Source organism: Podarcis melisellensis, assembly GCF_964234715.1.
Source record: "Podarcis melisellensis genome assembly, chromosome: 3".
NCBI classification, from domain to species: Eukaryota; Metazoa; Chordata; class Lepidosauria; order Squamata; family Lacertidae; genus Podarcis; species Podarcis melisellensis.
The window spans coordinates 28,968,366-29,040,454 of NC_138530.1; the positions used below are offsets into that span (position 1 = coordinate 28,968,366).

Sequence of the window (72,089 nt, forward strand, 5' to 3'; positions counted from 1 at the left end):
TCTCCATCAACACTGAACTGGACAAGCATATTGGCAAGGTAGTTACAGCAATGGCTCACCTCTCCAAAAGGTTATGGGTGATGCCAATGACCAATGTGATGCCAACGACCAACACCAAGATGAAGGTCTACCAGGCTTGCGTGTTGAACACACCGCTTTATGGAAGTAAGCTGTGGGCAACTTACAACCATCAGGAGCGACTCCTCAATGTGTACCACATGCGCTTTGTCAGGAAGATATTGGGCATCACATGGCAAGACAAAGTCTCAAACAAAGATGTGTTCGCCCAAACCCCCGTTCTCAGCATGTACATCCTCCTGTCTCAGCGATGTCCATGCTGTCTTATCCACAGAATGGAAGATGGCAATATCCCCAAGGATCTCCTCTATGAGGAGCTGGTTTCAGGCACCAGGCCTGTTGGCAGATAAACTCTGTGTTACAAAGATGTCTGCAAATGTAACATTAAGGCTGGGCTGGCAACATCAACCCCACCGTATGGGAATCCCTTGCAGATGGCCGCAGTGGCTAGAGACAGACAGTCAGGTCGTGAATCCACAGCAGTGAGGAGAGGACAAATGATCACTGGGAGGAGTGCAGAGAGGAGAAATGCCGTGGTGTATCAGCAGCAGCACAACTGAACGCTTTTATCTGCCCCAGCTGCAACAGAACATGTCTCTTCTGTGTTACAGCAGGCACTGTAACTCTCCAATGGATTCACCATTGAAAGCACACTTCTCCATTCTTTCCCGAAACAGATGGATGTCAACAATGTTCAGCCAAAGCATGCCTGTTCCCCCAGAGCTGTTAATTGCAGGGCAAACTGAAGCAGCCAACAGCATTTCTATAGTTAGATGAGAAGAGTTTGGAAAAAGTTGTAACTTGTCTCTTGGTTGATCTTTTTATTACTTCATAGCAGTAAATCTATTTAAAACCATTTTCATGCAGCCACTCGTTATATTCCATAATAAAGCAGGCTGCACTTATAGCTAAAAGGTAGAGGTGCAGTTATATATTCATACATTTAACATAGCGCATTCTACATTTAAGGTAAAAAAAAAATACTTTAAAGGTGTAATGTATTTGCGAATTATTCTTTAAAACGTACAATTTTACACTGGTCTCTTAGCAAGCAGTTTTATTGTGTGGTAAAAGGTACTGAAACACTGAAACACCTTACACCTCACCAGAGACATCTTTATACTGTTCTCTCCTGGCTGATCAAGAATAATGCCATAAAACACATTGGGAATTTCCAGTAAAAAACATTATATATATATATATATATATATATATATATATATATATATATATATATATGCAGGTTTTGGTGTCCTCGGGTGTCTTCCCGTGTAAAAGTTGGGGTGTCTAGGCGACGTTTCGACGAGGTCTCACTCGTCATCTTCAGGCTGGTGCTTTCGGCTTCTTGTTACTGGAACAGAGCAGGATCTCAGTGTTTGAGTTCCTATTAATACTGTTGAGGGGGTGTGGTGTATAGCCTCCAATGTTCTGGGCAGAGAGGAAGTTCCCAGGCTAGTGTGCCTTTTCTTCTTTTGTTCCTTAATTACTTGAGGGATATCTTGAGTGATTTCTTGAGTGATATCCTGAGTACCACTTAGGTGGGTCATTAGGTGTGGATTAGTTGCTAAAGTCTTTGTGTCTTGACCTCTTGAACTTTGTGAAGAGTTTTTCTGAGAAGATGGCTGTACTGCACTTAGTTGTGCTCTGGCTTGGCTTCGTGTATAGGGGCGAGCTGTGGTTTTGTGGCCTGTGTCAGCCAGATCTGTGTAGGGATTGCAGGGGGGTGCAGCATCCGGAGGTGCCACCATGGTTTGGCTACTGGATGGTGTCTGTAATTTATCTGTGGAGAGGGTCTGGGTTTGGGTCTGGTGTGGTTGATTGGTGATAGCGTTCTGTGTGCCTCTGGATCTGGTGTCAGTTTTTGTGGGGAGGGCTAATTTCCAGATGTCTGGCAAGCGCCACCACCCTGCACAAATAAACTCCGTAGCCAAGACTCTCATCTCCAGAACCAAACGCCTGGCTGACAAAGACCACTTGACAACTGAGTTACAGAATCTCTCAAATGTGTTAATTGCCAATGGATACCAGCAAAACAGGGTTACGAAGCTAATCCAAAAAGAAACACCCCCCAAAAACCAAGACACAGAAGAAAACAATGGCATGGCCCTCCTTCCTTATATCAAGGGCACTACAGATAAAATTAGCAAAATCCTCCATAAACACAATATCAAAACAGCCTTTTGCACCAACCAAAAAATAGCCAATATCCTCAGAAACCCCAAGGATAAAATCCAGTTGGAAAACCAAGGGGTCTATGAAATACCCTGCAAAGTCTGCCCAGCCACGTACATTGGACAAACAAACAGACGAATAAATGCACGTATCGCAGAACACAAGAATGCCGTCAAAAAAGAAGAAAAAACTTCCTCTCTTTTCCAACACATGAAAGAAACAGGACACGAAATTAATTTTGCAGATTCCAAATTGCTCTTTAACATGGAACATCACCACAAGAGAATAATCATGGAAGCCATCGAGATAGAGAAACACCCTCACAACATGAACAAGCGTGACGACACATCCCGCTTGCCAGACATCTGGAAATTAGCCCTCCCCACAAAAACTGACACCAGATCCAGAGGCACACAGAACGCTATCACCAATCAACCACACCAGACCCAAACCCAGACCCTCTCCACAGATAAATTACAGACACCATCCAGTAGCCAAACCATGGTGGCACCTCCGGATGCTGCACCCCCCTGCAATCCCTACACAGATCTGGCTGACACAGGCCACAAAACCACAGCTCGCCCCTATACACGAAGCCAAGCCAGAGCACAACTAAGTGCAGTACAGCCATCTTCTCAGAAAAACTCTTCACAAAGTTCAAGAGGTCAAGACACAAAGACTTTAGCAACTAATCCACACCTAATGACCCACCTAAGTGGTACTCAGGATATCACTCAAGAAATCACTCAAGATATCCCTCAAGTAACTAAGGAACAAAAGAAGAAAAGGCACACTAGCCTGGGAACTTCCTCTCTGCCCAGAACATTGGAGGCTATACACCACACCCCCTCAACAGTATTTATAGGAACTCAAACACTGAGATCCTGCTCTGTTCCAGTAACAAGAAGCCGAAAGCACCAGCCTGAAGATGACGAGTGAGACCTCGTCGAAACGTCGCCTAGACACCCCAACTTTTACACGGGAAGACACCCGAGGACACCAAAACCTGCATTCCTGTACCCGTGAAAATCTACGAAAGCAAATATATATATATATATATCCATATCCATTTTCTACAGGCACACAAAAACTATCCAGAGAGGCAGTTATCTGTAATGTACTAGGGTCTAGTTGTTTTATTCTTCATCCAGTTGTGAAACATTATTTCAAAAAGCATGAAGTTCACTTAGGGATAGTGCAGAAATTTGTTTGGTTCACATTTTATTTGTTTATTTATCACCTTCCACACACGTGGCTCCAAGTTATGTATAAAATTCAATAAAAACTGCTTTAAAAAGTCATGGAAAAACCACAACAAATAATGCCATATAAATTTTTAGAGAGTTTGAAGGAGATGCCCATGGCAAGGACCTATTGCCTTAGCTAGGAAGGTTGTTGGAACAGAAATGTCTTCAGATGTTTCCGGAAAGTGCTGGGGATGGTTGCCTGTCATATCTCAACAAGAATTCTGTTCCACAGAATAGGAGCAGCCTCACTAAAACGCTCTGAGTTACTGCAGAAAGGGCTTCTGAGATCCTTGGAACTTGCAGCAGAAGCTCTCCCACAGACAGTGACCCACAGAATATATAAGGGTTTATAATTTTAATACAAACTTACCCAGCTCACACCTTCATATGAGTACACAAACTGAAGTACAGCTATTCTTTGAAATGTGAATTTCTTTGAATTGTTTGATGCAATTTTCCCTTTTTTAAAAAAAGGAATACAAAAGGAACTTTGGAGAAAAGTGTGCCCCAAATGTGTTTATGAGTGAAATCAACTTTTTAAAAAATTGGATGAAATGTGCATGGAAATGTGTAAAAATGTTTGTGCAGCCAACATTTTGTGCAACCAATGCAGAAATGGAGCAACAGATTCATGCATCCCGGGTTTAATTTCAGGTTTGGATTCTTCACTAGCAAAACCTATTCAACTACCAAGTGGTTTAAGAATGGCTTTAATTCGTTGACTTAGTAAATCAGTCACAACTAAGGGAATGATCCAGTATCTTTCCAGATCCCACCCCCCATCAACCCATCTCCCATGTGTCCACATCTGCACACTTGTTTTGCCACAAGCTGGGGACGGACTGGCTTGTTCGCTTCTGGGGGAAAATAGCACCTTGTTGCAGATTTTGAAGGAAACCATCACCTAATCACATGTGGGAAACACATTCTACAACGGGGCACCCCACTTTTTATGGGTTGCTGGTTCTTCTTCAAAATAAAATTGACCCCTTTAAACATAAATTCTTTTTTTTAAAAAGTGCTTGTCATAACAGTGAGGGTGAAAATTAAGCTTACTCCCATTTATTTTTCTTAGTGTGTTTTACTTTTGCAGAAAAGTGACAGATTTAAAGACCTGCAGTTATATGGAACTTTTCTAGTCAGAGTAGGCTCATTGAAATTAATAGAATGAGGTTAGGCACACCTATTAATTTCAGTGTGTCTACTCTAAATAGGACTAAGATTAGATACAACCCACGAGTTCTGTGTCCTGTACAGGACCTAGCAGAGCTGGATATTTATTTAATGGTCAATAGTTGTGGTGATGAATTCTGAGAGGTTGGCATGTGGCAACTCTGCTTGGTACAGGGGAGTGCCATGTGCCAACCTTTCATGGAGCAAAGACCAGAGGGCACTTGTCCAAAGGTTGAGTGGTCAGAAGACAAGGCAAAGGGATCTCAAAATGACCGCTTTCCTCACAGAAGAAGGATCTCTTCACCTGAGTGGGGCCTCCTCCACTACTCCACAGCCATGAAGCTCATGGTTCAATCCAAGGAAGTTACTGCACAAGCCCTTTGGAGCTTTTCTTCTCTGTCCTCCTCCTACAGGGTACCCCTCTCCACCATCTCAAATCTGCCTTAGAGGGTTGGGAGGAGACACCATAGTAGATTTGGAGTGGAGAGGCAGTGTGAGGGTTCAGGGAGAGAGGAAGGAGAAGGTTCATTGTGTGCGCAAGTTGTTCAAGTTGTGAAGAGAAAATATGAGGTGCTTGTGGAAGGAAGGACCATGAATTCAGCCATGAGGCACTTGCAGGAAGAGTAGGATTTAAATGCTGTAAAGTTTAGAAATGTTGCTAATTACATAGCATATTAAATAAATGAACTGGAATTCTGAGAATATTTGATACTCATATCTATAGTGTTCTTACAGAATCTTGGACTTCAAGACGGTGACTAGATGCAGCAGTAGTTTGACCTAGTTAAGGCTGTGCCTATAGCTTTGCAGCTAAGAGAAATAAAACAAAATAAAAATAAAAATCTGCATGCACATACATTACTCAGAAAACAGAACACTGATTATTTTTTTCAGGATACTTTTCACCAATATACTTTACATGAGCACATATTCCAAAACATCTGGAGGGCACCAGGTTGGGAAAACTAGCTTTACTCGCACATTGCACATACAAACACTTGATTCTTTAAGCACAAACTGAGTCCTTAAGCTGACACGAAGAGAAATATCTGAAGGGGAAAATTGTTGAGTTCATAACCCAAAAATGATGGAGTCATAGAACTTTTAAAAAAAGACTCAAACTTTCCACTATGATAAAACCAGAAGCTAGTATAAATATAAGCTGGTTTTGACATCCATTGTTCAGTGTTCATATTTTTCTATATGAGAGAACAGTGGTTAATTCAGAGCTTGTGGGATTTTAAGGGGGGGGCATAAATCAATCCCCCCTATATCAATCAGTGGTTTGTGAAAATCTAGAGGATAAATAAACCATGCAAACTGTGCAAGTCGAATGAGCAGCAGTTAAAACAACTTCGTAGTCATAAACAGTAAACAAAACATAGTAACCGATTGAAACACAAGAGATTGTTGTATCATAGGAGTGTAAATTATTAGCTTAATAATCATTTCAATGGCAGGGATTGCAAAGGCAAAATTAGGCCAACAGTTCCCCCTGTGGCAACTGGGTAGTACTGTACTTCAAAATAGAGAAGCAACTGACCCAGAAAAGAGATGCGCTGAAATCTCTGAGAGAATACTTCATAGAGAAGCATCCAGTTAGCTATTATGCAATTTCCTCACCAGGATAGTTTTTTTCTTTTAATGGCATACGTAATATGCACTGGACCGGCACCAAATATTCACCCATTTGTTTTTTGAAGCAAAAACTAACGATTGTGGGTAGAGTCTTCCCCAAGACAGATAGATACAATGTTTGTCCCCTTTTGATGTTGTCTTTCTCTAGCTTCTTCTTCTTCCTGGGTTAATGTTGAGCCTATCCAACAAAAAATCAAGGAATCGGTGAATGATATCACAGCACACTGCAGTCAGATGGCTCCACCCATGTGATGATGGGTGGAGAGACATCACTTTGCCAACAAAGGTCCATATAGTTAAAGCCATGGTTTTCCCAGTAGTGATGTATGGAAGTGAGAGCTGGACCATAAAGAGGGCTGATCGCCAAATAATTGATGCTTTTGAATTATGGTGCTGGAGGAGACTCTTGAGAGTCCCATGGACTGCAAGAAGATCGAACGTATCTATTCTTAAGGAAATCAGCCCTGAGTGCTCATTGGAAGGACAGATCCTGAAGCTGAGGCTCCAATACTTTGGCCACCTCATGAGAAGAGAAGACTCCCTGGAAAAGACCCTGATGTTGGGAAAGATGGAGGGTACAAGGAGAAGGGGACGACAGAGGACGAGATGGTTGGACAGTGTTCTCGAAGCTACAAACATGAGTCTGACCAAACTGCGGGAGGCAGTGGAAGACAGGAGTTCCTGGCGTGCTCTGGTCCATGGGGTCACGAAGAGTCGGACACGACTAAACGACTAAACAACAACAATGTGATGATGTCACTGAGCATAAGCAAGGTACATTTTCAAGCTACATAGTCTTCTGGCGCCATTTCATTATGTGATCCTTGATAGGGTGGTGGTGTTTATTGAGCCCTGTGAGCACCACTTATTGCCTGGGACAAAGGAAGAAGAAGAAGAAGAAGAAGAAGAAGAAGAAGAAGAAGAAGAAGAAGAAGAAGAAGAAGAAAGCATAAGCATAAGGCAAATAGGATAACATCCATCCTCTTGGTGTAAACAATGCCTTTGTCTTTGTCCATCAGTATTTTTAACAAGTGGACAACTGATGGGCAGGAATGCATGGATTCTGAATGAAAGCAATAAGAATAAGGGAAAATAATCCATCCCCCTTTATGTTGAAGCTGAGACTACTGGCAGAACATTATGGAAGTTCCAGGAAATCGTCATCTGATTTTATCACTGCAAAGCCACAGACTGCTTAGGTCATTTGAGACTTCCCTGATGCCCCACTCAAGACAGGTCCCATCAAGCAAAGCCGCCCTTATGACTGCAACTATCCATGTGCCAAATTCAGCAGCGAGGGCACATCAAAAGGCACTTTCCCTACCCAGGCTGATTCAGCAGAATTCAGCCCTACACATGCCTGTTTGGGCTGGCTTTGAGGTTTAATGGCCAGGTTTAAGCAGGTGTGTGGCAATTTTAATTAGTTTTTGTATATATTATTTTCTGTTTTAATGGGTACCACTTTGCTGATTTTATTCCATTGTTCCATGAAGTGTTGCGACTTGCCCTTGGCCCGCATGATGGGGCGAGTTAGATGCTTTTAAGCATTTGCTCTAGGTTCATGTATACAGGAGCTGAATGGCATCGTTTGAGTTCTCCAACTTTGTCACGGTGGGTCTCCCGAAGCCAAAAATCAACGGAAAGAGTCTTCTTACAAAGGCCCATGGTTGCCACTTCGTTGTTGCCTATATTGTAAGAGTATAGGAAGCATAAAGCATGGGGAGAGCCAAGGTAACACAAGTACATGCTCCATACTCTAGCGCTGGCATAGCTCTTCCTAGGTAATCCCACTGTTCCATAGCTTTTCAATCACAGAAGTTGATGCATACATGGTTCCCCCCTTGGGCTTATCCTCACAACAACTCTTTAAGGCTGGTTAGGTGAAAAGAGAGTGACTGGCCCAAAGTCATCCAATGAGTATCAAAGCTTATGAGGATTTGAACCCAAGTCAGCCCAAGCTTACCATCCTTTCCTGCAGCTTCTGATGCACTTATACAATGCATTCCAAGGCAAGCCATGGCTGAGTGGTGATTTCTTGCATGTATACAGCCAACATTATATTCAATGCACATTGAGATCTTGCTTTTCTACCTAGTCCCCGCACACTCTGGACCCGTTGCATATCTATGCCCCTGAAAAGAGCTATTTCACAAACAAGTGGCATTCTGAAAATGAAATCTCAATGCAAATTGATTCTGCGTTACCTCCCATTGAAAATAGATGGAGGTGTTCCCAGCAATAGTTGGTGTATCCACATCTGCCCAGTGATGCTACGACTGGGCATATACCAAGATCACAATGCCCACTTTTTTATTCATTTACCTGGGGCATGTGTGGGGAAGAAAAGTTGTGGATAATCTGTTCAAGGTCAGAGTTTTCAAACACGTTTCAAGTAATCACACCCACCCTTGTTGTTGGCAGGATCCAGAACCAATCGGCATTGAAGGCAACATGTTATGGAAGAGCAGGCTCAAATCCTTATTGAGGAAAGCGACTTCTCTGTGCTACAAATGGCTAAGTGTGCACCCACCGTCAGCTGTACACCCTTGCTTTTTGGATTCATGGGTGGTGGAGAACATCTGCCCAGAGGAAGTCACACCAGAAACAAATGATCTCCTTATTGCATAAGAATGCTTTCACCAATCTCGGAGATAATGTCTCCTCAGCTGTGCTCGTAAATGAGCTGGAAATGCTGCCCTACTTTGCAAAGCATTTCAGGCCCTCCCTTTTCTGTTTACACAGAAAGGGAGGTGCCTTGACAATATTTTGAGGAATTAATCCCTTGTTTACTGGATCACTCTTCCATGAGTTATCCATCCCATGTAATTATGCATCTAAGAGTCATTTGAGCCTGCCTTGGTGTTATAAGCATTAAAGTCTCCCCAAGGGCCCCCAATTGGTTTTAATTTCTTATATGCTGCACAGCTGCCTTCTCAAACAGTATTGTGATCCATTGTGTTTCTAGCTACTGCCATCAGTTTTCTTTTTCCTACTTTAATATGAATGCTGGACTATTTCATGGTTCAATTCTTTACTTCAAACAGACTAAGAGGATTCTGAGTTATACTGGATTCACATATATTTTCACCTCAAGGTCAACCTGAATCCTACCACAGTGGTACCTCGGGTTAAGTACTTAATTCGCTCCGGAGATCCGTACTTAACCTGAAACTGTTCTTAACCTAAAGCAACTCCTTTAGCTAATGGGGCCTCCTGCTGCAGCCGCGCCGCCGGAGCACGATTTCTGTTCTCATCTTGAAGCAAAGTTCTTAACCTGAAGCACTATTTATGGGTTAGCGGAGTCTGTAACCTGAAGCGTATGTAACCTGAAGCGCATGTAACCCGAGGTACTACTATATCATCCTCATGGGCCCTAATTTACCTGTATCTTAAGTACATTGTTTGCTATCTCTTATATATGTTCAGAAGCCCTTAGATGTGAATATGTTTAGCAAGGCATGCAAACTACTGTCAAAAATGTGGAGAGCACACATTTAACCTGCTCCCGGCCGATGAAGATATGGAATGCTATACAAATAAATAAGAGCACACACCTCAAAAAGGATATGGAGTTGGGAAAGGTTCAGAAAAGGGCAACCAAAAAGATCAAGCGGTTAAAGCCGCACCCCTGTGAGAAAAAGTTGCAGCGTTTGCGACATTTGTGTTGAGAGAACAGGCGACTAAGAGGTGACATGATAGACATTTATAAAATTAAGCATGGCATTGAGAAACTGGGTAGAGAAAGGTTTTTCCCCTTCTTTCAAAACACTAGAACTTTGTGGGCATCCAATGAAGTGAAATGTTGGAAGATTCAGGACGGGGGGGGGGGGAGTGTTTCTTCACATAGCTCATACTATGGAACCTGTTCCCACAGGAGGCAGTGATGGTCACCCACCTGGATAGCTTTCAAAGATTGGACCAATTAATGGAGGACAGAGCTACAAGGGCTATCTGTGATGGCCTGGGACTCAGGCTCGGACTCGGAACCAGAGGAGACTCAGTCTGCATCGGATCCTTTGCCTCAGGTATCACCTGAACCAAGTCTGGGGCTTGATTCTGAAGAATCCCAGTCTGCACAGGTTCCCCTGCAACAAACACCAGCTGGGCCGAGTCAGGGGCCTGAGCCTGCCCTGGCTCCAGATGTGGGGATTACCTTATTGTCTTCAGCTGGGCCATCGCTTACAGCTGCTCCACTACCAGTTTGGTCAGGGGAGACTGAGGCGGCCCATGGGTCTAGTAACCCACCGACATCTCCTGAGCTGCAGAGACTAAGGTCTGAGAGAAGGAGCGACCTGAGTACTCGCAGGAGGAGTGCTCGCCTTCGGGCGAAACAGGGAGGTGAATCGCCGGGGGATCAGGACCGACTGCTACCCCAACAAAGATAAAAGGCTGTCAGACCTGCAGAAGCAACATTGCTGTATGCCAGACCCTGCCTGAGATCCTGTATCTGTCCTTGCCTGGTTTCCTGCCTTGGCCCTGCCGGACTGACTCCTAGAGGAACCTTCGGATTCTGGACTGGTCCTGGACCGCGCTTTGTGGGTTACCCCCGCGCCCAGCACATTATCCATCATGATGGCCATGCTCTGCCTTTACAGTTGGAGGCAGCAATGCTTCTGAATAGCAGTTTCTAGAAACCACAGGAAGGGAGAGTGCTCTTGTGCTTGGGTCCTCCTTGCAGGTTTCCCACAGGTTTCTGGTTGGCATCTGTGAGAACAAAATGCAGGCTAGATGGGCCCTTGTCCTGATCCAGCAGGCTCTTCTTGTATTCTCTTCTTAACTGCTTGATAGTCTCATTCTTTCCAGCAAATGGTGCATTAACGTATTATATAGAATCATAGAATTGTAAGAGCTGGAAGGGACCCCAGGGGTTATCTAGTCCAACTAAAGCATCCATGACAGATGGCCATCCAACCTCTGCTTCAAAACCTCCAGTGGAGAAGAATCCACAACCTCCCAAAGGAGAGTTCCATTGTCAAACAGCCAGTGTGGTGTAGTGGTTAAAAGCGATAGACTCGTAATCTGGGGAACCGGGTTTGCATTCCCGCTCCTCCACATGCAGCTGCTGGGTGACCTTGGGCTAGTCACACTTCTTTGAAGTCTCTCAGCCCCACTCACCTCACAGAGTGTTTGTTGTAGGGGAGGAAGGGAAAGGAGAATGTTAGCCGCTTTGAGACTTCTGAAAGGGAGTGATAAAGCGGGATATCAAATCCAAACTCCTCTTCTTCTTCTTCCTGTCAGAAAGTTCTTCTGATGTTTAGTCAGAATCTCCTCTCTTGTAAATTGAAGCCATTGGTTTGAGTCCTACTCTCCAGAGCAGGAGAAAACAAACTTGTTCCCTCTTCTATGTAACAACCCTTGAGATATTTGAAGATGGCTATCATATCTCCTCTCAGTCTCCTCTGTTCCAGGCTAAATACGGTAAACGCAGTTCCTTCAACCACTCCTCATAAGGCTTGGCTTCCAGAGCTTTAACCAACTTGGTTGCCCTCTTCTGCACACATTCCAGCTTGTCAACATCCTTCTTAAATTGTGGTGCCCAGAATTGAACACAGTATCCCAGGTGTAGTCTGACCAATTTTTATTTTATTTTTGGGAAAAATGCTATCATTTAGCCAGGTCCTTGACAGATAGGCTGATTTAAGCCTCACCCAACTCAGTCCTACACGATTCCTTGTTTATTATTGAATGCAACGGGCTTTACCTTTTTGTAAGTATGCTTAGGATTGCAGCTTTAATAAATCAGCAATATCACAGAGTCATAACTCAAAGCGTACAATAAAGCAACACATGAGCAAGAAACCGGAAAAAAATCAGGGTTAACTACTTAGGGATTATGGGCCATGTACTAGAAATTTGACTTGGAAGAAGAAATGTGTTTGAAAAATGTGAACAAAAAGATAATCTTATCCACCAATTTTCAAGTGATGGGGGCGGGGAGGGCAGGAGAGAGAATCAGTTCACATGATTAACTGTCATAAGCACAGTACATACCATTAGACGTGCCAAAGACCAACTTGAAAGGTTTTTAAATGTTTCAAGCTGTGCAAGCATGCGTTTCGTCAAAAAGGCAGAACTGATTACCATGATCACAGGCGAAAACCTTAGCTAAACTGAGGGCAGACAATTTTTGTAAATCGTTATGCTGTGATTATTAGCTATTGAAATAAATGGTTTTGAATGTTTATTAGCTTTAGAATTATTCTTCCCTTCTCATCTCTCTCCGGCGGGTGACTAGCAAGGATGATCTGCATAGCTGCGGGGATTTTGCTTCTCTCCAGTCATTGCACAGCTGTGATCCAAGCAGCAACAGGGGGACAAAAAAAATTGGTTCCTGCTAATCTGCCATGATTTTTAAAGAGTTGATAAAGCTTTTTAAAGTTTTGCGTTGATATATTACAATACAGTGATACCTCGGATTAAGAACTTAATTCATTCTGGAGGTCCGTTCTTAACCTGAAACTGTTCTTAACCTGAGGTACTACTTTAGCTAATGGGGCCTTCCGTTGCCGCCGCACGATTTCCGTTCTCATCCTGAAGCAAAGTTTGAAACTTGAGGTACTATTTCTGGGTTAGCGGAGTCTGTAACCTGAAGCGTCTGTAACCCGAGGTACCACTGTATATAGTTAATATGTTATGGATCACTATTTTACTACTCGCATCAACATCCCTCTCTTTGCAAAATATGCATGCAAACCTGTAATGGCTCTAGGGGTTGCTTGTGCATAAGTTGCCGCCACTCCTGGCTAGGTTACCTGGCTGAACCCTTTCTGTCTGGACAGCCTTTCACTTCGTGGCTGTCTCAGTCGCTGGCAGAATCCGTCAGTGGGCGTTTCTTGAACTTCTTCCAGCAAAAAAGTTATTTGATGCCAAGTCTCCTCCTACTCTCCCTGCGCGGAAGTCTTCTGTGCAGGGAGGGTGTGGGCAGTGGAGGACCCGTGCTCTCCCCGCTGGTCTCCGGTGAAGAGTCCTGGAGCCTCTTCTCCGATTCCATCTGCCCCCCTTCTCCACTGGTGTTACGCTGATTTCCTTCCGCAGCAGATGGGCTGCCTCTCTCCCTACTGGGACCCTCTCCGGCATCCCTCTGGAGCCTTCCCTCCGCCTCTAGCTCCGATGGCAGTTCCCTGACAAAACCGTTCAAAACCAATTATGTCCACCCACCTACACAACAGAAACCTGCTTATGCAGTGTTGCTTTTGAATAATAGAATCAGAGAATTGTAGAGGTGGAAGGGACCCCAAGCATCATCAAGCATCACCCTGGCAATGCAGGAATTGGCTAAAGAATCCCTAACATATGGCCATCCAACCTCTTGTTTAAAAACTTCCCATGAGCAAGAGCACACCCATTTCTGAGGTGGTTTCTGGTTTCTCTCCTCCTTCTCCTTGAATCAAAATCTGCTCCAGTGTATCCCTGACCCTCTGGACACTTGCTCCTGATGTGCTGGCTCTCACCCATAGTACATAATTTAGACATGACAATAAATCAAAACGAAGACACCATAATTGCTGCTGTTGCTTCGAAGTATAATGAAAAGCGATGGAGAAGATTACCATTCTGGAGCGGGACTACCGATTTCACCTTCCTCAGGCGATCAAATGGGACTAAAACTTTGGACAACGACATTTTGAACCAATTTAAAAAATATTATTCCAGTTGATATTCTCCAGCCATGCTGCATTCCACTCAGATTATGGTCTACCTAAACAAAGTAGGGTGAAACAAATATCAGAAGATCACAGAGTTAACTTAAATAGCCCTTTCTCTACGGAAGAGTTATAGAAAGCAATTGAGAAATGAAAACAAGGGAAATCTTGCTACACAGGAGCCTTCTATGAAAAAATGTAAAGACGGCACAACCTCATTCTTTCACAATTTATTCAACGCAGTAATGTCAGCAGGATGCAACCCTTCCTTTTGAAAGGAATACTGGCATTGAGGGGAAGGAATGGATAAAGATGGTGAACAAGCAGGATCATAATGACCAATTTCACTCAAAAACATAATGCAAAATTATTGTCGAAGAAATTGGCCATTGGACCCATGGTCAGTCTAGTCTGCTCAATCCGCCAGAGTCTGTCTTTGCATGCAGGGTAAGTCCCTAACTCACTGAGGGTTTGAGACCCATTGGCTACCCTCCCCTGGTTTAGCCGGCCAGTTGAAGCCATTCCTTGGGTGTGGCCACTGCCATGTACTGACAGCTTCTAAGAGCCACAGGTGCAGGTTTGGAACCAAAAGTGGACAGACTACCCCAGAAGGATCATGACATGTCCTCCACCAGAGATATTACCCTCCCCCTAACATCCCATACACCCTAGAACCAGACATACAGTGTATAAATACCCCCCAAGAAAACCCATCTTGCAAATTTCTGTGCTGACGATAGGGCAATAATGTCAAGACTTGATCAATCCATTACTAAGCTAATGCCTAATTCTTGAACAATACAGATCACTTGCAGGTCTCCAAATTAATTCTAATGCATCAGAGGTTCTCTGACTAAACACGATGCCAACAACACAACAGATAATTCAGAAGGACTCTGGTCTAAAGATCTTTCGTAAGGCACTGAAATACAATAGAACGGTCAATTCTCAATTCCCTTAATCACACACCATTACTAAAGGAATTTTTTAAAAAATAACACTTTCTCCTGAAGAAAATGAAACATGTGATGTCTGGGGAGCCATAAAGATGATGGCACTACCCAAACACACTTTTTATTTCTGATCATCCTAATACAAATCCCAGACATTAGATTTTAAAAGGAGTAAGAAATTGTACAGGGACTTATACATAGTGGAGTATTTTCCAACTCAAGCCCTTGCTTCTCACAATCACATGTACAGCAAACTTTGAGGGACAAGGACTAGGGATGCTTAGGCCTTGGTTGATATGGCAGATGACAGAAAAGACAGCTGTTTCCTACCTAGGCTCACTCATTATATTGTCTCTTCCTGTACACCTGGCTTTTGTCCGTTTTCATTTTTTTTAATAAAATAAAAAAAACAGAAGCCTGAAATATTTATTGCAACAGGACCAAAACTGTGGGCAATATCTATGTAAGAGAGGCTTGCTCTCTGGTTAAATTGCCAAATGAAACGAATAAACACTGTCAGCGTGCCTGTAACTGAAAGCAAATCAATTAAAGCCAAATGTCGAGCAAATCACAGCTGTGCATCACGTGCCCAATAACGGGCAAAGAAAAAGAACGCTGAAATCAAATTCGCAACCTGTACTTGTGGCTATAGATAATAGTGATATAGAGAGGTATATGTACAAAGGCGGGGTACTGTTTATATATTATTTTAATAAGAGCAAGGCTTTTTCTTCCCCCCACCACCGCCCAATAAAACTGGGAGATTCATCCGGCGTGTAAAACACAACAAAGGCAAAGAGCGGTTAAGGTTCAATGCACATACCAGGTTCCGATTATGTAAACCTTTCACATGCCATTATTGTGCTTGACTAGCGATGGGCTACCCTCCCTTTGACCTTCTACTTCCTGGCTGTCCTAAGCGGGCAGGAGAGCTTGCCTTACCCTTCACACGCACAGCCCAAGATGCCTTTCTGTTATCTGATTGTTTCTTTCACCATAAATTGTAGCTGCTCCTTTTTTTCCCTGACTGCTCCCTTCTCCTCTCTCCCCACCTCTGTCATCACGACGTTTTGACTTTGGATGTGGGCGTGAGCACAAAAGGAATAATCGAGGTCGTGCCCCTGGCGCTCAAAAGTGTTGCCTCTCCCTCACTGACTGCCAACCCTGGTGCATCCTCCATCTCCTCCTGCTGCTGATAATATTCCTCCCATGACTACAGCCTTCCCAGATGTTTTCTTATCGTGCTACCGAATCGTACTGTTCCGAGTCGCTTTTCTGAGCAGATGTTCTCAGGGGTACTATGGGGGGGGGGTGTTTTTCCGCCAAAGCCACACAGCTTTTTAGCATTGGTTCTCTCCAAAGAGAGAGATTCCCAATTAAAAAGAACAAATCTTGTTTCAGTGTTTCAATCCAGAAGAAGAGCAGGGAGGGAGGAAGTGCTTACCTCCAAGAGGATTGGGAACCCAGTCCACGCAGCCAATCAAAAGGCAGGACCCCCTGCCTGAAAGACAAGCTGTGCTGCTTGATTGGCTAATAGCAAAGGGGTATTATGAATAGGGAAGGGCAAATCCATCAATTCCAGGTTTTTCATTTTTCTAATCTTAGTCTTAAATCTTAAATTTTTGTATGCATTTTTGACTACTATATACATTTTTGCCAGCAATTCCCCCTAATATAATGCATTTTAACATATTATGTTTGCTAATAAAAGCAGTTATATCTTTGTATACATGACTTGGCTGGAGGACTGCATTGCGCAACTCAGAGTAGTGCTCATTTTGCTTTCAGTATTGTTTCAAAAAGTGAGAATTTGGTTAAGTTTATCTTTAAATGCAAACTAAATTGAATTTCTTCATGCTCCAGCACCGGGGGCAGAGAGCAGGCGGGGGCAGGGCTGGTGCGCGTCCTGGGGGCGGGGCACCCAGCACGGGTGGGGGGCGGCAGCCGCGATGGCACCTTGGGGATCGCGCTGCCGGGGGTGATGCGCTCCCCCCGCACTCCTCTTCCTCCGCCAGTGGTAAGGACATCCTTCAGACACCACCTTAGGAACTGGGCCTTTAGTGTGGTGGCACCAACCCTTTGAAATCCCTTCCTGGTAAATATTAGACGTCTCTGCTGGATTTTTGGGAGCCTATTGAAGACCTTCCTCTTCCAACAAGCTTTTCCTGTCTGCCTCTGTTTTGCAATTTTTAGATGTTTTACTGCTTGTGTAGATAATTTATTACGGTCAGAGACCAGCTTAATACTGCTTGTGTATTAGCCAGCCTGGGCTCCTTTAAGAGGAAAGGCAGGGTCTACACTCACTTAGCAACAACATGGAGTGTGACACAGTGGATGGTAAAAGCATAGTTCACAAAATTGCCTGAAAATGCCTGGCCAGCTTCAAGGTTGAGTGCAGAATATCCCATGAGGGAGTAAGTGGGATAATGTATTTGACTCAGAATTAATGTGGAGACTACTTCCTGTTAACTGTCGGAAAGGTTAAAAAAGGGGGAGAACGTGACGTACTGAAGACACTCTTCAAGAGCATCTCACAGTTGAAATCCTTCCCAGCTCAGTCTAAACAGGGAAAAGAGCAACATAGGCTATTGTGGTTCTGTAAGGAATGAGATACAAAGGGTTTTCAACAAGCTTAATACATTTTTAAAATGTGTGTCTATCTGTACACACTAGACAGCACCAGGTTGGGGAAGGCCAGTGGAGGGGAATCCTTCAGAAATCATTTCTTCCTGCTGGTGGAGCAAAACCATCCACTCAAGAGATTCTGTGTAAAAATAAGCAGACATTAAGTGAAAGGATCAAATGAAAGGAACAAACAGGATTACCAAATGCTGAGCTGCAAAACTATTTCGGGGCAACAATGAGCACTCTGTAAGAGGCCTGCACGTTGAGCAGAAGGCAAAATAGAATAGTGGCCTCCTGTAAACACGAGAAAATAAGAAACAGAGGAAGAGGGAAATAAAGAACCTTCATGTACCTCTTAATCCTTCCCATATGCTACATACACAAAATGACAACGCTTGTACTTTGCTTGAATTAATCTGGAATGAAAACTATGCCTGAGACCAAACACGTTAGCTCAGGCTAGAAGCCCCAGCTCACCCATTCATTGACAGTGGCTTAGTCTTTAACCCCATAGCTCCTAAAGTGTGTTGTGAGTTGGAGGGAGGGTAGGGGTAGGCTCTTTTAATGGCTGGATCCAGCAAGGATTCAATTGCTGGAATAGCCAGGCTAACTTCCTGGTAGTTAGGACAAAAGCCCAAGTTGAGTTGTTTGTATGTGAGCTAGAAGCTAGACGCAGGCTGCAGGCTAAAGCTTGTGAGGGAGAGACAGGCTTGCTTTTGCCGCAATCCAAGACTGTGGCTATGAGAGAAGCAAAACCATCACTGCTTTTTATTTTTATTGATGAAATTTGTATAGTGCCCTTCATCCAAAGATCTCAGGGCTGTTCACAGCATAAAAATACAAGATAAAACCACAAAATACATAATAAAAACAAGAACAAAACAAATTTATAAACCCACCTGCCCCCCTCCAAAAACACACTTGAAAGGATATAGGGTGTTAATCAGCCACAGGCCCGCTTGAAGAGGAACATTTTCGCCTGGCACCTAAAGGTATGTAATGAAGGTGCCAAGTCAGCCTTCCTAGGGAGAGCACTCCACAAATGGGGAGCCACTGCAGAAAAGGCCCATTCTCATGTTGCCATCCTCTCGTGGGGCAGGGGGGGCACACAAAGAAGGGCATCTGATGGTGTTTGCAGTGTCTGGGTAGGTTCATATGGGGAGAGGCGATCCTTAAGGTACTGTGGTCCTGAACCGTTCAAGGCTTTACAGGTCAAAACCAGCACTTTGTGCTGAAAGGATAATAAACAAAGTCAGGCATTCCTTAGTGCCACCACAAAGAAGGCACTTGACCACAACACCACTAGAGGTGTCTCCCCCAGGAACTCCCCTAAAGATCATAAGGCACAGGCAAACTGATACCAGGAGAGGCATTCCTTTAAGAATTTAAGTCCTAATCTGTAAAGAGCCCCTCCTGCCTGGTTTTGCAACATGTCATTAAGGCAATAGTGCTGGATTTGTATGTGCCTATCCCCACATCATTCCACTTTATTAGCTGTTCTGTGTTGCTTTTCCAATGTTATCACATTGTTGCTGCCTGGAAGGGCACTCTGTAGCACAACAGAAGGCAAAACAAATAAAACAAAACAAACCGGAACATTTCTGGTATAAAAAAATGCCAGATTTCAGCAGGACGTTATGGGACGTTTACCATTTGAAAACCAAGCTGTAATGTCTGCCCCAAAACTCTTGCAGGCCCAAATGGTATTGAAAGCAGGAAGGCTTATAACTGCACTGACCACCAGGAGCACAGTCATGAATGCACATTAAAAAGGGGCCCTAAATTTATGGAAGATGACAAAGCAGCAGCACTCAGTTCCACAGGTAAGAGAGCTGGTATAGGATGGGGTCAAATAAGTGGGGACAAAACAGGGATAGGGGCTGGTTTACACCACAGGCAGTGGAACTTGTTCGTTGCCTTGAGAATCCCTCCCAGGCCCCATTCCTTCCATTTTCCTTCTTTTAAAATCGTATCACTAGAATTATTGCAGAAGTGGGAGAAATATTTTAATACAGGGAAATGACTTGTTAATAGACATTCTGGTGTCTAATCCTCAGACTGCCCATTTCACAGGATCTCAAAGTAAATGTCAATGGACCTTATTCCAAAATAACCACATTAAAACATGGCCTTTGAGACTCCAGTTTGATTTATGAAAGTTACAAAAGGTCCCCCCCCCCCCTTCTAACTAGAGTTAATATATCAGCATTTGTTTGTTTAAAATAAGAATTCTTGAGGAGTTTCCCTGCGTCCAATAGGTCAATAAAAGTGTGAAAACTGTTTCAAAGACAAGTGTTTTCCATATGGCCACTTGTTGGTGAACGAATGCTGCACTAGTTTCTGGAACAAAAGGATGGAATGTGAGAAGTCTCCGACAAACCATTGAAAATGTATTGTATGATTTCTTTTGAGTTATGGAGCTTTGTTTATATTCCCTTTCCCATATACTATGACTCACAGGAAATCACACTCACACTTACACACACAGCCCTCCACAGTGGCTCCAACTCAGTTCTGTGGGCAGCCAGTTGCACATTACAGCTCCTGGCCCTAGTTCTCCTTGAGACTGGCCCTTCACCATCTTACAGGATTGAAAAGGGAAGGTGGAATTGACTCAGCAGGATTTGCTTTGCTCGAGCCCAATTTCCCCCTTTGGGGTTGCTGCCGTGTCTTGTGTGAAAGACCTTCAGGCTGCAACTCGCCATCCATGCAGCTCTGCGCATATTTACATGGAATCCTACAAACACCAGCATTTGAGTTAAGTCTTACTCTCTCTCTCTCTCTCTCTCTCTCTCTCTCTCTCTCTCTCTCTCTCACACACACACACACACACACACATATATATATATATATATATAATCTTTCATTAGGCATAGCAAACCACACATTATCAAACAGACACCGTATACAAATTGTGCAAAATACGAGCTCAACATAACAAGGTTTGTCCCGGTCAGATCTTTAACTCCAGAGAAAATCAATTTGCATAAATAATACAATACAGCACTACCGAATCCCCTATCAATTAAGAACCACTAATTCTCTTTATAATGACCCAGTCAATAACATGTGAATGGTGACAGGCTTTTCACCTCTGCTTTAGATGAACAGCACATTTTTAATAAGCCTTTCTAGGCACACCACATTAGTCAAGTGTGAAGGTGGCAGTAACCCAATATTGGCAGTAATGCTCCTGAATACCAGTTGCCGTTAACCTCAGGAGAGGGTTCTTGTGCTGAAGTCCCCATGGGCATCTGGTTGGCCACTGTAAGAACAGGATGCTGGCCTAGACAGGCCATTGGCCGGGTGCAGAAAGGCTCTGCTATGTTCTTATTGCACAGGCCTCTAAAAAGCCACCTATCAACTCCTGGCTTTGGGCAAACCACCATCTTTCAGCCTACTGTAACTGACAGGTAACCTTGTGTATGGTGCACTGCATTATCCTGAGAGGTGTATATAAAAGTGATTTGGTGCACGTAACTCAGTTGCGTTTCACCACTGAAAAGGGCATGTGGAGTACTCCTCGGCAGAAGGAACGTCATTCTTCACGCACAGCCAATGTATCTTCTCTCCCCCTTTTTTACAATCCTTTTGTTCCTGTAATGAGCAAGTTGCCGCACACGTCATTTTTTACCTTCCAAAAACGCCACCTTTTCAGTGTTCCTTGCACGGTGAGGACAGATGCTGCCACACAGAGTAAGTGTATTGCAATGGAAATGTGAACAAGATACTGCTTTGCCCATATGAAATGCCGTAAATTTTGGGCCAAAGTAAACTTGTCAGAATTACGCCTCTGTAGTTCACACCAGGGAGTGGTGCTGCACAGCTGGGGAGCTGAGCTAATAAGTGATGAAAAACAAAACAAGAAAGGAGGGGGGAGGCTATTATGGCAGCACATAAACTGGGGGAGGGCAATACATCTCCGCCCCACTTTAGTCAAATAAATGGCAAAATGTGGAAGCCATAAACATGAGCTCCCAGAAGTATAAAAATGGGAGCAGGGAGGGGCTGGACAAGTGCTTACCTCACATGTGTTTTCTGAACTAATCCACATATGAAGGCGATTAAAATGCCTTCAACAAATTGCAGTGATTCTCAAAGTGAGCACCGGGCCTCCCTAAGGACGTATGGTTAGTTGCCAAGGAAGGTGTGAGCAAAACGTAGAGAATACAGGCAGAAAGCAGGAGGGAGAAATGTGGACAGGATCAGGCTGCATGACATGCAAAAACACCCGCACAGCAAGATTGCAAGCCCTTAAGCATTTGAGTCCTAGTGAGTTCGATGCAGTGCTGGTGAAGTCAAAATGCCCTCCTTGCCCCACCATTGTGGGTCTCTCCAAAAGCTTACTAGAGAACAGCTGTGGGGGAAGAGAGACTATGGGGACAGGGGGTGAGAAGCCCAGCACCGAGTAGACTAACAGTAGGCAAAATGGCTGTCGCAGCTGCCACCATCTTCAGAAAGGTACGTATATTTCAGCTGAACTGTAGATGACATATCTGATGTTAAGAGAAGCCTAGCAAGAGACCCAATTCCTTAGTATGTTAATGGGCTCTCTATCACTTCAAACTCAGGTCTTCAAACCGAGCCTAGACAGCTGTTTGATGGGTTCCCTGCTGTGAGAAGGGAACGCAGGAAGCTGTCTTACTCTGAATCAGACCATCTAGCTCAGTACTGTCTACACAGACAGGCAGCAACAGGGTCTCTTGCAGGCCTACCTGCAGACATCAAGGATTGGATCTGGGATCTTCTGCACACAAAGCGGTTGCCCTGTCACTGAGCTATGACCCTTCCCTTCTAGAGGGTTAGACTACTAGTTCATTGGTATTCAGCTACTGGGTCATGGCCTGATCTAAGATGGGTTGCAGCAGCAGCAACAGAAATAGATGGTAAGGAATTAATGAATTTCCAAATGCCAGGCAGGTTCCAGGTTGGAAAAGGTTGAAGACTACTGGACTGGTCCTACAAGGTACCTTCCAGTGCTGTGCCCCTTATGATTAAGTGAAATTCAACCAAATACTTTCTTACTGCCTATTAAGGTAAAGGTAAAGGGACCCCTGACCATTAGGTCCAGTGGTGACCAACTCTGGGGTTGCGTCACTCATCTCACTTTATTGGCCGAGGGAGCTGGCGTACAGCTTCCGGGGCATGTGGCCAGCATGACTAAGCCGCTTCTGATGAACCAGAGCAGCGCACGGAAGCACCATTTACCTTCCTGCCAGAGCGGTACCTATTCATCTACTTGCACTTTGACATCTTTCAAACTGCTAGGTTGGCAGGAGAAGGAACCGAGCAATGGGAGCTCACCCCGTTGCGGGGATTTGAACCGCCGACCTTCTGATCGGCAAGTCCTAGGCTCTGTGGTTTAACCCACAGCGCCACCCACATCCCTGCCTATTATCTTACTGCATATTATCAATCCACATTGCAACTGCCTTTTTGCTAATGAAAGCAAACATCTCCAGAAGTTCCTTCTACTTTTTCCCACAGAAAAGCTGAAGGTGGCATGCTGCTTACTGGGAAGACTTTCACAGAAAAATACAAGCCTCCCCCCCCCCCCCCAAAAAAAAACACCCTCAAGTTAAAGCACTGGGACTTGAAAGGAGCATGACCCACACAAAGGAGGAATTAAGAGAGTTCTGGAGACAGAAAGGATGGTAGGACTAAATTAAGCAAATAGGGGCTGGTCTACTGCTGGCATTCCCACCCTTTCCAACACACACCTCCCCTCTGCCACCTTTTCAGACCGCCTCCCCCCCCCCCCCAAAAAAACCCACCCCTTTTCTTCCTTTGCAAGGCCTTTACAGCCCTATTCTCTGCTTCTCTGTTCAGAAAGAAGTTCCACTGAATCCAGTGGGGGTTATGCCCAAGAAAGTGTGCACACGATCGCCATCTTTATTTGTGTTACCGTTAATGCGCACGCTGTGCTCAACCCTGGCAATTGCTTTAAGTATGAGGGCTCAACCCTGAATTGTATGTTGATAAGAAAACGAAACGAAACAAAACAAGGCCCTGGGGAGAGCGCATCCCCCCTCCTCCCATTGCTACCTACAGAGAATCGCATCGCTGACTAGCAGAAACAGCTTACAGATCAGAGAAGCGTTTCCAGGTATTGCTTAGCAATCAGGTTGCAATCCTATAACGACTCCCTTGGGATACGCCCCGTTGATGTCAATGGGAATTATTGATGTTAAGACTGCACTGTTTAAAAAAAGGAAAAAGCAACTCTCCCCTGCAGTTCCCCATGTCTCCTCCTAACGTTGAAAAACCACGCGGAGTTAGGCGCATTTCAATCCACGGCTTGCAGTGGGTCCCCAGATGAACTACAACTCCCATCACCCCTAGCTAGCAAGGCCAGGGCTCAGGGATGATGGGAGTTGTAGTCCCAACAACATCTAGGGACCCACAGGTTGAGGACCGCTAACCCAGCGCTGGACGGAGCTGCGCAGCCTACGCGCCTTCGCTTTTCTTCCCAGCCTCCTCACCCAGAGCGGCAGCCGCGCCTGCGCTTTTACGCAAAGGGCTTCCTCCTCCAATGGAAGCGCGCGGACTTTCCCTGCGACGCGCCGGCGCTGTGCGCCTTGGCCGCCCCTTTTCTCCGGAGGGTTGGGACAGCCATGGCGGCTCCAGCGGCGCTGCAGAGGAGCGTGGTGGCCCCCGCGGGGAGACACACGGCTTCCGTCATCTTCCTCCACGGCTCAGGTGGATGAGTCCGACCGCAGAGCGGTCTGCAGGGGGCGCCACCGCGGAAGCCTCCCCAAGCTTCGCCAATAAGGGAGTGGGCTGGTTGCGGTGCCATTTCACAGCAAAGGCGCACAGAAAGGGGCGTAGGGAGAAGAGAGTTGGGTGTTTTATATATACTGGCTTTTGTTCCTTCTTTGTGCAAGGAATCATGGAGTTGTAGAGTTGGAAGCCCCCCTCCCCCGAGAGTCATCTAGTCTAACCCTCTGCAATGCAGGAATATCAAAAAGCATCCATGACAGATGGCCGTCCAACCTTTGCTTAAAAACCTCCCGCCAGCTCCCAAGGGAGTGTCCACAGCTCTTCCTTGAAAAGAAAGGTTTCAGAAGTTCAAGCCAGCCGGAAAGGTGGTCTCAATCCTGGATGAATTGGCAGAGATGCGGGTGCCCTCGGGTGGCACATTGCTGGATGAAAGTTGTGCCTATGAATTCAAAGCACATCCGGTGTACATTTAAAGCACGTGACTTCCCCCCCCCCGGGGATCCTGGAGACGGCCGTTTCCCCCTCACAGCTAAAATTCCCAGCACCCTAAGCAGGCTATGCTTCCCAGGGTTCTTTGGAGGAAATTGCATGCTTTAAATGAGTATTGGATGTGCTGTCGTTTTACATCTGGGTGGTGATCTTTTAAGTGGGCTTGGGAAATTGGCCATTCTGGTGTTACTGGAATCAGTCACTCATCAGTCCCAGCCAGCATAGCCAATAGCCAGGAATGACAGGAGCTGTAATCCCAGCAGGAGCTGCGGGGAACCAGGTTCCCCATTCTTTGTGTATTGGCTTGTTTGTTTACAGAGAGATTGGACAATATTTTCCTGTGACTTCCTTATTGCAAAACTAAAGCTAAAAAACAATAGTTCCATTGGGGAAGCAGGTTTGTTGCGCAAAAGATACAAAACGCCTTTAATTGCACAACCGGAATTTGACAGTATATAATTGAATCCCACCCGAAATTAGTCTGGAAGTGCATTTAGGGGGACAGGTCCGATTGACATTCTTCCTGTGGACTTGCATCTCGTTCCACGTTGATATCCACTTCCTAGCTACAACAGTACCAAAAGCAGTTTCACCTTAGAAGTGCGTGCCTTCCGCGTTTCCATTGCCTTTCAGTTTGCACTGATTTTTAAGTTGATTTGGGGGACGGATGTATGTGTGGACAGCACGTGCTCTGCCTCAGAGTACTTTAGCGCCTGTGAAACTTTCATCACCTTAGGGCTACCTTGTTTACCTGACCACAGGCATGCTGAGATTGTTATTCCTCGGCAGGTGCTATCCTCTTCCAGCCCTTTCATTTGTAGTGTTTGCGTAGGTGGACTAGATCAAAGGCTTTTAGATGTGGTTTTAAATAAACTTTTTTTTTTACACAAAAAAAGTGTGAAAGGGGTTATAGCACTCTAAAGTTGTTTAAAATGTTTTTACTACCTGAGTGTAAACTTGTGTTTATAAGGGATCGTTTTTCATGGAAATCGGGGAGGGGGGGGAGGTTGTAGTTGCAAGTACAAGGCCCAGAGACAACATCTGTTCCTCAAGTGAAAATTTATCCAGAGTATGAACTCTTGAGTCCCTTTTCTCATACCCCCTTGCTGTGTAGATTTCAGGATGTTGCAGCTGAGGGGGAAAGAGGACCAAAGGATGGGACGGCACAGTATCAGGCCATGAGTCACTGCCAGAAGCATTATACCTCTGAATGCCAATTTCTGGAAATCCCAAGTTAGGAAGACAGTGTTGTGCTCAGGTCCTGCCTGTCCGCTTCACACTGGTATCAGGTTGGCCGTTTTGGAAGCAGAAGACCAACAATATTTGGAGGGCCATGAAGGGTAGGCAAGGCTCTTTGCCTGAACGTGCATCAACCATAAAGATTTGGTGTGCACCTTGGACACTCCCATTAATATACATTAAAGACTCTCCTGGGGAAATTTCATAATCTATTGTTAAATGATAGGTTGGGAAATGAAGCTGCATGCTGGATGACTCAGAAACTATGGGACTCAATGCCACAGGAAGCAATGATGGCCAACCACTTGGATGGTCGGTGGTCTCCGGCAGGCTAGGGACAAAGGTGAAAGCTGTTTCATAGTTCTGCTGGATCTCTCGGTGGCCTTTGATACCATCAACCATAACATCCTTCTGGACTGTCTACAGGGGTTGGGAGCTGGGGGCACTGTTATACAGTTGTTCCGCTCCTTTCTCATGGTCCGTGTCCAGAAAGTGGTGTTGGAAGATGAGTGTTCAGACCCCTGGGATCTCACTTGTGGGGTACCTCAGGGTTCTGTCCTCTCCCCCATGCTTTTCAACATCTGCATGCATCCGCTGGGAGAGATCATCAGGGGGTTTGGGCTGAGTGTTCAGCAATATGTGGATGATACCCAGCTCTACCTCTCTTTCAAATCAGAACCACTGAGGACAGTGAAGGTCTTGTATGAGTGTCTGGAGGCAGTTGGAGGATGGATGGCATCTAACAGATTGAGGTTGAATCCTGACAAGACAGAAGTACTGTTCTTGGGGGACAGGGGGCAGGTTGGTGTGGAGGACTCCCTGATCCTGAATGGAGTAACTGCCCTTGAAGGACCGGGTGCGCAGCCTGCGTGTCATTTTGGACTCACAGCTGTCCACAGAGGCACAGGTCAGTTCTGTGTCCAGGGCAGCTATCTACCAGCTCCATCTGGTATGCAGGCTGAGACCCTACCTGCCTGTGGACTGTCTTGCCAGAGTGGTGTATGCTCCACTTGGACTACTGCAACGTGCTTTGCGTGGGGCTACCTTTGAAGGTGACTCGGAAACTGCAATTAATCCAGAATGTGGCAGCTAGACTGGTGACTGGGAGTGGATGCCAATACCATATAACACCGGACCTGAAACACCTACATTGGCTCCCAGTGCGTTTCTGAGCAGCAGAGACATCACCTTGCCGACCAAGGTCCGTATACTTAAAGCTATGGTTTTCCCAGTGGTGATGTATGGAAGTGGGAGCTGGACCATAAAGAAGGCTGATTGCCGAAGAATTGATGCTTTTGAATTATGGTGCTGGAGGAGACTCTTGAGAGTCCCATGGACTGCAAGAAGATCAAACCTATCCATTCTTAAGGACATCAGCCCTGAGTGCTCACTGGAAGGACAGATCATGAACCTGAGGCTCCAAAACTTTGGCCACCTCATGAGAAGAGAAGACTTCCTGGAAAAGACCCTGATGTTGGGGAAGATGGGGGGCACAAGGAGAAGGGGACGACAGAGGGCGATATGGTTGGCCAGTGTTCTCGAAGCTACCAGCATGAGTTTGACCAAACTGTGGGAGGCAGTGGAAGAGAGGAGTGCCTGGTATGCTCTGGTCCATGGGGGTCACGAAGAGTCGGACACGACTATACAACAACAACAACAATGTTTCTGAGAACAATTCAGTGTGTTGGTGCTGACTGTAAAGCCCTAAACGGCCTCAGTCCAGTATATCTGAAGGAGCGTCTCCACCCCCATCATTCTACCCGGACACTGAGGTCCAGCACCGAGGGCCTTCTGGTGGTTCCCTCACTGCGAGAGGCCAAGTTACAGGGAACCAGGCAGAGGGCCTTCTCAGTAGTGGCGCCCTGCTTCAGTTATCTGGCTTAATACAAGCCAGGATCTTTGCACAAAACTAATCTATAACAGGAGAATAGGCAGGGCACTGGGGGTGGAGTCCCAGCTCCATAGCGTATGGAGCCTGGAATAATCACCTGAACTTGGTCACTGAGTGGTTAGTTATCCTGAAATCCAATAAGGCTGAGCACCTTTGTCCAGATGACGTTCTGTTTTTCTCTTGGATAATGCAATTCTATATTTGTGTATTATGAAGAACAAGGCCTGACCTTTGGCATTGTGTAGATATCTAAAGTAGCCCTTATCTTTCTGTATTACTTAGGTGATACCGGCCAAGGAATAAGAGACTGGATCAAAGGGGTTTTGAGTCACGATTTGTCTTTCCAGCATATAAAAGTCATTTATCCAACAGCTCCTGCCAGGTATTTCTTTAATGCATTTTTATACTAGCCTTCCTTTATTCCCTTCTTTAAAAACTGTTTGTTATTAAGGTTGTAACTAATTGACATAAAGGTTTGCAGATATGTCCTAAGTTGAATTTGCAAAACTACTTTTCTCCAGTTATGTTGTGACATTCGCATTTACCCCCAGTGTGAGGGCAAGTTGTAAGTAAGCTGTATACTGTGTTTATTTGATGACAGAGGTAGGCTTTGACTTCTGATATTTAACCACTTATAGGAGGAGGGCAGAACACTCCACCTCTGCTCTTCAATATGTACTGGGGTTCTCAATGAATTATCCCTCAGTATGAATAGCAATACAGGTTCCCTAGTCCATTGATAAATCCAGCATCCTCCATCTGAAAAAAAATCTTAGTGTCAAAGCCTCCAGCGAGCATATATGCAAGTGCTTTTTGACGTTGAACAATAAAGCTTTTTATTCTTTAAAAATAAATAAATAGAACAATTATTTCAGGATTTTGCAGTACATGTAATTGTGCCTCCCCGCCCCCACATGTGCACATGTGTATACAGTGGTACCTCAGGTTAAGTACTTAATTCATTCCGGAGGTCCGTTCTTAACCTGAAACTGTTCTTAACCTGAAGCACCACTTTAGCTAATGGGGCCTCCTGCTGCCGCCATGCGATTTCTGTTCTCATCCTGAAGCAAAGTTCTTAACCCGAGGTACTATTTCTGGGTTAGCGGAGTCTATAACCTGAAGCGTATGTAACCTGAAGCGTATGTAACTCGAGGTACCACTGTACTACCCCCTAGAGAAGAATAAAAATTAATGCTCAGTTTCTATATTTGTTTTTAAATAACTGGCTCTCGTTAGGATCTTTGGCTTCAGCGCTCTCGCAAATTGTCAACCCCATTTACATTTCCTGAGTTACCTGCAGTGATTCTGATGTCACTGTTTCCCAGAGATCAGAGGAAGCCTTTCTAAAGCCATTGTCTGTCCTTCCTTCCTTCCTTCCTTCCTTCCTTCCTTCCTTCCTTCCTTCCTTCCTCTCTCTCTCTCTCTCTCTCTCTCTCTCTCTCTCTTTATTTTTGGGCTCTAATGTACTGCCGCTGTTGAGACCTTTATTAATGATGCTGAGGAAGGCAGGTCCAATCAGGGTGAATGGCAGAAATAGCTAATGCAGCATAACACTCTGTGCGGTGTTTAGTTGGCTCTCGAAAGCTGTTTCTTTGATCCACTAATTAATTAATCTGAATTACTGGAATTAACCAGATTCCGTCTCCCTGGTGCCAGCAGGCCAGCTGTGCAACCCTAAGATTTGTTGTGCCACTAAGTCAATGATTAGCATATAGAGCATGCCAATTGCAGCACAGGCATCAATTTGTGGGTGGGAATATTTTAGGTTTTGCCAGGTCTGTGTGAAAAGTAGGCAGAGCCTTCTTTTTTCTTCTTTTTTTAAGCAATGCAACCACAGCTCACTTTCAGCGACAAGGCCAGCATGGCAGAGTTTGCCTGGAAAACTCATCAACCAATGTGATAAACATCTGTGGGGAATACTTTAAGTATAGACTGTCTTCCCACAGTCAGAATTTGGTGTAAATCTGTGATTCCCAAACTGTGCTATGACAGGCATACTTTTGTGCTGCAACAGGAACTATAAGGACTAACTATAACTTAAGGACTAAAAGATTGAAAATGGCATACGCTTTTACGGACTACAGTCTGCTTCATCAGATGCATGACATGTTACCCTCGTGTGTGTGTGTGTGTGTGTGTGTGTGTGTGTGTGATGTTATACACACATAAGAGACTGCTGAACCAGGCCAGCAGCCCGTCTAGTTCTCACAATGGCCAATCAGATCCCACAGAGACCACCAAGAGGCCAGCCACACACACACACAAACCATAGTGTAAATGGGAGTGTAAATAGTAGCATCAGAAGGAAAGGAAGAGAAGTCCAGCTGATAATAATAATAATAATAATAATAATAATAATAATAATAATAATATATTATTTATACCCCGCCCATCTGTCTGGGCCTCCCCAGCCACTCTGGACGGCTTCCAACAAAACACTAAAATACAATAACCTATTAAACATTAAAGGCTTCCTTAAACAGGGCTGCCTTCAGATGTCTTCTAAAAGTTTGGTAGTTGTTTTTCTCTTTGACATCTGGTGGGAGGGCGTTCCACAGGGTGGGTGCCACTACCGAGAAGGCCCTCTGCCTGGTTCCCTGTAACTTGGCTTCTCACAGCGAGGGAACTGCCAGAAGGCCCTCGGCGCTGGACCTCAGTGTCCGGGCAGAACGATGGAGGTGGAGACGCTCCTTCAGGTATACTGGACCGAGGCCATTTAGGGCTTTAAAGGTCAGGACCAACACACTGAATTGTGCTCGGAAACTTACTGGGAGCCAGTGTAGGTCTTTCAAGACTGGTGTTATATGGTCTCATTCACAGAAAGCCGGCGCTTGGTAACACAGGGATTCTAGCATGGGTAAGCCAATTAACACACGTATTGTGTCCATTGCGCTGATTCAGGCCACAAGTGATAGCATTGAAGGAGCCGCAAGACTCATGGGGTGGAGAATCACACTTTTCCATTCCTTCCTTCCATGCAAGCAATCCAGCCGCAACAACTTTCCCCTGCCCATGTACTGTTCTCAGGGTTCTCCTGTCGCTGGGTCCAAAAGCCTCCAAGGACATAGTGTGTTAGCCAGTGTTTACATCTGACATGAGGAACTGTGCCCCCCCCAATTATCCCTGACCCACCCCTGGGATTGCTGGCTGCGGCTGATGGGAATTTATAGTCAATAACAACTTAAAGGGGAGCCTCCCACCCTCTGGTTCGCATGCAGGAGGTAAATTTAAGGGATGTGTTTTTCGAAAGCAGAGTTCTAGAAGGTTCATAGTTGTGGCCAAACGATACTTTTGCAAACGCTGGCAAACGTACCGGCTGGGAATTACGGTTTGCATTTGCATGAGTCATTGAATTAAGGGAGATGTAGAAATAACAACTGCATCAACTTTCAGTGGTTAAATATAACTTCTAGCGTAATCAAAGACATGCTTACTCAGAAGCAAGCCCCACTATGTTTAGTGAGGCTTTTTTTGCAGGTAAAACTGCATAAGATTGCAATCTTAATCTTTTTTGTCTTTTCAATCATTGTGAGTAAATGTGCTGTAACTGAAGTCAGGGCTTTAAAAAATACCATGCGCTGCCACGTCTGTCCAAGTGGTTTTTAAAAGCAAACAGGGCAGACATAGCTGCAAATTTATGTTTCAGCTGCTGGAAGTGTGACTTAAGCCTTTTGTTTTCTTTTGAATGTCTAAATTTGAACAGAATACTGCTCCTTTTTTGTTGTAGCCTTTCTGTTCAATAGAAAGTGATAGTTTAAATTGGCATTGTAGCAGCTAACGTGGTCAAGTTAAAATTATGTCGTCTCCACTTTTTTGAAATAACTATGCCATACCTTTTTATGTTTCCCTTCGGCAAATCTAGGTCAAAGAATCTTTGCGTTATGTAGCATTTCCTTCTTGAAATTCTTCCTGCTGCAAATCCAGAGTTAACCTATCAGTAAACAGAGATACCCTACATGTGTTCTTTTCAATAGACAACAGATAACTTACGTGCTTTTCAGGATACATTTTGCAAAGAATTTTGATCTCTTTTCATTTGAGTAAATATTTGTGGAAAATGGCTTACAAAGCAATGCAGACCCCCACCCACCCCACCTCGAGCTTCTCATAGGAGGTCCCTCGCTCCTTCTCTGGCCACGGTACAGAATCACTAATTAATAATAATAATTTTATTATTTATGCCCCACCCATCTGGCTGGGTTTCCCCAGCCACTCTGGGGAGCTCCCAACAGAAGACTAAAAACAGAATAAAACTTCAAACATTAAAAACTTCCCTAAACAGGGCTGCCTTCAGATGTCTTCCAAAAGTCAGATAGTTGTTTATTTCCTTGACATCTGATGGGAGGGCGTTCCACAGGGCAGGTGCCACCACCAAAAAGGCCTTCTGCCTGGTTCTCTGTAACCTCACTTCTCACAGTGAGGGAACCACCAGAAGGCCCTCAGCGCTGGACCTCAGTGTCCAGGGTGAACGATGGGGGGTTGAGACGCTCCTTCAGGTAGACAGGGCCGAGGCCGTTTAGGGCTTTAAAGGTCGGCACCAACACTAGTCAGTTTGGCCCTGTTTCAAGTATATTGGCAGCTACTTGATCCACAGTAGCTTTTTAAAAATCATAACTGGGCTGAATCAGTAAAATTGTGTCGGCAAGATTCCAGTGCATAGTACCCACCCATATTCTCAAGCAAATATTTCATTAATTCCCATCTCTGTTCACCAACCTCAACCAACACAGACTTTTCTAGATTGAGATCTTTATAGATGTCTACAAGGGAGTCAGGGGTTCCTGTACTTCGGTTCTGTTTTGTGGTGCCATCAATGAATCTCAGGAGAAGTTCAAGTCTCTTTGCATTTCTTTTCTACTGGATCTCTTTGCTTTTGGCAAATGGATGGTTTTTAGGCGGGCAGTGTTAGAGAGCTCACATATAGGAGTTGTAGTCAAACACTTGGAGGGCTATGGGTTCTCAGCCAGTTTAGGCAAAACCCAAGCCTTGTTGGGCCCAGTTGTGCAAGATTTCACTAGAGATTTTAGAACTCTATATTACGGGCACCTTACAATTTGTCTCCTTATCCAGAAATGTGTTATTTCTCGTCACAACATCCAGGTAACCCCAAGAGGCAAGAACTATTTTTCTTGGTGTCTCTTTCGGAGGCTCCATTTATTTATGGTTTTATTCAGTACTTTTATAACTGCAAGATCAAGTGATGACTTACATGTGCGAATGGACCATACAGAGAGGAAAACCCAACAGCCGATCATCCAAGTATACGGAAATCAAGTAGAGCGACAAAAGAGCCGTGTTTACACCAATGTGTAAATCAGTTCTTCCAGGAGGAAGCTAGTAAAACTAGCGCCAGGTGTACCTGAATTCTTTCTTTTTGTCTTAGACATTGTAGTTTTTGCTTCTGGAGGATATGCAGTAAAGAGATTAAAATGATCATAGTCGCCCCAGGATTCCCCAAGTGCAAGTACTGAGTCCTCCCTCCTCTGCTGGAGTCTTTTAGTTGCTCTTGGTTCAGGCATTCACAGTGTAATATTCGGTGGGTTGCTAGCTTTTAATATTATATATATGTTTATTGAAAAGTTTGGATGCCTAGATAGTCCATGAGGAATTTTAGATTGCCAGCTTTATCCTTGCATAAATATAAACCTGAAATGCATTCTAGCTTATACTTTAAAACCAATCCATTAAGTCTTGCATCCTAAATTTTCTGAAAGTTTGGAGCCAATGAAGTGATACAGGGGCAGGTTTAAAGTATATGTCTGTTTCTAGTAGAGGAAGACTTCTTTTTTGTGTTAGAAATTATTTTAATCCTTTTTAATGATGTTTTGAGGTTTTGAAGTCGGCTTGGCTTTATAGCAAATGGACATGGAAACTGGAAAACCTTACTGCAAAGCCTTAGGCGCAGATTCAGGAAAGTAATTAAGCATATGCATCCATCTTTGATGGGTGAAGAACTAAAATGGATGAGATCTTGGGCCAAGTGGTTAAATCAACTCGCGTTGAAATCGGGGACACTTTAAACATTGTGTAACTTTGGTTGGGTTCTGCCCAGGGCTGATGGAAGCAGAAGAAATTTCAGCAGACGGCATTTATTACAATGAAGAAGCAGAGCTGACATTTTTAGATTGTTATTTTTGCATGTGCACATACATTAATCTGCTCTTCAGAGTGGTAGTTGAAAACGTTGGCATCGGTGCTGATGGTGAACGCTTCTTTTGCCAATGGGATGAGAGCCAAGAGACGTCAGGAGCTAGTACCAGCGGATTAATCCACACAAAGAGGAACGTCAAGAAAAGAAAAGAAACCTCTTTGTTCTGTTGTTGAAGGAATGGCATCTTTACTATAGCCACGTCTACCCAGATTTAGCACACACAGTTTGCAAGAAAAGGCTCTGCTGGCTGCTTCATTTAAAAAAAATAATAAAAAGGTGCAGTGTTTGCTTCTCTGTACCATCTGACAGCCTAATTGCCCATTAAAATTAGGCTTCAGATCCACACTGTATCGTCCCTTACCTGACAAATGTTTTATTTTGCTGCTAAACTGGATTGATGGTCCTGGAACTAGGCTGAGTTCCAGAGCTTCTTGGAAGAAGTGAGCTACACATTCTTCTTTCTGTTACACTTAAAAAAAAAAGATGAGAAGGGGACAGCACCCCCTGTTTAAGCACATGCATTTTGAACTAAACCTTCTCTTGCATTCTGATTTAGAAGAGCAGATCATATGCAAAAGGGTCAGGCAGGGTACGGTTAGCGTTAATGGAGGCAAAGGATACAGACTTTTGGAGGAATGGCTGCACATGTTGAAAAGAACAGGGGAGCTCTATATGAAAAGGGGAGTTCCATATGTGCATTGTGGTAACTATGAGCCAGTTGCGTTGGGTTAATGAAGATCAAATCACACACAGTGGTGACAGCTCTTGGGTAAAGTATTTATAAGCCACCTTGAACACAGGTTCCATACATCTAACATGGAATAGTTTCAGTCGCATAGAAATATGGGGATGGAAAGTTTGTAAACTGTCTCCTTTAGTGGGAAGTTGCACTGCAATTTAAAACCAAAGCCGTACCTGCAAGCTGTTACAAACCCCATAGTCAACAAGTATAAATTCTGGTACATCTGCAGTTCCTAAATCAGGCCACCAGTTGTCATTAAGGAGGAACCACATTTACAGATGCCGTTCAAGTCATCTATTGAAAATGTTAATCCAAAGGGATGCAATCCCATATAGGAATGGGCCAATATGCACCATGTAGGGAGCAACCAAGGAAATAATGAACATGCACTGAAAAGTTGTATTTATTATTCATTAGAATCTTTTATATGCCACCTTTAAAGCAGATGTTGCCAAGGGAGCATACAACAGAGCAATTTGAGGGTTTTTTTTTCTTTTTCCATAAGATTTTCTTGGAGGCTTTTTCATGATATAATAAGATAAAATAAACTTATCTAAATAAAAACAGAGAAAGAGAAAAGAAAACACAGAGTCCTCTCTCAAAGGGATCTCTTGACTCCTGTCTCACACAGAAAGTGGTAGACCCTCCCAGCTCTCACCTGGGAGCTTTCTTTTCTTCTCCCAACCTGGGAGGTATTCCCTTCCCTGTCTCTCACTCAGGATCCTTCCATCCATTCACCACCTTCATGTGCTGGTATAATCCTTGGACCCCCAAGGATACAACATGGCAATTTGATATAATCTATGAAAACACATTGAAGTTTTGCTATAAGCAGAAAGACGTGGTACACTTGGGGCTCCTCTTTTTAATCTCCTAGTTCTAAACTGAGAGAATCTCAGATACCTAGTCTCCAAAGCCACCCAAGAATTCAATATGGTGGTGCTGTTGGTTGGTTGATTTTATACACTGGTCTTAATGGTATCACACACAGACATACGCAGCTCCACTTACCGTATATCTTAATACCAGGGCTGTCTGTGGTCCAGATTACTGGAAGGGTTTAAAAAGCCAAATAAAGAATTTCTGTCGTATGTTTTACATTCAAAGTAAATATGGTCTTGTTCACCTTGTGGAAATCTCCATTAGGAACGTGATACAAACAGCAAACTAAATCCACCTGCTGTATTCATAGCTGTAAAGAGAACCTGAAGCCAAATCCATTGGTCCAAGTTCTTGGTGTTAAGTAAAGCTTACTATTCTACCCTAAATCTCAGGCTTTCCCCTTGACTGCCTTTTTCACTCTGTAAGATCTGATGAGTTGTAACAACGAACCAATCTAGGGGCAATGGACTTTTTCTCTTACGCAGGCATCCCTTCTTGACATACATTCCCTCCAAATTACTAAGACAGCCACCCGTAATTTGAGCCTTACCTGGGTGGCTGAGTGACAGCCATCCATCACCACCCCCACCCTGGCACACATGGAGAGGCCCTAGGGCGTAGCATGGCTTCCTGATTTCCATGGCTATATATTACAGTTTTCTTCTTACACCTTTTTCATCGACTTTTCTTCCAGACCATATACACCGATGAGAGGGTCCTTGTCCAACGTGTGGCATGACAGATATAAGATCTCTAATGATTGCCCGGAACATATTGAAACCATTGACTCAATGTGTCAAGCACTTACGAGTTTGATTGATGATGAAGTTAAAAGCGGCATTGGAAAGAACAGGATACTCTTGGGTAAGATTTAGAAAGAAGAAAATATTTGACATTTGTAAGAGAGCTCATCCTGTGAGTGGAGCCAAACCGGGGAATGTGGTGAGTGGTTATAGAGGCTTTGAGCAGCCAAGGAATCCCTGAATGCTTAGGTAGGGGTTGTGCTAATGTCTTTTCGGTGCTATCTTCAGCCATTATAGTTGGAAGCAAGTTCTGTTTCACCAGAGTTCGTAACACGGAGGTTCTGTTGCAAAGAGGAGACCCATCATCTGCTTCATTTGAGATGGGTCTTTTGAAGAAAACGGGGCAGGCATATGCTCTCTCTCTCTTGACACCACCTGACATAGGTTTTCTTTGCATCCCAGTTGGGATAAGAAGCAGAGCAGTAGTTGGAACAGATTCCATCTTATTATCTGAAAATGGGAAGTTCTGCTGTGCAGAACTCTGTTGAAAGAGCTAGCAACTGCACAAGAATAATGCTAATTTATTTGGAAAGCACTCCAGGTTTTCCAGGCACAGTACATAAGTTAAGATTAAGAAAACAATGCTGTCTCTGACTGCAGGCTTAACCTCCTAATAGACATAATAAAAAAAGGGGATAGGGAGGGATGAGATTCAGCTGGATGGCCCAATTGCAAGGAGCAAGCTGGTACCCATGTGTTGGGTTTTCTTTGCTGCATGCAACACCACACTTGTGGGAGGAATGAGATGCTGTGCCTGGGAGGCAGTAGAAGCACTGCTTCTGTTTCAGAGGAATTGTGGCAATGCAAGCCAGAAATAGGTGAAAAGGCCTAAGTAAACACACTGACTTTTTGTGGCTACCAAAGTTTAATTGTGTGATGGAATTACTGAGCAAATTACTTCTGGGAAAAGAGGAGCTAAATGGCCGTTTTTCCCCACACAGCAGGTGGAGAAGGCAGTGCTAGCTGCCTTCTCCCATTCCTGCATCATGGTCATCCCCTTCCACAGCTCCCAGTCAGTTTTGACGAGACTTGAGCAGGGAAACATCCTTGTGGATTGAGACCAATGTTGTCTATCTCTTACACAAACTCTATGGCTGCTCAAATGCCCTCTAGACGAGGCTCAGAAAACACGTGAGAAATTTGCACAAGAACCTGTTTTTGTGGAAATATGTTTTACTTGGAAATTATTGTTGCTCTTTAATTATTATTAAATTATCCAGGATCCCACCCACCCCCCCCGAACTGGATCCAGCCCCAAAGCAATTTGGGGAGGGGGGTGGGCAGGACTAATGTTTAGCTAGGTTTTAATTAAAGACTGTGTCTTCTTCCCCCATGAACTGAGAACAGGGGGCTCAATCCTAGGGGTTACGCTTTGAGAGGAAGCTGCTTGTGAAGTATTCATTTAGACCAGGGCTTCCCAAACTTGGGTCTCCAGCTGTTTTTGGACTACAGTTCCCATCATCCCTGACCACTGGTCTTGCTAGCTAGGGAAACTCTGATTTTGACCCTGCATCCTAAACCAGGCTTCAATTCACTATTGTAGGGATTTTTTTAAAAAGAGATGATAATTTCCCCCCTTCATTTATGAATCGCTCCTTATGAAGCATCTTGAAGCAATGTCACAATACAATAACAAAAATGCAAATATAAAAACTATTTTGAATCCTGTACGCTAGTGACTGGGGGGGGGTCACAAAAACTAAGTGCAAAGCTGATTTGACAGGAGTAAATCAATCATTTAATTTTTCCAAAGTTCAAACCATGTGCAAGGCAGCTTACAACATATAAAAAATTACATAACCGCCAACATAACAAAACTAGTCATAAACAGTAAACAAAACGTCAAAAAATATAAACTGGAAAATTTCCACATAAATCATAAGATCCAAAATAAAGATGTACAAAATTAACATCAACAATGTTATAAATGTGAGGGTATGTGGTATAGAGGCAGAAGGAAGTTAATGTCCAGCTTTTTCCAAGCAAACGCCACTAGCAGACCTAGCAAAGGACAGACAAGTCATTCTTTAACATTACACGGCATTCTACCCTATTTCATTTATGAACTGCCCTCCATTGCATAGCAGTTTCCAGTAAAATGGTTACAACCCAATACAATCAGTACATCATAATACTATTAAGGGGCTATCCAGGACTTTACCAGGGCTATCCCAGTCCTTTGGGGAAGGGATGATGAAGCAAAGTGAATGTTCCACCAGTGCAAGGATTTCTGCTTGAGCCAAAGAACGTTCTCCCCATCCATGCCCCCTAAATTGGTTTGAAGGGAGACCCCTAACACTTTAGGGGAGCAGATTTGGGGAGGGTGTGGGGCACACAGAAGAAAGATGGGGAAAGTAAATCTGGGCACTGATGGGACCTATGGATAGAATACAGCCCATAGCTTGACAACATACTATGCCCTCTCTTCGTGTGTGATTGCTCACATGAGGAAAAAGTTCTCTTCACATTTGAGTGAAATTGGTGTTGAGAGCACACCAATGAATAATCCAATATTGAGAAAATTTGCTTTTAATGTGGGAATGTCTAAAATCCCATCCAGATGCCACCAAGATCCTGAACGATGGAGCCAAAATACTCCTTGCCTGTTTTCTTTCTGGATCTGGCCACTCCCTGCTCTTTGAAGGGCCCTGTTTGCCTTGCCTTGGTGGCTCCTTGCCCTGTGGAAAATGGTCCACAGAGTCTGTTTGATCTGGTTTCGCCATTTTACCTGCTGACACTGAAGCATATGAAGAGGAGCAGGTGTCTTCCATAGGGCTGGCTGGGAGGGCAGCTACACATAGCACATTGCACCGAGGCCCAGAAAAACAAGGTCTTGGAGGGGGCTTTTCTGGAGAGACATTTTCTGTCTGGGAATTCACTTTAGGGAGAATATGTTTTTGCGTGGAACCGCTCTGCTTCACAGAGATGGCTGAGCTGACTGGTGGCTGCCCAAGGAAAACTTCCTTTGGAGCTATTTAAAAAGAGCAGGTGAATTACCACACCATTTTTAAAAATAAGAATAAAGTAATGCAGTGAGTACATCTTGTATCTTAAGATCTCTCTCTCTCTCTTTTTTTTACATAAGTGACAAAATAATAACTGTAATTCAACTGGTAAGCATCATTTCAATAACTCGACTAGAGCCAAGCTTTCTCTTGGTTTAATAATTGTCACTTTTTCCATTTTCAACAACCTGCCAGTTTTTAAGCATCATTTCTTTTTTGTCTATTTAAATACGTTACGCTAATGCACATTAAGTTCATTCTCTGTGCATACGGTGAACAGACCATAGCTCAATGCAGAGCGCATGCTTTGAGTGCAGAAGGCCTCAGGTTCAACCCCTGACATCCAAGGTTTGTTTGCATTTTCAAAGGATCACAAAGCATTTGTCACGAAAGACCTCTGAGACCCCAGAGATCTGCTCCTAGTCAGAGAAGAATATAAGAATACACTGGACAATAGATGAGCAGATAGTCTCATCTTTGTGCATACCAAGTCACGTTATGGGCAACTAGTCACTTTTAATAACTGATTGCCCTGGCTATGACTATTGGTTGGTTAATCGGTTAGAATGTTCCCTAGTGTTTTTTGGTTTGTTTTCTTTTTGTTTACCTAGGTATTTAGAGATTTTAAGTTTGGCCTCACTGTAGTTTTGCTTGTTTCAATCATGTAAGAATTGTTTCTTGGATCTGTTGCTATGATTTTGTTATTTTTGTATATTGCATTCTCTCAGTTCATCTTTATTACTTTGTTCCCCATTCTGGGAAAATATTCCGTTGTGGCTCACCAGATGTTACTGAACGCCCATCGTCCCTGACCATTGGCCATGCTAGATGGGGCTGATGGGAGTTGGAGTCCAACAACATTTGAAAGGCCACAAATTCCCTATCTCTATTTGTGTCACATATATTGCAGGATCGGGTGCAAGCTGCAATTTTTACCTCTGCTGTACTGGCAGTGGAGTAAAACCATATATGATTTTTAGCTTTCTCTCTCGAAGTCTTTGCTTCCTCTCTTGTAGTTTTCTCAGGACCATTTTTTCTCTCTCCCTTATTTCTTCCTTTCTTTGGTACGCCACAGAAATGCTGATCCAAGCCAATGGGTTCCTGCCACCTGTAGTCACTTTCATAAGCAGCCAATGAAAATAAACCTTCTGTGACAGAGCCGTAGACTCGACAGAATGCCAAGGAATACATGCATGGTTTTTGACCCCTTGTTACATTACAATAACACAGGACACACAACTACTTTCTTGTTGATTGCTAGGCTTCTTCCGTAGCTACTGAGCCATGGGAGAAGGAATATGAAAGTTGCCGTGTTTCCTATAAATATTGGCATATTCATTGGCTTCTGGGTCTGGACAGGATGACGAAGAAGAATGAGAAAGGGTACTGTCAGTTACTGAATAACACCCTGCACTGAACTCATTGAAATAACTTGACTGGGGCAACTGCTCTGCTTAGCTGTTCTGTACCAAATGCCCCCATTATGTTATGTGTGGTCAATTTCAGACTTAAATGGCAACCACTGTATTTCTGCTGCAAGTGTATGCACAGTAAACTTGCTCACTTCAGTAAGATTTAAGCAGCATCACTGTGCCAGGATTGTAGTCACAGCCAAGTTTCAAGGAACCATGTTCTGTTGTTTTTTGCCACAAGCAACCTACCACATATAACTGAGATGATTAAACAAACCTTGTATGTCTCAGTCTGTATGGTATTACAGTGACGTCATTGGACAGACATATTTTGCCCATCCAGTGAAGTGTTATTGTTAGAGAGGGAACAGAATTTTGTTTGGTCCACAAGGCATTTTTTTAAAAAGAAGGCTTCTCCTGACATGTAATGCAATCATATAAGGAATATCAATTTTATTTATGATGAAATTGTTTTGCTGGTTTTGGAACTTGTAGGGATGGTTTTCTTGTGTTTCAGGGTGTGTTGAATTGTTTTTATTGTTTTCAGAGTTTGTGCTTTTCTGTTTTATTATGTTTTTTTATTGTACTTCATTGATGACTTTATGCTGTAAAGTGGGCTGTAAATTTGTTTAATAATAAGAAGCAAACTGATCTAATATGCAGTTCGTGGACTAATATATACACTGATCAGAATGTAATTATCCTTAATATACCACGTAATGACCAGAAGCCACTTGGGCATTAAGTAGCAAATACATACATCTCCAAATTTTGCAATAGAGCTCACGGCTCAAAACAAACAAACAAACTTAGCAAAATAAATAACAAATGTGAGTTTATTGGGAAGACATTTAGTAATGAGTGCATTGAGATAACCTGTGATAATATGTGTATTTAAAAGCAACTTTAAGAATTACTTTTAAAAACGCTATAGATTTCTGCAGAAACAGTATGAAATGGACTTAAAAATGAAACATACAAAATTGACACTGACAAGTCCATTTCATACTTCCCTAGTTATTACAATATACATTTTATTTTTAGATTTCACTTTAGACATTGAAAATTGGCTCCAAAACTCTCTTGTTATGACTGTGCCATCCATATTATGCTCAACACAAGCTTATGCAGGACTAGTGCAGGTTTTCATGGTAAGAATGGTGCTTTGAAATCACAGGATTTTACCTTCAATGATACCCACTGTTTCCAGACCAGGGGCCTGCAAAGCTTTCCCTCTCCATAATTCTCCCGGAGACCATGTTTTTCTGATTAATAAGCTGCAGGCTTCCCCCTACAAAACCAAATTTCAACAAACCAACTTCTGGCATTCAGGTTTTTTCCTGAATAGCAGGAACCACATGAAAGCCGTAAGCTTTTCTGTCCTCACAGAAGGTGACTGCATTATCAGGCGCTGCCAGTGAGTAATTCCAGGTTGCTTTGTGAGCTCCAGTGTAAGTGAATTTTAAAAAGAAAAAAGAAAAGAAAAGACATGGAGAGAGAGAAGTTGCAATCCTGTATACACTTAGCTTAGAGCCAGGCCAGTTGATATCAGGGGGGACTTACCGTATTTTTTGCTCTATAAGACTCACTTATAGAGCAAATGTGTGTGCGTCTTATGGAGCGAATGCAGGCTGCACAGCTATCCCAGAAGCCAGAACAGCAAGAGGGATTGCTGCTTTCACTGCGTAGCAATCCCTCTTGCTGTTCTGGCTTCTGAGATTCAGAATATTTTTTTTCTTGTTTTCCTCCTCCAAAAACTAGGTGCGTCTTGTGGTCTGGTGCGTCTTATAGAGCGAAAAATACGGTAATTCTGAATACACATGCAAAGGATTCTGCTGCAAATCATTTCCAAATTCAGAGCGAGCTTTCAGTGTGCTCCATGTTGCCTCTGTATTCTGAAACATCCAAGGTGGCGCTGTGGGTTAAAGCCTCAGCGCCTAGGACTTGCTGATCGAAAGGTCGGCAGTTCGAATCCCTGCGGCGGGGTGCGCTCCCGCTGCTCGGTCCCAGCGCCTGCCAACCTAGCAGTTCGAAAGCACCTCCGGGTGCAAGTAGATAAATAGGGACCGCTTACCAGCGGGAAGGTAAACGGCGTTTCCGTGTGCAGCTCTGGCTCGCCAGAGCAGCGATGTCACACTGGCCATGTGACCCGGAAGTGTCTCCGGACAGCGCTGGCCCCTGGCCTCTTGAGTGAGATGGGCACACAACCCCAGAGTCTGTCAAGACTGGCCCGTACGGGCAGGGGTACCTTTACCTTTACCTTATGCACCCTATGCACCAGCGTCTGACCATAAATATGCATATTAATACAGAGCGAAACTTGTCCACTGTATTTTTACAAGTGTTGCGGTGATGGCATCATTCGCTGGAGGGCATAAGGAAATAGGTAGAGGACTCATGAGCAGTTATTTCTTTTTGAAAAAAGAGCCAAGTGTGTAATAGTCGTTCATACCTACATTTTCATAGCAGACCTGTTCTTTCGGAAGATACCTGGAGATTTTGTACTACAGCCCTCATGAGACAAATGGGAAGCAGTTTTGGGTTTGTTTGTTTTTTGGAATCCCTGTATGTTTACCTGAGAGTTAAGTCCTGTTGAACTTCGTGGGATTTATTTCCACATATAAGTTCACAAAATTGCACTTTTACACTGCAGACCTTTGTATATTTGCCTTGTTTAACATAGTGGGTGCCACTTCTTTGGGCTGATCCAGCAGTAAACCATCGGCTTTCCCAGGGAAAGTAGTGGGGCAAACAAAGAACCTCTCAGACTTGTGCCTAGAACCCATGGGACAAGCAGTATAAAACACTGACCACACAGAAGTGTGGATGAACCCCCAATAAGCCTCCATAGAATTGAACTGCTAGATTCCGGTTTGGTCTTCATAATTCACCATGACATGGAAGGGAATTTGTGGCCATCCAGAGTTTGACTCAAGCTCCCATCATCCCTGACCATTGACCATGCTGGCTGGGGCTGATGGGAATTGGAGTCTAGCGACATTTTCCCATTCTCATGCTTTGAGAAGCCACAAAAAGAGGGGGCACCAAGTAAACCAGAAGTCTAATTGATTTGTCTAAAAGTATGAATAGTCCCTTGGAATCCCTGTGCAACTGAAACTATAAAGTCCTTATATACAGTAAAATATATTGTGGGGCAGAGATTGATTAAAAATCAAAAGATCGCAGTCAATATGGACTGGGCTGCACAGACATTTGACAGGCCTTTTTTCTTTGTGAACAAAGATACAGTCTGTACAACTTGATTAAGTTTTAGCTTATTCAGACGTGTTTCCTACAGAAAGCAGAAAGTCATCACTGAAAGCATTTCCGATAGTTTCTCAGAGCTTTGAATGTTTGCTTTAACATTGTTTTTCCCCTTAAAAATCGATAGGTGGTTTTTCAATGGGAGGAGGCATGGCAATGCACTTAGCCTATAGGTACCACCAAGATGTAGCTGGAGTGTTTGGTCTTTCGAGCTTCCTCAGTAAGACCTCTGCTGTTTACCAGGTGGGTACCGAACTCTTTGCTAACTGTTTGTCCCATTGTGGCCATTTAAAATCTCAGAAGGTTGTGCCAGAGTGTAAACCCCCATGTAAGTGGCAGGAACCCCGTACACTCCCTTTTCAATATCTTTTAGTTGAGCAAAGATAATGATTACTCACTGGTCTCAGTTTTAAAGCTAAGATCTCTGATACACTTTACTAGTCACAGTAAACAATGACGGGCTTAGATGGACCAATGATGGTCTGAAAGTAGAAAGCAGTGGACAATTGCTTATTGATCTTTTCAGTTCCTTACACTTGCTGGATATTCCATGCACTCACTAATCTAGGTGGATCACTGGGTATCCAATGTAAAATATCTCCCTTCACTTCTCTATTGTGGTAACAACACAGATGTCTCCTTTACTAACAGGCGCTGAAGAAAATTGAAAGGGAACCACCAGAGTTATTTCAGTGCCATGGAACTGCTGATGAATTGGTTCTGTATTCGTGGGGTGAAGAAACCAACAAGATGTTGAAATCCCTGGGAGTAGCGACTACGTTTCTGAGCTTGCCAAACCTTTATCATGAACTAAACAAAAGTGAGCTGGACAAACTGCAAGCTTGGATTTTGAAGAAATTGCCAGAGTAACCATGAACAATAAATGAAAGTATATATAGAAAAGAAATGCCATGGAATTTTCTGTGCTTTGTGGCTTTCAACCATGTAATATGATTATTTCCTATTAATAGACATAATTCATTTTTTCACAGATATTCAAATGAAAATATTAAAAACTCACAGAAAAGTAAGTTGCCATAAATTTCTTGAGTTTTATCTGTTTAATTTCCCAGGTCTTGGTTGTGCATATCACAATTTGTATATCTATTAAACAGGATGAAATAGAATTATCAAGCACTAGCAGGATCCCATCTCAATATGATGGGTAGCCTGCAAAGTCCAGAAACTTGACTTGGTGGCTCTGTGGTCTAAACCACTGAGCCTCTTAGGCTTGCCAATCAGAAGGTCGGCAGTTCGAATCCCCGTGATAGGGTGAGCTCCCGTTGCTCTGTCCCAGCTCCTGCCAACCTAGCAGTTCGAAAGCACACTAGTGGAAGTAGATAAATAGGTACCACTGCGGCAGGAAGGTAAACAGCATTTCCTTGTGCACATTGTGGTTCCGTTGTGCCAGAAGAGGATTAGTCATGCTGACCACATGACCCGGAAAACCGTCTGTGGACAAATGCCAGCTCCCTCGGCCTGAAAGCGAGATGAGCACTGCACCCTATAGTCGCCTGTGACTGGACTTAACTGTCCAGGGGTCCTTTACCTTACCTTTATCTTACTGTATATATGAATTGATTTTATTACTAATGGTAGCAGGCTGGTTTAGACGATTATGTCTCAGGTAAATAATTATTTAACTGAACACACAAACACAGTGCAAACAGATCTTCAAGCTCACTTTAAAAGCAGTTTGCCATGGAGCATGGGGCAGGTACTGAACAAGCTTTTTGGAGTATTGAAATAGTTTTGATCCTGACCTAAATCTCCCAGGTTGCAACCCTATGCAAAGCAGTTGGGCTTTGTTCTGTGCATAGTTTTGCAGAGGTTTGCATTCTGCCAAAATGGACTTATGAAATCCATTGATCCTGAAGCTTACTGAGATTGTTTTCTAAATATGTTGTATGCTTTTTCTCCATGTGCTGAAGCTGAAAGAGAGGGAGCCACTTTCATACAGCTTTTCAGTGATCACTTCAGAACCCAGCAAAAGTTCATTCAGAAGCACAATAAATAATTAGTCAATGTCCTTTACTGTTTAAAAGTAACTTCTTTTTTTCTAGGGGCCTTTTTTAAACCAATATATCATGTAGCCTCTCATTTCGGTCTTTAAGAGTTGAAGGCCGTTTGGCAAATCTAAATGAAACAAATGAGTGGGCTTAAGCCGTCCATTTCATGATACCTTCTGGAGCTGCCACTTACGTTGGCAAGGTACATAATTCAGCAAGCAAATGAAAACAGCTTCAAATTAGGCTTGAATTCTCCTGGGTTCTGTAAAGGTTTTCTGTTCTGCTTGGAAACAAAGTTTGGTGGTAGTTGGGTTTTTTTGTTTTTTTTAAAAAAAAAATCTTCCACCATTATAGATTGTTTTTAAAAGAGGGCTGCAATTCATGAATAGATTAGTGCTTTGAACAGCAATGCTTCCTAACTAATTGACTTGTGGCTGCAGACAGCTGGAGCCAGAGAACAATTATAGGCAAGACTGAAACCAGCTGATCAAGCCTAAAATTATTGGTAACAAAACTGGAATGCCCAAGAGGTTGTGGAGTTAAATTAGTCTCCCCTATTAAACCATCTGACAGTCAAGTGGTTTTAAAAGAAAGAACGGAAATAGACCTTGGATTCTTTAATAACTTCATTCAGGGAAGGAAAAGGATGGGGGGAGAGCTGGATTTGTGGATTGAAGCGAGAGATGTATGAAAAAGACTGGATGTGGTTGAGCTAATTAATTTATTAAAGTGGGGTGGGGTGGGCGGTTTCCATCAGTTTGAACCACCCTGCAAGAAATGCAGTTAAAACAAACATCAAGTCAATATTTATTTAGTATATTTCTAACTTGTCCTTTATGGTTAAGATTACAGGGTAGGCTATGATGCAAATTACAACTGCAAAGGTGTTTAGACACTACAGTGGTACCTCGGGTTACATATGCTTCAGGTTACAGACGCTTCAGGTTAAAAACTCCGCTAACCCAGAAATAGTACCTTGGCGTAAGAACTTTGCTTCAGGATGAGAACAGAAATCATGTTCTGGCAGCGCGGCGGCAGCAGGAGGCCCCATTAGCTAAAGTGGTACCTCAGGTTAAGAACAGACCTCCAGAATGAATTAAGTACTTAACCTGAGGTACCACTGTACAATGAATCAGCCATAAACCGATTTTCAAAAAGAACAGATCAAAAGAAGAGTGTGAACTTTAACATTACAAAATTCATGAAGACCCTGTGAACTGCCTACGTGGGTGACTTACTCCCTCATATTTATTGATTTACCTTGTATTTATTAATTTACCAAGCACCAGCTAAGGAGGCCAGCCTCTGGGAAGCCAACAGGCCAGGCACTAAGGCAACAGCTATTTTCATTTTCTTTGACCTATTCCGACATGGGCTACTGTATGTCCGGATTTCCCCATATATTTCTGCAATTTCTACACTGAAATATCCATGAAAATCCTTACATATGGCAACCCTAGATTGTACAATAGAGAGGAATTGGCAGGCTAAGCTCCAGGACTTGTAGGGCAAAACATCTGGGGGGTTGTGGGGGAAGGGGGGACCTATGGAGTTAAAACCAGGCCTTTTTTCAGCTGGAACTCAGAAGAACTCAGTTCTGGCACCTCTCAGATGGGCACCATTGCCATTCTAAGAGAACGAGGAAGGTGTTCATGGTGAGTTTCTAGAAAAACAGCACTGGCTAAAACCCTCCAAAATAGCTCATTGGGCATGGAACACTCATTGACTGAAGGAAAGTAGAGGAAAGTAAAGTTTTTTGTTACTTAGTTTTACATAATATATCTCACCTTTTCCTCGAAGGAGCTTAAGGTGGCATGCACAGTTCTCCCGCTTCTCCATTTCATCTTCATAACAACCTGGGGAGGTTGGTAAGGCTGAGAGGCAATGACTGGCCCAAGGTCACCCAGGGAGCTTCATGGCCAAGTGGGGATTTCACCCCTGGTCTCCCAGGTCTTGGTCCAGCATCCCAGCATCACACTTTCTCTCTTAACTCACTCCTCACCCCTACACCCCACTGGGATTGGGGTTGAAATAGAGTATCCTGGAACAGGGCATAGCTGGCAGCTCAAAACACTGAGCAGGCCCCTCTTTTGCCCCATTAGCTAGCCAAATGTTGTTTGTCTTGATCTAGCAGGATGGTACAATGGGTTCACCACGTAGGGATTTTTTTTTAACAAAGTACTCACTCTGCTTGTGTTACATAACTGAGTGTTGACTTACCTCCAGAAGTCGGAGCCGTGTTGATGATACAACGATGATATCAGAATTATTCCAAAGGCCAAAACACATTTGCGCTGACAAAAAGTGAAAAAGAAAAGATGATAGGCAAACCTTCTGTAAATGCCTCATGAAATCATCCTTGGCTCTTTCTCGGTCCATTTTTTTCTTTTTTTAAAGAAAGAAGAAAGAGGATGCTTCTGTAAGCAAAATATGAAAGCTTCTAAAGGGCTGGCTGGGCTGCCTTGAGAATGGCAAGCTTTTCCTTGCTGTGAAAACAAATGTTCTGAAAGTGTCTTTGATTAATGCCAGACTATTGCCATCTCTAATCTTCTTCATATGGTAGGGAAGAACTTGTGATCTTGTCGTCAGGGCTACATTACCGCATTTGTTATGATTGCTGTAGGTAATTCCTAAATGGCTCTTGCTTTTCATATTGAAAACTCATTTTTCAAGTTGTTCGTTCAAATTATGAAGTAATAAGTCACCCTAATCAAACCATTACACAGGAAGATGCAGGGCAGAAGACAGCAGAATCTGCCCAGCTGGCTTAACTGAAATTGCATCTTTCACTGCTGACTTCAGGCATATTTTCCATTGCCTGTCCACTCTGGAAACCAGAGACCATCTCAGAACCTCTGACATCACTTTATGGATTTTGCAAAAATGCACATTTCCCAATCTCCTTTCACAGTTCATGCATACAAGATAAGTAGATGCAAATGGGCACATTCATGCATGCGCACAGTCTCAACCATTCCATCACAAAAACTGGGGTAAATTGTTGCATTCTATGTTCTTCACCTATCTAATTGTGATATTTCTCATCCCCAGCAGAACAGTTACAAGGGAGGATCTTTTTCTTGGCCAGCGCCACAATGGGAAGAATATTAAAGCACCTCTTTCACTCACGATAGCATTGTATTTTAAAAGTGAGGTATATTGAGTTCAATTTCAAATGGGAACCAGTGTTTCAGAGAAGCCCCTGATGGCCTGCTTGTGTAAAATTGGTGGCTCTGATTACAGAAAATCTACAGAAAGACTCTGTTGCTGCTGCAGGAACTTGCTTCTGATCTGCCAAATCATAATAAGAAAGGAGTGAGCTGATGTACAGTGTACAGTGGCTGATGTAGCACATAGAAGTAGGCACTTCCCAGCTATAATGAAAAAAGGTCTGTTTGTCCACTAGCCTCTCCTAGTAATAAGCACATTCAATCTGTGGGAGAGCGAGATTCTAGGATTCTTATCCCTGCTTAGAGAATTAAGGTGTCGTAGGGGCACCCTAGGAAAGTTCAACCTGAAAGCAGTGGTTTAAAATGTTGGCTGGGAAGAACTGGGAAGACTTAAGTTTCAAATCTCCACTCATTCATGAAATTTCCTGGGAAACCTTGGATAAGTCAGTACCTCACAGCGTAGCCTGCTGCATTGGTTTGCTGAGAGGATACAATGGGAGTAAGAAACAAAACCATATATTCTATCCAGACTAAAGATGGATGAATTTGTTGTTTTTGGTTTTTCTCAATTTCTCAATATTCAATCTTAAGGTTGTTCCCCCCACCACCACCACTTCTACAATATATTTGCAACTGTGTATGTATGCTACTCTCGATATACCCATTTTTGCATGCAATTTTGCTTCAAATACGGATTTTTGCAAACAATTTTCCACTAATTGAATATGTTTCAGTACGTTGTTTTCCTTAACATACACATTATTGAACACTCCTTTTATTAATACAGTGGTACCTCGGGTTACATATGCTTCAGTTTTCAGACTCTTCTAACCCAGAAATAGTACCTCGGGTTAAGAACTTTGCTTCAGGATGAAAACAGAAATCATGTTCCGGTGGCGCGGCGGCAGCAGGAGGCCTCATTAGCTAAAGTGGTGGTTCAGGTTAAGAACAGTTTCAGGTTAAGAATGGACCTCCAGAATGAATTAAGTACTTAACCCGAGGTACCACTGTATATGCCTTTTTGTACGCATTCTTTGCTTGGAGCAGAGCTATGTTTTAGCTTGTTGTTGTTGTTGCTGCTGCTGCTGCTGCTGCTGCTGTTTTTACAGTGTATTGGTTTAAATTTGGTATGCTTGCATTAAAATGAAAGCTGAATGAATTTCTTCCCTATCCCTTATTCTCCATATTTTTTTCCTCCACTCCTATATCATTTTCAAAGGTCTACTGTCGATCAGAAGGTCGGCGGTTCAAATCCCCGCAATGGGGTGAGCTCCCATTGTTCGGTCCCAGCTCCTGCCCACCTAGCAGTTCGAAAGCACGTCAAATGTGAGTAGATAAATAGGTACCACTCCAGCGGGAAGGTAAATGGTGTTTCCGTGCACTGCTCTGGTTTGCCAGAAGCAGCTTAGTCGTGCTGGCCACATGACCCAGAAGCTGTCTGCGGACAAAAGCCGACTCCCTCGGCCTATAGAGTGAGATGAACGCGCAACCCCAGAGTCGTCCGCGACTGGACCTAATGGTCAGGGGTCCCTTTACCTTTACCTTTTACTGTCTCAGATCTGAGGATAAGGCCTGCTATATGTGCTTCAAAAGCAAATCTTGAGCCTATGGCTGTTCAGAGGACTGAAAGCAGTAGACCAATCAGACAGCATCTGATCCTAATTTATTTTGTCTCTTTTTATTACCCTTAATTCAACTTTCCCTCGCTCCCCTCCCTTCCGAATAGAAAGAATAAGAAAATCGAGATGGAACAAATACGACGTGGAGACAGTATTATTTCATATTTGATCCCAAAACAATTTTTTTACAACTAGGTTATAAGCTCCTGAAAGTTGCTGTTCATAATGGAAACCTTGGCAGATCCTGAATGGCGCTGCTGTATGTTATGAAGCTTCAAGTTTCCCCCCACTTCTGAACCTAAAATAAAACTTAGTCGCAATACTTTCCTTACAGGCTCCTATGTGGCCCGCCAGTAGGCGTTGCTGGATCTGTCTGGAGTTTCCTCAAATGCAGCCACTAGAATATTTTTCTTCCTCTTGAGATGACAATTCGATTCAATCAGCAGGTTTCCACAAGGCTCTGGGTGAATTCAGATGAGAGTTTACCAAGTGGTGTGGTTATTTAACCACATCGCCTACACATGATGGTGGTTCTGCCACCACTGAGGAGCATTCTAGCTCCTCAGTGTCTCCACACTAATGGCTTCCTGCGCGCTTGTATGCCCAGAAGGCAAATTATCACTTGGTAAGTGGTTGTCACCATGATCTCACTGAGGCAAGCTGCAGTTAGAACACCTATACAGAACTTTAGAAATCTGAAAGTAAATATTTAAAAATTCAGTAAAGTAATGATCTTATATTTTTACTTAGCTTGCCCTCAAAATAACATACACAAGCTTTGTGTAGTTGAGCCATGGCTGTATTCAACAATGCAGGTTTTCTTAGCAAATCCCGCTCAGTTCAGTGGGTTTCATTCTACCCAAATTGGAATATTTACTTGAGAGTTATCCATATTGATTATGGTGGGACTTACTGACCTGGTAGAGGGATACAGAAAAACAAAGATGGCAAATATTTTGCTTTTCTAAGAACCACTGTAAAATCCCCTTTCAGTGTCCATATGCCTGAGAATATAAATGTACAGTGTTGTGCTCATGGAAGAACAAAAATGCCTCTTGAGCATTCCTTAATAAAGTATCTCAAGTTTCAAAGTTAGAGTGCAACTTTCCAAATTCAGGTGGGCATTACTTCATGTTCCTCAAATTTCCAGTCATGCAGAGCATGAAACATTTTTGCAGGCAATGCTAAACTACTCTGAATTACATGGCTATCTCATCTCTACCTGGAATCTTATGTATCTGTTGGAAATCTAAAGGAAAACCAACCTATACACTAGTGACTTCAGGTAAAACAAATGTTCATTAGAGAAGCTTCTAGCTATGGTCTAGTACAGTGGCTCCCCAACATTTTCCCAGAAGACCTCTGGAAAATTTCTGCGGGTCTTGGCAGACCTTTTTAGAGCTTCACCTGGGCAGCCACATTAAGCAGCTGAAGCTCTAGGTGGGTTCAGTGCTTGGACAGGACCCCCCCCTGTGGAACCTGCACATGCAACCTTGAGTTTTGTGATCGAAGAAAGGCAGGGTATAGATGTTCTGTGTTATTTACACTGACTGGCAGCAACTGTCTAGGATTTCAGGCAGGAGGCTCTCCCAACCTTACCTGGAGATGCCCAGGCTTGAACCTGGGACCTTCTGCTTACAAGGCAGACTCTCTGCCACTGAGCTATGGCCCTTGACCTGTGACTGCGAACTCAGCTCATTCCTGTTGCTCCATGCACAGATGACCATCTTTCATTCTTGCCTATATTTCTTGCTCCTGGGGCCTGTTAGTGAATCTTGGGGTTCTAGCACAACACTAGCCTGAAGTTTGCTCACCCCTGGAGAAGATAATAGTAATGTAGATGGTCTGGCTTGGTATAAGGCCGCTTCCTTTGTTCCTAAGAGACACACAGTACAGAAATGCTTATTATTAATATTTCACATCACTCCCCAAAGGTCACGTCTTTCAGTAATGTCTTATTTTGAATCGGCGTTTTTGTAACCAAGGTGTCAATCAGCTTAATGCGTGTTCACTCCTTATATATGAAGTCATTTTTCTTACATGAAGTCATGAAGTAATTGCCTGGAAAAAGGTAAACATTTTTTTAACATCCATGAGGCAAGGCTTAAAAGTTGCCTGATACCTCACACAACTGAAACTAAATAGTGGTTGTATCAACAAGAAATCTGTCTTGTATCTTTGCAGTGATGTCATGTGGAACCACCAGCCCCTGCGCTTTCACATGGGGCTGTTTCAATGCTCTTCATTCATGCGCAGGAACCTCATCATGATATCACTTTTTCCCCTTTATAGCAAAGGGAAGTATATAATAGGTTGGTGGTGCCTGTTTGATTTATGTGTGTTTTCTAGTAGGTTTAGGTTTAAGAGTTAAAATGCTGTTGGGCACAACTTGGTGAAAAGTATGGCTTCGTTGTAAATTCTTCTGAAGAGGATTTGGCTTGCCTGTTTACTGGCTGCTTTAGAACCATTTACCCGGCACTGTTAAAAATACGTTATTTGGTAAAATTGATTCAGAATAAAAGCTAAAACCATGCAGAGTGGATGGAATTAGATGTTCAGCATCAGATCTGGGCCTGGGAACCCCAGGTTGCCGCCACCAAATAGCAGCAAATATTAGCTGGATGGTGTGAGTTGCAGACACAGGCTGGAAGGCGGCAGGAAGAGCTCAAGTCTTCTTCGCTGAGCCAGCAGTCAAAAACATTCTTATACCACTTTAGCAGTTGTGGAGAATCCTTCAGATCTGTAGTTTGTTGAGGACACTGGGAGTTGTAGTTCTGTGAGGTTAGCAGCCTTAAGACACTAGTATCCATTATTCTTTGCGGAAGCCATGCCTGCTAAACTGATATGAGTGCTTTAAATATGACCCTCAACTGATATAATCAGTATGCAATTATTATTCCATTGTTACTCTTTTATTTATTTATATTTTTGCCTTCAACATGGCTTCACGTGGCATTTTTTTGTTCCTGTTTCACACGACAAGGGGACTGAGCAAGCACATAAGGGTGTAAGACACAAACTGACACAGAAACTTTGCATGACTAGAAAGCAAAAAGGAGAGGGAGAGAGAGAGAGAGAGAGAGAGAGAGAGAGAGAGAGAGAGAGAGAGAGAGAGAGAGAGAGAGAGGCAGAGAAACTTCAATGATGGACTCATGGCCATTTATCCAGCACACAAACAAAGACTCTACAGGAGAAACAGTACACTCTATAATTCACGTATATCGCTGTGTTAATGTCTTCCTCCATATTGTCATCTTGAACTATCTCTTCAGATTGGGTGGGGGAGTATTTAGCTTGTCTTTTCTCTCCTTTCCAGTGGCGTAGCGTGGGAGGTGCGGGGGGGGGCGGCCGCACCGGGCGCAACATCTGGGGGTTAGGGTTAGGGGGTGCAACCCATGGGTTAGGGGGTGCAAATTACTTGCCTTGCCCCGGGTGCTGACAACCCACGCTACGCCACTGCTCCTTTCAATATGTAATGAAACACAACAAAAATAAATATTAAAAAAATAAAAAGGTGTAAAGGAAAGCATCGTGTTACTAAAATGATTGGCGCCTGTGCCTAAATCAGCAAATAACTTGCCGCCACCCCCCGTCAGCATCACTAAATTCTTCTTGGAAATAATATATAGTCATTTTTCTTCCATGCCAGGAAACCAGGAAGTTTGTTACCCTGTCAGCTTCTCTGACAGAACACTGCTACCCTCAAGCTTGGCTGTGTTTGCGTTTGGCAAGCTGGCTGCCCGCACGACAAACCTGTTCCTCACACACACATGTGCTGAAGCAGTTGTGACAAAAAGTTGAGGCAGGGAGGGAGGACTCTTCATGCAGCTGTGACAGGTTTGGCAGTGACTTAATTCCAAAATCCTCCTGTTGATGGGCTGTACTTAAATGTTCCACTAAAAAAAAACACAAAAAAACCAATCCACCTAAATGTTGCATATTGTAAAGCATCCAAATGCTCATACAAGATGTGAAAACAGAAAAGGGTTGAAAATTGTGGTAATAAAACAAATTTCTCTCTCCGGCTCCCTTTTAGAGTTGCCACTCTCTCTATTTGCCTTGGCACCTGCCTGTCCTTTCCTGGAGATATGTTTCCTGAGGGTATGAAGTGACCAAGACAAACTACTCATATTGCCCATTTTTATTCTTAGGAAAAGCTACTCGGAGAGAGTAGGATTCATAAAACATCAGCCCCTAAATAAATACGAGGACAAATTCCTACTTGCATGAGTGGAGTTTTATGGAGAGTTGGAGTTCCATGGCCATGAATGAATAAATGACAATAGGGTCATTTCTATTTGGTGTGTGTGCATGTATTTTTTTAAAAAAAGGTTCTAGTAAAGTACATATGAAAGAGATGCTTCAAAAGAATGCTCTTTGTCAACATCTCTCTCTCTCTCTCTCTCTCTCTCTCTCTCTCTCTCTCTCTCTCTCTCTCTGTCAGCTTTTGTTCACATCCACATGACAAGTTAGTTATTTCCCAATTGCCAGTCTGGTTTGAAAGGGAAAAAAAGTTATGTCTTGATTCATTGGCCCACAGTTGTCTTCATTTAAAACTTTCCCATTTGCCAGAAGATACAGTAAAAACAGAATTAACTCGTGTTTGAACTGTGCACTGTTTGTTCCTTAAAAAGCAGTCTTGCAAATGAGTTTACACAAATTATTAAACCCACCCACTGACCCCTAAAAACATGTTTAAATAAACTGTCTGCCTTCATAGATAGACCTGTGATGGGGACTTTGTGGTCCTCCAAAGGTTGTTGAACAACTCCTATCATCCCTAACCATTAGAGTCCAGCAAAGTCTGGAGATTCACACATTCACCATCCATTTTTTGTCCCCAAAGGAGAAGAAAACCCCAGATATGGTGGATAATATTTGGACAAATGATGCAAAAGCAGGTGAAGAATAGAAAAAGAAAATATCAGAAAAAGCTCTCAGAAAAATGGCTCTTGAATAATTCCAGCTTTGAATTATTCTTGCTTCTTCAGAGGTTTGGCACTCATCATGGCCTCAATTTCAAAAGAGAGAGCATGGTGCAGGTTGTCAGCATGTTAGAGTAGGACTGTTGAGACCCCTTGTTGAAAGCTCCACTGACGAATCACTCTCTCTTACCTGAACCTACTTCCCAGGGTTGTTGTAAGGGTAAGATGGGAAAGACCATGTATGCCACCCTATGTTTCAGAGAAAAAAGATGGGATAGAAATGCAATAGATATATGAATTTAAAAGAAAGACCTGTCCAACGTTCAGCAAGTCTAGGTTTGTCCCCTTCCACTAAGCAGTGACAGGGATATCACGGGGCAGGTCTATCACCAATACTGGTGTAAAGGAAACCCAGCAAAATTTTATAAAGACGATGGTAGAAAGCAGCAAAAATACATTTGACTGGGGCGGGGGGAGGGGAAGCATATAATTACTCTGTTTTCTTTTACTTAATTGTTTAAAGAGAAGCCTAGGGGCAGGGAATGTGTGCATAGTTCATCCATTAGTTAATAACCATGTCACAGAATCCTAAATTACAACCAAATTAAAGATCTTGGCATCGAGAAAGCCTTATCTGGCCCACTCGAGTTAACAACTTTGCTAGAATGGATTGTTCGTAGCGGTTGTTTTCTTTCCCAGATAGCTACAGGATGTGAACTTATAGAGGGAGCTGGCGTGAGTCTCTTTCTTAGGGATAAGCACCACAAAACGGGTTTGCCATCTAAATGCACCCTCTGAAAAGATTCGCCAAGGGAAATTTGCAAATTGCTGACCTGAGCAGGCAAGGCTTCCTTCATCCGAAGTGGGGAACCCTATAACAAAAAAAGGGGGGTTATGTTTGAGTTGTTTATTTTGGAGCCTGCTCCTCTCCGCTCTCAGTGGTGACCTAGGAATGAGCTCACATTTGGAAGCAAATCTGTCTTCTGTTTTCACTCCTAAAGAATTACCTACTCTCTAAGCTCCTAGTATTAGAAGTAGACTTGTATCAAAAATACAATATGGAATCCTGGCAGGAGTGAGGGAGAGGACAGATATATCACAAATTCCAGCAACCAGGCATGTGGGAGAGACAGTAGCAAATAGAAGGGAGCTTTCTTAAGCCCAAACAATATGCAATGCTCAATTGTCTCTCCAGCCTGTTTTTTTTACTGGTGATGGATAGATGTGTTTCTGATCCCTGTCAGGTTTTGCATGACTAACATTCATTCATAAGTTTGTTCATTTATAAGTCCGCCGCACCCCATTTCTGCCTTAATTATCCTATGGTGGGGTTTTTTTTAATTAAAAAAAACCCACAAGGAGTTGTATTTTAATGATACATACATAATTTTAAATGTATTTTTTTAATAATACACATTTCTTAAATATATCCCAAAACACACATTTTTATGTATTCATTTTTAAACTGTTTTAGGGGTTGGGAGGAGAGCCGAGAACTGTATCACAAAATTCAGTGTGACATATGGAGGGTAGCAGTGTTCTCCGGACAGATATAGACTTCCAAGAGGGGGGCAGTTCATATCAGGATTCAAAAATAATGAATTCCTTAAACACCCCAGTTTTCACCCAGTGCGCAGAAAAGATATGGGAACTGCTGAAAACCACTGCTTTCTCTGGCCACCAATTACCTACCTGGCTAAGTTCAGGGTGCTAGAGCTGAAGACTTTCCACAGATACCGTCTCATCAGGAAGTATGATGCAGGAATTTGGTCTTTAGTGTGATGGCACCTGCCCTTGGGAACTCCTCATCACATGTCAGAAATGTACCATCTCCGTTGTCTTTTGGAAGGTATGAAAGACCTTTCTTGTCCCACAAGTCTTTATGTGGATATTTTTTTATCCCTTCAGTTGCAGCATTCATCTGCATCAACCTAGCAAGTGTGTATATGAATTTTATTGTTGCTTTTTTATTGTTAAATTGCTTTTGGATGTTCCATGGGAAGCAATTCATTTATGAAATAAATGCAACCCTACCAGGGGAAGGATTTTGACTGGGAAAACAGCTAGAAGCCGCTGCTTTTCCCTGCCCCACCTCTGAAGTGCTTTTCCGGGTTTTTCAAAAAATGCACAAATTGCTTGTAGTTTGGGTCACAGGCAGCTGGAATATAATTGTCTTCTAGCCCAAGTAAGCAGTGACTTGAATTCCATAATATGTCGCATTTCAGACAAGATGTATTTCCACAGAGTCCATCTTTGTATCATTTTCATTCATTAAACTAATCTATATCCTCATCCTATGACAAAATTGGCCGGCAGAGCAGTTCACAATTAGACACACACAATGTTCTTCTTGTAGGAAAAAAAGGTGCCGGTACTGTGTGCCCTTGAGTACCCCCAGAAAAAAAGGACTGAACCATACACACGATGCAAGACTTTCAGGTGTCAGAGCAGCACAATTATACGCATACATCAGTTGATGTACGAACCAGCCCCATGTGAAAAAGTAAATTATGCGTGCTCTGAGCTGTGGGAAATTTTAAAACATAGGTAGCAAGACAAACACACTTTGAGCACCCAGGCAGACTCAAATAATCACTGTACTTCATGGCCCTAAATCTGTTGGTGAGTCTTATTTTACAGTATATCGCAGCACTGAATGCTCATTCCCTCCCACCCACATTTCTTACCATTCGTTCATTGCTCAAGCATTTCAAAATGACAATGCTACAGATGTAGCGAAGACTCCTCTTAAGTCATTCCTTTCTATATTTTTTTTTCACCGATGTATTCTCTCATGAGTGATAATAATCTTTTCTTTCTCTTCTTTCCCTTTCTTTCTTTTTTAAATGCAGGTCTAAGACGGAAGGAATTTTTATCTGGAAGAGTAGTATAAATTAGCTTTGACTGCCAGTTTCCACTGATTATTTCTTTCCAGGCGGAATTCCTACAAATTCTTGAGGCATGACCTCGGATGAAAAAATAATCCCCCTTTTAAACTTGTTGAGAAATTCCAGATAACTTCACAAGAGATTTAATTTTAGAGCATTAACACAATCTTGGTTTTTGAAAGATAAAACTACGGGGCTGTTATTTGGTAGGAGCCATTACTGAATGGTGAAGTCATTGGGGCTGATTTTACTATGTTATCTTTTCCTCTCTTTCTTCTCTCCCCCCCCCACCCCCTCAATTTTATTATACATTACACAATGCACTCTGGATTCACCCTCATAAAAGGATAAGTATTTCAACAGATAACCTGCCTTCAGACAGCTTAAGAGCATAATCCCTAAGAGGGTTGAGTTATTACATACACCAAAAAGGCAAAGCATGGGGCAGCGGGCATCATCTACATATCGTCATCTCCAGCTAATTAGCTTGTAAATCTTGGACCCGACAGGCTTATGGAAAAGGTGAAAGCTGCCACAGATAGAAGAGATCTGCACTGCATTACACATTAGCGCCAAACAATTACTAATGGCCAATGGTATCTTTTGATACAGACTTCAGCTACCCTGAAGCCGATACATGTTAAAAATGAAGAGTTTGGTTGATGCAACCTTAAGCTCTGCTGACGTCCACCTCTCGTGAAGGAAAGAATGGATTTCTTGTGTTTTTTACATTCCCTGGTTCTGGATGCTCCTTGTTGTCTGCAGGAAAATCCCAACTGCCTCATGCGCAGTCCAGACTACCCTGGGAATCCCAGTGCTGCAGGTGGAAGGATTTGGCCAATTACAGAGAGGTTGCACTGGAATTGTTTCCAGAGCTAAAGCCAGAAGAGATATGATTCGCTCATCCCCCCCTTGCAAGTGCTGTAGGTAATAGGTGAATTCTAGTTCCCGTAGCATGTTTGCACGCAGAAGACAAGGAGAGTCTTGCTGGGCAAGTCACAGACCCATCTAGTCCAGCACTGTGTTCTCACAGAGGTCAGCCAGGTCCAAGCAGGCCCTAAGTGTCCTCTCAACACTGTGGTTCCGAGGAAGGCATATACTGCCTCCATTCCTATTGGAGCCAAGCAAAATCTTCACGTTCCTTGTCAGATGTGGCATCCTTCCACATGTGTCATTGTAGCCAGACACTTTACCTCAAGCATCGTTAGGCATATGCACCGCTGGGGTGCAAAGAACCACCCAGTGCCCTCAAATTTAGTTTAGCCACTCTCAAATTAACTGGTTGTGGTTTTTTATTTTAGTTTAATGTTTTTAATTAGATTATGATGTGGATATGTTGACTGGCTTTTTTTATTGGAAAAACAATTAAAACTTTTTTTTAAAGAATATTTAGCACTAGGGAGTAACAGACCAACAGAGGAAGGGGACAGGGACTTTCGCTCCATTGCTTTTCACTGCCGCCAATTGAGAAGGACTGGTATACAGTAGGTATACATTTGGCGCCCCCCAGAATTCGGCGCCCGGGTGCCCCGCACCTCTTGCACCCCTGGGTAAAGACGGCCCTGACCTCAAGCAGGACTCCTTCAATGCTTCGCCCACTCATCCCTGAGCCGATGAGCAGAGACTGCTTGAGGAAGGAGGAGGATTCGGAATGTACCCAGGTGCTCAAAGGCAAGCAGCTGGCAGATTAGAGAATTAGACAAACAATCTGAGCTGGTATAAAGCAACTCCCTGTGAGTGCACAGGTGTGGCTGCAGTATAGTGGATTTTTATCTATTCATTCTTTTCACATCTTTGTAGCTTCCTTTTCCTTCCACGGTTCTAAAAGTGTCTCAAAATATTTTTTTAAAAACATAGCCCAGCTAGACCAGGTACAGTCTGTAGTATCACACCACCAATTTTCAGAAGCTTCATTTCCATCTATTTTGTCCTATCCCAATACATATCAGGACATTGCCACCTGTCTAAGCAGCGAGACATTCTAGGGATGCAAAGATAACCCAGGTGTGGTTTCCTTGAGAAGTAGGTCACTGGATGATGTGGCTGCAAGCCTGTACCCAGTTTCATGGAGTAAGGTAAAGGTAAATGACCTCTGGACGGTCATAGGCGACGATGGGGTTGTGGTGCTCATCTCGCTTTCAGACCAAGTGAGTCCACAGACAGCTTTCTGGGTCATGTGGCCAGCATGACTAAACCACTTCTGGTGCAACGGAACACTGTGACGGAAACCAGAGCACACAGAAACGCCATTTACCTTCCCGCCACAGTGGTACCTATTTATCTACTTGCACTGGTGTGCTTTTGAACTGCTAGCTTGGCAGGAGCTGGGGCAGAGCAATGGGAGCTCACCCCGTTGCAGGGATTTGAACCGCTGGCCTTCTGATCAGCAAGCCCAAGAGACCCAGTGGTTTAGACCACAGCACCACCCGTGTCCCATATTCATGGAGTAATTCCCAGTGAAATCAATGTGCTTTGTTTTTAACTAGACTAGACACATATAGGATTGTGCGGTTGTTGGCATTTTGTAGTCATTGCATTTATTTAATAATGTACAGGTTAAGCATGGTCAGAGGAACCTCTTAAACACTCTGACCAACAGCCATATTTCCTGCCCCTCGCTCAGTCCCTAGAGATACAGCCAGCAACACCCCGGGATCAGAGCCAGCCCACTCATGAGGTGGAGTGAAGCAGCTGCATCAGGTAGCAGGAGTGCAAGAGGCAGTGCCCTGCCCACCACTACTGGCAGTACCCGAATGCCCCCCTCTCGCCGAGATTTAGGCCCCTGGGGCAAAAAGATGAGCGGCGAAGCTGTGGAACACCCTCCTCTCACCCATTTTTGGTGAGATGAGGGTATTCCAGCGGCAGAAGTGGGGTGGGGACGGCACATTCCCTTTTGGCCTTGGGTGGCAAAACATAAAAGGCTTTCCCTGCCTTAGACCCCAAACTCAGTTCTAAATCAGAGGGTTGGACTAGGACCAGGGAGACCAGGGTTCAAATCCCCACTCGGTCATGAAGCTCACTGTGTGACCTTGGGCCAGTCGCTGCCTCTCAGCCTAACCTACCTCACAGGGGTGTTGTGGGGATTAACTGAGGAGCAGAAGAACCATGTACGCCACCTTGAACTCCATGGAGAAAAAATGGGATATCAATGCAATAAATAAATCCTCTGTTTATCAAACTGCAGCTTGTTCTCCCCCCCCCCTTCCCAGTCACTTAGATTATATAACAATGTTGTTGAAACTTTTTTGGGGTGGGAGGAGAGAAAGGTACCTCCCTTTCAACTACTCATGAGCCATGGCGGGTAATTTACCTGTAATTTCCCCAACCAATGACGAACTTTGTATATGTGGATCCATTAACTCTCTGCCATCCCAACCTTCAATTTTGTAAACGCAGTATTACAACGCATATATAACATTATTATAAACAAATATATAACTCAGGAAATTTTAGTAGCATTCTCCCTCTTTCAACCCCGCCAAAGAGAAAAGTAATTTTAAAAGCCCAGCATCCCAGAAGTCTTCCCAAATAGTCAGCACCCTTAATATTTATGTAGCATTCCTGCAGATATAGTAAGGTGCTCTCTGCTTTGTTTTATAGGGAACATTGAGTTTAATGAGCTGTACTTTAGTGAAACACTGTCATCATTAAATATAAGACTCTTCCCCCTGAGTCAAAAATAAACAGGTCTTTTGCTGAAATCCCCGCTCCCCATCCCCTCTACCACCCCTAATATTAAAGATGACTGCAAATGTATTTCTAGGGAGCAAGGATTTTCTTTTACAGGAGCCAAGACTTAACAATGCTGTAGGGGGAACGAAAGAATCTATATGACAAATCTTGTAGTACAAGTTTTTGTGGTTAACCAGGAAACGTGCTATGAGTCAATCCTTTGGAAAGAGTTTAGTAATTAAAGACAAATGCTATGACATAATCATTTACACGCAGCAGAAAGATTTTTAGATTACATCTGCCCTGACCCCATTGCTCAGCAAGTGTTATCTGGGATTCTGGAGAGTCACCCGTTTATTTACATTCTAATTTGGCCCACATGTTTTATTATAAACAAGAGCTTGCATTTGCTCGAACGAACCTGCTCCGGAGTCCAGACCAATTCTTGTTAATGAGCTCAGCTGACCTAGATCTGTTCCAGTGGAGAAACCCATAAAACAACAGCTCAAGCATTAGGTTCTTTCCAATAACTCTCTCTCTCGTTCTCTCGTTCTCAAAGGTGAGGTCAGTCTGCATGCATCATTCCAGATAAACAAAGCAGGAAATTGAGCTCTTCTGTTTAATACAGCCAATTGCATCATCACCAGCCTCTTCTATTTCCAGTGGCCTCTGAGCAGCAACCTTATAACAGATGAGTATTTGCTCTGGGAGTAGCCCCCTGCCACACACCACAGGTCTGAAAAACAAAGCCTGCCCTTCTCAGGTTGGTCTGGGAACTGCGCATGACTTGGACCGTTCACAAGTCTGCAGTGCACGTGCATATCTGACATAAGCTGAAAGGAACAAGTCCCTGAAAGTCAAATGATCCCAAATATACAGGGATTCCCTGAAATGAATGAAAGAATAGAAAGCATTTTTTCCCCTATGGGTTCCTGAACGAGTTCCCTATGCACCTGAACCCATGAAGCTCGCCATGGAGCAAAATACCATACGGGAAAAGAAGATCATGTACAGCTACCATCTACCCAAATAGCTGTGAGGGAAGGTCCTAAGGCATTATATTCAGCAGTTAGCAGAAGAACAGAGACAGGTGGTTCCTGAGGAAGCACCAGCAAACATGGATGCTGTATCCAGAGCTGGCAGGAACTGACAGGGCTCTGAGGAGTGTGTGGCAGAGGCATGAGGGCCTGAGGCTCATCCAATGGAAGAGTTTAGTGATTTATGAGGTTTTGTGCCTCCTATGAGGCAGGATCCCTGGCCGGAGGAAGGGGAAAAGGTGGAGGAGGTGCAGGATGCCTGATACATTATTTTTCTGTCTGAGCCTGGTGAAGACCAAGATGGCACCCACACACATTCCATGTATGGAAGCTGTTTGGTTGGCAGCTGACTCATGCTTCAATGGGACTGTGAACCTGAGGCCAGCAGGCTTGCTGTGTTGGACACAGGGCAGTGGTCTGGCCTTCAGTGCTGCTTCCTGCCCCCAGCATCTGTTGCTTGAGAAAATCACATCTCTCTGCCTAATGGTAGAGCCACCTTTATTTCTCAGAACATAGTAGAACAGCACTATCTGGTTCTGGAGTCACAGCACTGTGCATTTATGGAAGAGCAAGCTAGTCAACACTAACCACTTCCCTGCTTGTTAAGAGTTCATCCCTCTCATTAGAAAGAGTTTTCTACCTTTTCTTTGGACCCTTCAAATATTTCATTCAACTCTGAGGTGGAGGAGCAGGCCTTTTCACTTACAAAGGTGAATCAATCCTGATAACAGTGGTTCAACACTGCTGGGACTAGTCAAATGACAGTGGCTGGTGGTGGCGGCAAGGAGGTGAACCTACCCAGGGAAGGTGGCCCACAGAGGACCTCTTCTTGAAGCTGCTGACATCCCCCCCCCCATCCACCCCCCAAAAAAAACATTGGAGCTGACACTGTTATGATAACACTACCCTCAGCTCAGGCTGGGCTGGGGACAATCTGTCTCCATCTTAAAACTAGCACTAAGTTTTACTAACACACACACTTTCTAGAAGCTTGTTTCATGAAAAAATCAGTGGAGTAGATATGACCTTAGTTGCCATATGTGTTAGAAAAAATGCAACTCTCATTTGTGTGTGTGTCAGTGGTGTGCGGTCATTGGACAAGGGGGACTAGGCCAGTCCCCTAAATGTTTCCTTCCCACCACTTTCCCAAAGCCTGCCTAGCTTTAGGATGGAGGCAGCAGAGCTCCAGCATCATGTCAGAAGCCCAGCTTAGAGAAGGAGGCGGGATGCTCATGGGCATGACATCACACACACCCCAAATCACCCTTGTAAGCTGATGCCTCTGGCCCTAAATGTTCCCCTACAAAAAATTTCACCGCATGCCACTGGTGTGTATCATGTACATGAGTACAGAATAATCTGTGCTCAATTGATGATGTAATTTACATCAATTAATTGGACACAGAACAATGCAACATGTTTAGAGGAAAGCTTGTGTCTCTTATTCAATGTTTGTTGAGCCCTTGTTATGTCACTGTTTATTCTCCTGAGTTTATATTGTACTTAGCACATTCTTGAAGAGGCCACTGTGTTGCATGAAGTCACATTTTGGATTCAGCTTGGATCAGAAGTGCTAACAGAAAAGCAAGGAGCTTTTGGTGAATAGTTCCTTTGCTTCTTCTCTGAGAAGCTATTTTACCCATCCTGTGACATTTATCTCAGTGTCAAAGCTTTCTGGCAATGCAATCTTATGCATGTGTATTCAGAACTAAGTATTACTATATTTAGTGCATAGGATCACAAACATGGATCCTGCTTTACAAAGTGAGGACCTTCAGTTGAAGGACTGTCCAGCCCAAGTCTGGTTTAAAGAATTGGGATTTTGGGGGCGTGGGGGGGAGACAACTTATGGATTCTACCAAAATTGACATAGGGGCTATTTGTGTAGTCTAGGCCTTGACGTTTGCTCATTTTATTGAGCTTGACATAAAATATCCACAACTGCACTTCTTGCCAGCTTTTGTTTTCCCTTTTGTACAAAATTAAGGACACAAAAATTCTGCCAGCAGATTTTGTGATCAGCGAAGTATTTGCACAGCTTCAGTTTATTTTCTAAACAAAGGAGGTGTGGCTAATGGGATCCAAAGAACCCATTACATCCTCTGAACTTCTGCTCCTCTGTCTACTCAGATGAAGTCATCTCAATTGTCTTTCCTTTCCCCAAAGTCCCACAGCACCAAAAGACACACATCCATTAACTGTACACAGAGAACACGTTCTCTGAATTCATACTTTTACCCAGGATTCATTGTCTCTCACAGATGCAAATAAATAACGATATGATCACTCAGGAATTGTTTCCTGGGATATGGATGAAGTAGAAGCATGAAGTGTGTCCTTTTGGCAAGGAGAAACCATGAGCTTTCTCTCACAGTTGAACAATATTGTGCTTATAATATTGGGGCACAAACAAATCTCAGGGGAAACGTTCTGTATTTTGGAGCGAGTATGGATAGCAAAATACATCAGAGAGTTTAGAGATTAGAATCACAAAATTAAAATAGTGGAGTATAAAAGCATGAAATAGGCCAAAGAACAGGTCAAATATAAGGCCAAATGTGGACCCTGAGCAACCATAGGATTGAAGTCAGCAGCTGTGATGATAGAGCAGAAAAGAACATAAATGTGACACAGGATCCCAGTAGAGAAAATATAGAAAGGGAGGGAGTAGTTAGCTTGTTAGGTTGTTGGATGGCTAGTTAGATAGTTACATCGCTAAGGAGCTGTAGCTCAGTGGCAGAACATCAGCATGGTAGGCAAAAGATCCTAAATTCAATCCCTGGCATCTCCAGGTAAGGCTAGGAAGGATTCCTTGCCTGAAATTCCAGAGATCTGCTACTGGTCAGTCTGGAAAATACAGAGCTACTACTCACATTACCTGGACTACAACTCCCATCATCGTTGACCTTTGGCTAGTAGGCTGATGTCACCTGACCTCTCTCTGGCTGAGTCACTCCTACGTACTGAGATGGGGATTGGAGACGTAAGGCAGTGATGAGGTCAGTGTGGCGCAAACATGCTGGCGGAACAAGCCTGCCACTCCTGCTGGCACATTTCTATATGCTGACCTCACCATGGCCTTCCCCCTGCCCCTCTCTGTCCCGGTAAACAGCAGCAACTAAAGAATTTAAGAAGAGTTTGCTGGATCAGGCCAATGGCCCACCTAGTTCTCACAGTGGCCCACCAGATACCTGAGGGAAACCTGCAAGCACAGACCCTTCAATTGTCCCTATTTTCCAGGGACGTTCCTGATTTAGAGAAGCCGTCCCAGTTTCTGATTTGATCCCGGAATATCCTGCTTTTCCTTTGGATGTCCCTATTTTCATTGGAGGGTAAGGAGTTATCCGACCCCCAAGCTGTCTGAAGGCAATCCTCTATGGGGAAACTTTTTTAATGTTTCATTTTTATTATTATTTTTTATATATTGGAAGCTGCCCAGAGTGCTGGGGCAACCCCAAAAGATGTGTGGGGTATAAACAAGTAAAGTTATCATTATGGAATGGGACGTCCCTATTTTCATTGGGGAAATGTTGGAGGGTATGCAAGCAGGACCCAAGCACAAGCTCTCTCACTTCCTGTGGCTTCCAGGAACTGGTATTCAGAGGAAGTCCTGATTCAGACTGTGGAGACAAAGCATAGCCATTGATAACCTTCTCCTCCATGAATTTATCTAGTCCTCTTTCGAAGTCATCTAAATTGTTGGCCATCACTGCCTCCTCTGGGAGCAAGCTTCAGAGTTTAACTATGCACTGCATGAAGAACCTTTTATCTGCTCTGAACCTTCCATCACTCAGTTTCATAGGATTTTCATGATTTCTAGGGTCATGAGAGAGGGAGAAAAACTTTACTCCATTCCCTTTCTCCATGCCATGCATAATTCTATAAACTTATACCCTGTTGGCTCTTACTCACCTTTTCTCTGAACTAAAAAGTCCCAAATGCCAAAGCCTTTCCTCATGTGAGAGATTAGGTGGGTGGGGCAGCTCCATCATGCCATCCGCTCCCAATAAAAACCATAAAAAACAGGATAATAAAAACAGAGATACATCACGAAAACCAGTAAAAGAAAGATAAAACAGATTTTCATCACTAATAAACGTTTTGGGAACTTCCCATAAGAAACTGAACGGCTTCATAAAGCAACACAAACTGCCTATAATGGAAGCAAGGGGCATGGAAGCAAAATTACATTACTTGCATGAAACACGTACCAGGTGCCTTGTTTTGTGTTTTTCAGAAAAGGTGGCTGTGTTCTTTAAAAACGTTTGCCAGGTTTTAAACATTTGAAGGTCATGAGCAGAATAATTCATGACGTCGTGTTAACGGCTGTCTCCTTTTAAATAAATATAAGTGTCGGTAAGCAATTGTATACCGTGCTCTTGTGAGATGTAAAAACCAGCCATGGGCACATTTCTTAAAAATTAAAGGGCTTTCAGAATGGAGGATAAAAAGAAAGGATTCAAAATGTAGACTAATGTAAAAGGCCTATAAACAAAGCCTTCATTGCAAAGCACAATTATCCTTCTCTACGTGAGGAGGGCAAGGCATCAAAGCAGAGAAACTCTGATTTTATGGCAGCCAGTGGACTGGACTGGCATCCGTGTGGTTAAGTCTGTTGAGGACAAGCACCCTTGCATGCCCCTAGGCAGTAGAGGACAGGGTTGGGATGAACAGATAGTCTAGGAAAAAACACCTTGTGGTTTTCCACTAAACATCTAAACTTCTCCCCTTTGTCCTGTTCTCTCTCTCGCTGCCTCATGAAACCTCCTCTCACCATGTAGACTTAGAACCCAAAGCCATGCTTCTGAATGTGAAGTAACAACAAGTAAAGGTAAAGGTAAAGGACTCCTGACAGTTAAGTCCAGTCACAAACGTCTCTGGGGTTGCGGCGCTCATCTCGCTTTACTGGCTGAGGGAGCCAACGTTTGTCTGCAGACAGTTTTTCCGGGTCATGTGGCCAGTGATTCAAACCGCCGACCTTCCGATCGGCAAGCCCTAGGCTCAGTGGTTTAGACTCCAGCGCCACCCGCGTCCCATAACTGCAAATATGCAACCTTTTTTTCTTTACCAAGGGTATTTTATCTTACATTTTAAAGCCCTGATAGTGAAGTGTGAATGAGATAAGACAATGAGAGGTAGGTTAGCTCCAGTTTCCAAGATTTTTTTTTAACTCTGCTAAATAAAGCTAATGGGACCTCCTGATGCCGCTGTGCTACCGCTGCCACGCAATTTCTGTTCTCACCCTGAAGCAAAGTTCTTAACCCGAGGCACTATTTCTGGGTTAGTGGAGTCTGTAACCTGAAGCGTATGTAACCTGAAGCGTATGTAACCCGAGGTACCACTGTATTTGCTTACAGGCACAGTATATTAAATTATTTTTAATATTATTTTAATGCTGGAATCCACCCTGAGCCCTTAGGGTGAAGGGCGGGTAATAAATTAACAACAACAAAGAATAATAATAATGACTGGGATTTAGTATGACTTTGTTTTTTGAAAGCTTTTGTTCTGTTTTCACCTGATTAAGGAATATAAGAGACATCCCAGTCAATGCCCTCAATTTCACTTTGGATGGGTTGTGTGGTATTTCCTATTTTCTTCTCTTTTGCTGCACTTAATGACATAAGAACATGACAGCAGCCTGCTGGATCAGGCCAATAGCCCAGCTTAGTCCAACATCCTGTTCTCACAATGGCCAGCCAGATGTCTTGTGGGAAACCAGCAAGCAGGGCCTCTATCCCACCATACCGGCAGCCCTGGCTTCTAACCATCTCAATATCTAGCACCAAGCACCTCTGCCTCTATAGATTTGGATAGGGTTTTTAAAAAAAAAAATTGGTTGGCTTATGGGTTACATATACAGTGGTACCTCAGGTTACATACGCTTCAGGTTACAGAACTTTGCTTCAGGATGAGAACAGAAATCGTGCTCCGGTGGCGCAGCAGCAGCAGGAGGCCCCATTAGCTAAAGTGGTCTTCAGGTTAAGAACAGTTTCAGGTTAAGAACGGGCCTCCGGAATGAATTAAGTACTTAACCCGAGGTACCACTGTAATCCGGACGCAGGTGGCGCTGTGGGTTAAAGCCTCAGCGCCTAGGACTTGCCGATCGAAAGGTTGGCGGTTCGAATCCCTGCGGCGGGGTGCGCTCCCGCTGCTCGGTCCCAGCGCCTGCCAACCTAGCAGTTCGAAAGCACCTCCGGGTGCAAGTAGATAAATAGGGACCACTTACCAGCGGGAAGGTAAACGGTGTTTCCGTGTGCAGCTCTGGCTCGCCAGAGCAGCGATGTCACGCTGGCCACGTGACCCAGAAGTGTCTTCGGACAGCGCTGGCCCCCGGCCTCTTAAGTGAGATGAGCACACAACCCCAGAGTCTGGCAAGACTGGCCCGTACGGGCAGGGGTACCTTTACCTTTACCTTTTACCACTGTAATCCAATGGGGGGGGGGGGAAATGTGACTCAAAATAAAAGAGGGGGTTGTATAAATTAAATATGCATTGGTGTATTCATAGGCAAAACTGCACCACCCCGTTGAAGTTCAATACACATAAATTATACTCAGTGCTCCCATCATACAGAAATTACTGACTCAGCCCTTACTGAAACCACACACATAAAAAGACTCAGCATGATGCTATTACACCTTATCTCTTCACATATACTGCTGCTCTTTAACGTGTTAAAATGAAAATATTGGGAGGCTGACAAATGCAAATAATGGTTTGAATGTTGACTTTTCTTACTGAGATATTTTCACACACTACTTCTTCTCCCCCCCCCCCTTCCTTTCTCTCTCTCCCATCCGCTCAAAATCAGACCCATTTGACTTTGGATGCTGCTGCCAGCAATGTCCCTGCCAATATGCTGTAGAAAGGACCTGCCATGCCAGAATGGGCTCCAGCTGGCCACCTTCACATTTGTAATGCTTCCACATATACATACAAATGTGAACGATAATAAATAGTACCTGAAAGGCTGCTTAGCCTTCACTAACTTTGTGCCACTGGGCTAGATGTTTGAAGGTGACACCTTTCTCATATGGAAATATGGAATCAACAGCACAGTGTCCCAATTACTTGGGACCTTTGGTATTGTTCATCTTTCTGTTTGTTTGACTGCTTAAAAATGCAGCCTTTTCTTAGTCCTTTTATCTATGTTTACAGGCCCTGAGCTGTTACATAAGGACCTGATAATATTCTTGCTGGTGGTTGCCAGGATAGCCATTTCCAAGGGCTGGAAAACACCCTCAGAATTCTTGCTGGTACCTCTGTTTATGGACAACAGCTTCATCTGAAAAGTCAAGGCATAGCATTAACTCAACAAAGGGTTTATTCAAAAGCGGAGCCTTTGAGATAGTATGGTTCCCCTTTATCTCATCTGCAAACTTGAATTTAGAGGGTATTAGACCACCCAGCTCACACGTTTCCATTTGGAAAGACTCTTTGATCCAGTCAAATGTCATTTATTTTCTTAGTAATCGTTGGTTGAAATAATGCTGTTGCACTTACCTGACCTCAGCTGTAGGCATCACCTTTATGTCTTGATCGTGCTGTGAAACAAATCCGCAGTTTTTATGTTTATCGTTGTTTGTTTCTGTTATGGTTAAAATAAAATAAAAATTTAAGTACAAGAATGAAGGTCTGTCCAGAGAAACACACCCTGCCTGTTAAAATACATTTCATTTTATTAGTCCATTTGCTGTTTTTAAATTGCACAATTGTTTTTAATTGTTGTGATTTCACTGCCTTGATCATCTCAGTCATGGCATGTAAAAGGCAGTATGGAAATACTTGAGAATAAAAGGGAACAAGAAATAAATATTCTTTAGTGCAATCTTATACATGCCCATTTGCCAATAAGGCACCCTGAGGTCAGTGGAACTCATCCCTCAAGTAAGTCTGTATATGGTTACATGTCAACCCCAGTCTCCACAGCAGTGCAAGATTCCAGAAAGTTCCAGGCACTTACCCAGGTTCTGTGTTTCCTTTTCGAAAAATGAGGCACAGCAGAGACTATGGTGTCTTTATGACATACGGTTTATTTGCACATACTGTATATACAACCTAAGCCTACAATGGAGGTGTACACAGCTTTCACATCCCAAGAGGTTGTGGCTTCTCCCATAGGTGCAGCAACATTGTTGCTCTCTTACTGTCTCTCTCTCTCTAGCCTACTGCTTCCTAGCTCCATTACATAACTCCCATAATCCCTTACAACTCCCTCCTAAAGTTGTCTTTTAAACTAAACTCTCAGTTGAAGGAGGTAGGAAACCCACTCATTTCAAATGAGTGGGTTTCCTACCCACTCATTTGAAATTAGGCGTTGCCTAAATAACTCATCCCCAGGCTGACACCTCAAAAGGAAATTAATTAGTTTCTAACAGATGTTGATTTCAAGGGATTAGCAAGGTGCCTAGTACACAATTTAGGGAGCTTTCCTAGCTTAACTAGCCTTTCACTCATGCCACTTCTAGAGGATTAAAAGCATCTAACACGCATCTTAGCGCACATGGGTCTTGACTGCATTCTAACACATTATTCTAACACGTGGGGGTCTGATACGCAGCTTTAACACTGAAGCCATAATTAAATTCTAGCACCTACAAACCTATAACAATCTTATTCAATTACTTATCTACCACCTA

The 72,089-nt window shown here is 43.5% G+C and overlaps 1 protein-coding gene and 1 long non-coding RNA gene across 2 annotated transcripts; both read left to right on the forward strand.

Moving 5' to 3' along the window:
* The first annotated feature begins 24,079 nt into the window (after positions 1 to 24,079).
* LYPLAL1 (lysophospholipase like 1) lies at positions 24,080 to 45,158 on the forward strand. The gene is made up of 5 exons (XM_081904462.1): positions 24,080 to 24,228; positions 28,151 to 28,250; positions 36,338 to 36,507; positions 44,255 to 44,370; positions 44,779 to 45,158. The coding sequence occupies exons 1-5, from the start codon at positions 24,144 to 24,146 to the stop codon at positions 44,995 to 44,997; spliced, it is 690 nt and encodes a 229-aa protein (XP_081760588.1). The 5' UTR covers positions 24,080 to 24,143; the 3' UTR covers positions 44,998 to 45,158.
* On the forward strand, positions 36,520 to 41,227 carry LOC309366089. Its single transcript, XR_014166491.1, has 2 exons — positions 36,520 to 37,495; positions 38,397 to 41,227. It is a non-coding gene; the product is annotated as an uncharacterized lncRNA (long non-coding RNA).
* Positions 45,159 to 72,089: the final 26,931 nt, after the last annotated feature.

Bases quoted from the DNA above. Each gene is read 5' to 3' on its own strand.
- LYPLAL1 (XM_081904462.1), top strand. From the start codon at position 24,144: ATGGCGGCTCCAGCGGCGCTGCAGAGGAGCGTGGTGGCCCCCGCGGGG. The intron at 36,508-44,254 runs GTAAGATTTAGA...AAAAATCGATAG, and splicing joins AAAGAACAGGATACTCTTGG to GTGGTTTTTCAATGGGAGGA. The intron at 44,371-44,778 runs GTGGGTACCGAA...CTTTACTAACAG, and splicing joins AGACCTCTGCTGTTTACCAG to GCGCTGAAGAAAATTGAAAG.